We start from the raw sequence: 56,442 nt of genomic DNA, 5'->3' as shown, positions 1-56,442 counted from the left end.
CTGCCAACTACGAGTATCGAAAACAGGTTATAGGTATTGCACGTTCGCAGACATGCCGTTGTGACAGTGAGGACATATTATTCAGAAAATCGTGCATAAACACCAACTGATACCACAGTTACATCTAGACGGAACTCTTGCAGGTAGTAGCACCAGCAAAACTGTTAAGAATTACATTTGGCTTAACACAAACTGGGTACCTCACATTAACAACATAAAAACTAAATTTGATTTGGTTTGTTTTGAATTTCGCACAAAGCTACACGAGGGCTATTTGCGCTAGCTGTCCCTAATTTAGTAGTGTAACACTAGAGGGAAGGCAGCTAGACATCACCACCCACGGCTAACTTTTGGGCTACGTTTTTACCAACAGTGGGATTGGCTGTCACATTATAATGTTCCCACGGTTGAGGGGGTGAATATGTTTGGTGTGACGGGATTCGAACCCGCAACCCTCAGATTACGAGTCGAGTGCCTTAACCACCTGGCCATGCTGGATCTCAGAATTTTGAAAAGAGTGAGTTACCTTAGGAGCCTGACTGGTAACAAACAAAGGTCTTCACCATAAAACATATTAAAAATATACAGAACAAATATAGGATCAGTCGTAGAATATGTGTCTGTATGACATGAATCAGTGTATCAAAAACGCAAATCAAGACTTAATGAAAACGTAGATCAACAAATTCAGAATTTCTACAAAACTATTCAAACATTCCAAATCTATCAGATAGAACCCCTGGATAACCCTCTTCAATATTATAAAAAAAATATTAATAAAAATGAGCTGATGACCGAAATTGAGGTTTATATAATACACGAAGAACCAAGCCCTAAGCACTTATCCCCTCTAAACATCATGTGAGACTGGCGAATAAAGGTTAAGACTGATAGACGATGTATCCCCCCCCCCCGCTCTGTGGGTCCTACTTTCACAGTCACCTTCAAAACCTAGGGTGCATTTTAAAATCCCGCATAGTAGCTTGTAACCTGGGATCTTTTCAGTCGATGGAACGTGTTTTTGTTTGCAGCGTTAGGTTGTAATTCACGCCCTATTCAAACACACTTTTTAATGTCTGGAACTGAGCGCAAATACACACAATACATTCCCCTATCTGTGGAACTGAGCTCAAACTCTCTGTTTTGGCTATTAAAACATACAACACATTTCTCAATGTGTGAAACTAAGATCAAGCTGTCTGTTTTGCCTATTAAAAACATAGGCACACTTCTAAATATGTAGAACTGAGTTCAAATTGTTTATTGTGTTTGTTTAATTGTACTGGAAATGTTGAGGTACTGTAGAATGACTTGGATCAGTTGGAAGGTGAGAATGTTGTTCACAAACGAATTTTTATCACAATAAGTGCTTGGTTATTATAATTTGGATCATACGTTTTGTATGGATGTCACTAAAAAGGATATTGGCATGACGATAAATAAGTAAATAAAGCAAACTTGGACATATTTTGTTACTAGTAGTAATATAATTATAACTTTTGTAAATAGAATTATTGATTACAACTCAAAAGACATAATCGTTTCATTACACAAATCGAAAGTTAAGCCTTACTTGAAATATCGTATATTATTTTGCCAAACTGTAGTGTAGACAGTTTTATTTTTCTAAGAGGGTTTGTTTGTTTGTTTTGGAATTTCGCACAAAGCTACTCGAGGGCTATCTGTGCTAGCCGTCCCTAATTTAGCAGTGTAAGACTAGAGGGAAGGCAGCTAGTCATCACCACCCACCGCCAACTCTTGGGCTACTCTTTACCAACGAATAGTGGGATTGACCGTCACATTATAACGCCCCCACGGCTGGGAGGGCGAGCATGTTTGGCGCGATGCGGGCGCGAACCCGCGACCCTCGGATCACGAGTCGCACGCCTTACGCGCTAGGCCATGCCAGGCCTTCTAAGAGGGATGGTGGAATTAGTTTTCACAAATAATAGCGGAGATAATTTTTTTTACAGAAGTTTAAAAAAGCAAATTGTATTACCTTTTCTCTGTGGTGTGTGTAAGTAAGGGCAGTCTTAAATATTACCAGTAAATGACCTCTCGTTGTCCGTAATGTTATATTATCGTAGATCAAGAAATGTGAGGTATTTACAATTAGCTTAAACTTGTAAGTTTCAGGTAAAAAAAAACACGAAATAAGTTACTATTTATGACCTTTATTAATTCTAATTAATACTAATGATAACTGTATTTAAAAAATACAGTTTTGTTAAAATGCAGCTACCCAGTGAGCGGTATGTCTGAGAACCTGTGAGATTAAATATTGGGTTTTGACCCCAGCGGTAACTAGAACATAGATAGCAATTGTGTAGCTTCGTGCATAACAGCAAACAAACAAAAGCTAAAGTGCGTCCTTCGATAGAACAGTATTAAGTCTACGGACTTAAAAATGCTAAAATTCGAGGCTTATTCTTCCGCGATGGACACAACAGATAGCTCTATGTGGCTTTGTCCTAAAACGAGCAAATTAAAATGCCTTGACCTCACTTATTTTTTTCCTACTGTACCAAGGCTATAACTGATTAAATACCATGTGACACTTCAAGGAATGTAGTCGGGATCCAAGATAGTTGTGGACCATCATAACAACTCAAAGATACAACTATGGATCTAGGTTGAGTTCAAGGTCGAAGAATGCCACCTCGCCATCGACAAAACTGCCCCAAAGTACAAAGGTTAATGTTCTACAGGTCATTTTGGCAAACACGGAACCTAACCACCAGGTTCTTTGTATTTTCATACTTTGTATCTGGATGAAATTTTAGAACAGTGGGTTGCTGTAACTAACTTGTCTTGACCCATGCTTCTAACAATGTTTGTATGATCTGCTAGAGTCTTTTTTGACACAGGAACCATCTGACTATGTTGTTGTCATCTAGCCAGTTGTTAATCGTTATATTCGTAGTCCAACTTGGTCATTAAAACATTCCGTAAGTGAAAGGTGAAACTACAGTATCGACAAATCTAGGCTAGGACCACAAAGTGTCTGGGACTGACAACTACGTTACCATAGATGACGTCTTTGGTTTGAACTCTTACAGTCGATTAAATTATTACAAAATGGCCACTATGGAGTACCTTTTTTCCACCGAAGAAGTAAAAAGTAAGATAAGGTGTGATAGAATTTATTATTTAAGTGTTGCCAGACATAGAAGTGAGCACGATGAATGGTGCTGATATCATTTGTAAAGTGATACGTGCTTCAACTATTCCACAGTCTAGCTTACATTCATTTCCTGTAAGTTTGTAAGTAAGATATCAAACCGTAGAACTTGTTTTGTGTTCTAGATATAGTTCTAAGGTCGCTGTAAATGTTCAGTGCTTTACTGTTCTTTTATTAGTGCAAAATTATACAATGGACTATCCACACTCTTCCAAGGGTAACTGCTGACCTACCTTAGACTTCTTTATACAATGGACTATCCACACTCTTCCAAGGCTAACTGCTGACCTACCTTAGACTTCTTTATACAATGCACTATCCACACTCTTCCAAGGCTAACTGCTGACCTACCTTAGACTTCTTTATACAATGGACTATCCACACTCTTCCAAGGCTAACTGCTGACCTACCTTAGACTTCTTTATACAATGGACTATCCACACTCTTCCAAGGCTAACTGCTGACCTACCTTAGACTTCTTTGGTGTGTGTGTTTGTTGTGAATACAAGCAACGTTGAACAAATATGCATTTTGAATGATTTTTGCATTTACCTAGTTATCTCATTGTCTTGTGTGTAGCACGTGCATATATGTTCAGGTTAAGTTTGTTTGTTGGTAGATTGTACATACTTGGTTATTTTCAATGGTTGTTTTTACTCTGCTAATGTTAAAAGGGCCACTTTAAGTCTGGTTTGAATTTCACGTAAAGCTGCAGAAGAGCTAGCTGTGCTGGCCGTTCTTAATTTAGTGGTGAAACAGCAGAGGGAAGAAAGTTAATCATCACCACCTTGTGTCAACTCCTGAGCTACTCTGTTACCAACATATATTATAACATTATAAAGCTCTCACGGCTGAAAAAAGTGAGTATGTATGGTGGGACAAGGATTTTAACCGGAAACGCTCAGCATGCGAGTCGAGCGCCCCTTAACCATCTGAACAGGCAACTTTAAGATGTAGTTTTAAAGAGTTGAATTCACCTTGGTACGTTTAATTTAAAGGGCTTTTTTTGTCTGTAATCTTTCCATGTATGAAAACATTTGTTTGGCTTTCTGCGCTATTATATGGAGAATACTTTCATTTTCTGTATTTCTGTGAGGGTTTCTTTTGGTGTGGATATTTAAATCACGGTGAAAGAGTTCTTCTGCTGTATTTTAATCTTCTAAATGTATCACATTATTTTTATCTATTTTAAAGGCTATTTGTTTTCAACATACAGATCTTTCTGGTATGATATGTCATTTGTTTTTGATTTGTTCTTAGTTAATATTTCTTCGGGGCTTGGCCCGGCATGACTAGGGGGTTAAAGAACTCGACTCGTAATCGGAGGGTCTCGGGTTGGAATCTCCGTCGCACCAATCATGCTTCCTCTTTCAGCCGTGAGGGTGTTATAATGTGACGGTCAATCCCACTATTCGTTGGTAAAAGAGTAGCTCAAGAGTTGGCGGTGGGTGGTGATGACTAGCTTTCTTCCCTCTAGTCTTACACTGCTAAATTAGGGACGGCTAGCACAGATAGCCCTCGAGTAGCTTTGTGCGAAATTCCAAAAAACAACAAACAAACAAACTAATTCCAGGTATTTATTTCCACATTCCTCTTAATTTGTCTATTGTAATTCTGATTTCGAAATCCAATAAACAAATCTTGATGAAGGTAGTAAAAAAAAACAACATAATAATACTTTTTAAGAACTTGTCATTTCTTGTGAATGTACGACTTGAGACAAACAATATGCACTAAATAATGAAAAGTTAAATAGCGATTTAACTAGAAAGCATTAAAAACTAAGACAAGACGAGGATGATTTGTTAGAGTATACGGGGAACAGTTTTTGTGTGTGTGTGTGTTGAATGATTAGAAAGAAACTAAACTGAAAACATTGAACATAAAAAATCGTATGGAACTGACAAGATCTTAAACTGTGCTGTTACCGTTCATATTTTCTCATGTATCGCTTTTCCAAATTCACGAAAACTCCAGTTTTTATGACCTTTTGAATTCCGTTTGCTCAATTACCAAGATATTCCATAGAAATTCTTATATTTTCCAATGCTGGGAGACTGTTTATTCTGAAAGGGTATGCATGTGTATGTTTACTTACAGCAAAGCCACATGAGGCCATCTGTTGTGTCCACTGAGGAAAATCAAATTCCTGATTTTGGCGTTGTGAATCCGAAGACTTACCACTGTTCCAGCAGTGGACTATTCTGAAAGGCTATGGTAATTGTGAATAAAAACAAGAAGAAGTTCTCAATGCATGGAAAATCTATAAAGCATTTGGAGGCTGTAGAAAAAAAAATTATTCTTTCAAATATCTTCTGTAGAGTAATTAAACAAATGAACCTTTCAAGATAGAAGGAAAATCCAAAATGACTTTCAAAACTTTGTCTAATCTATAAGATTTTCGGCACAATGATAACTTTCACAGAAGAAATACCAAACTGTTACAAATTGTTGAAAGTTGGTGCATAAGGTGATTGCACCTTCCAGATGCATCAAGCATTTAAATTTATCCAAAAACGAAGTATTGGATATCCTTTCAAATTAAGTTCTAAGAACCATCTTTTTGATTTTGCTCCATAACTGTTGGTAGAACCACAGATATTATCAGTAATTGGATGACAGATTGTTGAAATCAGAAAAAAACCTCAAACTGATGCCGAATTAGTTATTCAGTCTGTCAAAGTTAAGAATCTAGCAAATCTTTGGGCAGAAAATGATTTTTAAAAGCTTTGTATTTGACTCTACGTTCTGAACAGTATTGAGAAATACCACTGAAGTCATGTTAAGAACATTATAGTTGCATTTACGGCCATTTGAAATGAAATATAAATAATGTTTTGCAAAATAATTTTGTTTTTTCTCTTTGAAGTAACAACTTCTAACGCTACATCTGAGCGAATTTTCTCAATGTCAATCCGACTCGAGACATGGATACGATCATCTAAATATCAATAATGTTTGAAATCCTGTGTACTAATAAATTTACAGCAGGAAGAAACAGATAAATTCAAGTTAAATGAAATTGTGAATTAATCTGTTGTTTTTAATATTCGATGAGTCTCCTCAGTTTTGGGTCATCCAACTACATTTTTAAACAAATTTTTAATTTTTCAAAATTATTAATTCGTATTACCGCGCCAATAAAGACGTACCTCTTAAAGTCTTTTTTTTTTTTTTTCGTTATCTATCTTTTTGTTCTTCCCGATTAACCGAAATAAAGCAGTGCTGATTCCAACATTTAGTGCAAATGCTTGATAACTTCTCCTATGATGCCGAGGGGAGCGGGAAAAGGGGATACTTGGATAACTTGGGTCTGTAACTACTATTGCTTTCCTAATTTAGACGAATATACTTGTCACGTATAGTAGCGCATTTGTTAGGTATATTTTAACTCAATACGAGCAGCATGAGCATTACAGAACTTAAAGTTGAATATTTTATCTATTTTTGTCTGTACGATCGCGCGCATCGTATCTGTTATATTTTCAGCTTCTCTGGAATGAAATCAGGACTTTTTAAATTAGATTATATGTGTGTATTGAGTTCCCTTATTCACGTGCTTTATATACCTACAGAATGAATTACTAAGTAATTAATTTTTAAACTTTTTTCTGGGGGTGGAGATCAGAAAAGGAGGGACTCTTCTGCGTCCGGTCTATGCGCGTCAATGGCTCTGCTGTTTTTCTGCCTCTAGTTTCACAAAGTCTTCAATAACTTACGTGATTTCATTTCCATAACTTAAAACATTTACTCTATTTTTCTTGAAGAAAACATGCAAACATGTTTAGGGCAATTTGTTTTTAATATATTTTGTCTGTTTGTTAATCAACACATAGTTACACAATGGGTTATCAATGCTATGCCTACCTCGGATATATTGAAACCCGAATTTTAGGGTTATAAGTTTTGACGTAAGGAATTGATTTGGCCCGGGAGGGCCAGGTGGGTTAAGGCGTTCGACTCGTAATCCGAGGGTAGCGGGTTCGAATCCCGGTTGCACTGAACATGCTCGTCCTTTCGGCCGTGGGGGCGATATAATGTTAAGGTCAATCCCACTATTCGTTGGTAAAAGAGTAGCCCAAAAGTTGACGGTGGGTGGTGATGACTAGCTGCATTCCATCTAGTTTTACACTGCTAAATTAGGGACGGCCAGCACAGACAGCCCTCGAGTAGCTTTGTGCAAAATTCAAAAACAAAAACAAACAGGAATTGATTTTAAACTGATTATATGAAACAGTATTTGACATTTAATAGCTATGATTTTTTTAAGTTTATTTATGGATATATTTTCCTCACAAAAACATTAATTTTAAGCGATTAGTAATGAGTAAAGGACTTTCGCATATATGTATATATTTGTTATTGCAGTTTTCACGGATAACTACGTTTTCCTCCTGTTTTAAAGTAAATATTAGTAAGATTCACGTGAAACTAATTCATGGAATAAAAAATGCATATGGTGTACGTACGATGGACTTTCCTGCCAGCGAGGTTAAATTTCTTTGACGTCAGTTGGTAGCCATATTGAAAGTTTAAGGCACACAGCGTAGACGTATTTGTTGTTGGGTGGTAAGAGTTAGAAGTTGTCACAGTTACTTAAATTAAATCTTCTGGAGGAGCCAGGATGTTTCCAGTCCAGCGTATGTAAACTAACCTGCCCGTAAAACTGAAAATGATTTTCAATGTTCTTAAATTTACACTGAAACTTCCTATTCCTAAAGTTTTTTGTTTTGTTTTTTAAATTAAGATTTCAGTTTTAATGTGCGCTATGTAATTTTCTCGATTCACTCACTTTTCATATTAAATAATAGTAAGACTATATATAACAAAAGTAAGAGCTTATAAAAATAAAACAGAGTGTTTTTAGAACTTGTAACTTAGATAAATGAATACGTAGAAATATACAGGGACTGATCTAATGTTAAAACGTTATCGGTATTAAACGAAAATGGTTAACATGTACTATATCTTATAGAACAGTCCACGCATATTTTTATATAATTTTCACTTATTAACTTGTAAGATGTGTAATCTTATATTTTATTGTTAATTTTGTGGTGATAACAATAGTGGGAATAAACTGATTTTCCGGAATTTTATATATTGTTTAGTTTGGAAAGATCTCAGTTTTGAGAACATGAAAAGTAACTTAATATTTGTAACTGTTTCATTAATGCTGTGGAAATTTTAAAAGGACTGTTTGGTGAAGAGATATGTAGTGATCATAAAGGATTTAAGTGTGGTTATTTATAGCTGCTTGAAAACCTTCAGTTGAATGTTTGGATGTTATGAAGGTATCCAATATTCTAGTGTCTATTTATAGAAAATTTTGTTTTTAACGGAAAGAAAGCATTGCAGTTTTGTATAAGATTTGATAGTAAGTCTTCATGTAATACATAAGGAGCTTTGATTTTCTTTTGTGCATAAGAAATAGATACTCTAGAAGGAAAGAAGAAAACAGAAAATAACTCTGTTTAAAAATATTAAGATAGGAAGAGAAGCTTTAAAAACTGGGATTTACTTTCAATGAACCTTCAAACTATCTAACTAGAGTGAAGGTGATATGCTTAGATTTATTACTTCTTTCATTTTAACAGATTATTTCTTTTAGGAACTATACATTTGTGGAGTATTTGTTCTGAAGATGTAGTTTGTGTTAGATTTATTCCAATTATGTTTAGATATATCAGTATAAAGCTAATAGTTTCAAAACTGGTCATAGCACAAGATTTATTAATAACTGTAAGCTATTGCTTAATTTTAAAACTTAAAAGAAATATTTAAAAAATAAGTGGCTTCAAAAATATTTAGTCAAAAGTATTTTACAAAAATGTCTGTGTTCAGATACATGAAGAAATACCCAGTTCTTATTGGTTTAAAAAATAATAAAAACTGTTTTTTACAGTTCAAAAGTAACTCAAAGTACTGGTATAATAATATAACCAGAGTAAACCACATCCTGGCTGCCAGATTTTTAGTATGTGAAAAAAACATTGCCAAGCATCTGAGAATGTTTTAGTAATTTTTCATTACATAATGTGCTTTATGATGTATTAAATAATATCTATAATGTAAGTAAACATTATAGAAAAAAAATTATTAAAGCATTAGAATTTTCAATAAATATATTAATACTGTAGAAGTGTAAGTTGACATTCTGCTAAGACATATTTATGATGTTAACTAATAGAAACTATAAATTGTCAAGTAGACCTTGGGTTTACGAGATGTCACTGATAAAAATTGAAATGCATGTATGTTTTGTTTGTCTTAAATTTGCAACTTACACAAAATTAAAATTCGAGTCACAGAATTTCTTTGAATAAGGTGTTAACCTTCTTGCCCCTTTCACAGTAGATCACAAGTCAAAGGCCATGTCATCAGATTTCCTGACTTGCTTTCAAAATTTTATTGAACTATTATTTTATGAATTTATGTCAATATGTTTGAAATGAAATTGTAGATTATAATTTGAACTTTCATATTATATGAGTTAATTTCATAATTTAAAAGTAAATATTAAAAGAACACCTGAATAGACGTTTATGATGTCAAAATACTAAGTCTAATTTTATACAAATTATGAACTCAAATTGCTAATATTAATAAGCTAGAATAGAAAATAAGAACCTCGTATATTTTTATTTTGCTGAGATATGGTTTATGTACTGAATCAGACATAGTGGTCTCTCTCTCCTTTTTCCAGTTTTGGAAATGGTCCCTTATATACACTTACTCAATATATGATGTGAGTAACCAGTCAACAGCTTAGAATGACCCCTAATGGTTTTATCAGCCATTTTATTCTGTGAAAAGGCTACCATGTTCTTTCAAATAAAGATTTCAAAAAGGTAGATTTTCTTTAGACTGCTCAAAGTTTCATATTTTTTAAAACCTAAATATATCTTAGTTACTAAGCTTGATGAATTATATTGAAATTCTGTGGTATCAGTATAGTTATTTATGTTTTCTTGGTTATTAAACTACATATGAAACGAGAATAAAGTGATATCATCCATGTGCAAAATTTTAAAAGGCTTAGTAACCTGTGTCCGGTAGCAACCAAGTTCAAAGGTCTTAGCTATAAGAGATAATTGTTTGCTTTAATTCTCTATTTATTGTTCTTTATTCAGAAAAAATAAATTTAATAATTTATTTCTAAATAGTAATAATTGAAATATGTCTGTATATTACAAAATACTAGTCCACTAAAACACAGCCAAGACAGGGAAGACTAAAAGTCAGTTTTATATTACTGTACACGTAACATGAGTGCTCCTGCACAAGATCAAAGTAAGATATGCCAGCGAGACATGACTGGAAAGTCAGTATAATATGTAATAAATATATAAAAATAAAGCATTAAGACTTGAACTACTCAAATATTTGTATTTTTATGTTATAATTTGTAGTCATTATTGCATGAAAAAAGCATAAGTTATATTTATTTCCTAATTTGTAGTACGAGGTTGGTCAAGTGACAGACCCCACATAATTTGGGTATAGAAATAAACCCTATAATCAATATAAAGGTTTACTGAAAATAAACATTTGAAATGTACTTAGGTTTCAGAGATTACACAAATATTTGAGATTTTTGAGACGAAGAATAGTTTTTTTTAATCGTAATTTGAAATCACCTTCCACTCAGACTAGTAACACAATAAACTTGGTATTTTCACAATCAAATCTATAGTAAAAATATTTCATTAAAAGACTTGTGTACCAAAATCTTGTAATCTTTACTAAATATCTATCAAACTTTGTGAAGATGGGTTTGTTTTGAATTTCACACAAAGCTACACGATGGCTATCTGTGCTAGGTGTCCCTAATTTAGCAGCATAAGACTAGAGGGAAGGCAGCTAGTCATTGCCACCCACCTCCAGCTCTTTTACCAACATATAGTGGGAATGACTGTCACATTATAATGTCCCCACAGCTGAAAGGGCTAGCATGTTTGGTATGACTGGAATTCAAACCCACGACCCTCAGATTATGAGTTGAGTGTCTTATCCACCTGGTCATGCTGGGCCTTTGTGACGATAACCATGTTGTATCAAAAGTTATGGTATAAATACTTAATGTACAAATGTGTACACAAACTCATGTATATGACACTGAGCCTGTTGTGAAAGGGTTAATCAACTATTGTGGCATGTAGAAATTATTGCTGATTTTAACCATAGACAAGGCTGTTCATACACATCCAATACTCATGAAAATAATTTTTCAATAATCCATATATTCTTTCCCCCTCATTTTAAACTCCTACAACATACTGACCTCCACTGCTTTCAGTGGCAGTTTATGTTTTAAGCTAATCATTTTATAGGAAACTACAAACATATAAATGTCCTAATTTAACTTAATCCTCGTCCTTTCAACTTTAGGATACGATGTAAATGGAAGTCATTACCCTCCATATCTTCAATATAAGAACCTATACTTGATGATTGGGTCTTTTTTATTTTATTTTATTTAAGGGAAAAGTTAAGAGGCCTTAAAACTGTGTCCTTAAGATAATATCTTCACATGTGGAATCAATATAGTAACATGAATATAGTAAACCCACATCCTTTCCAAAACTGAACACAATACTCCAAGTGTGTTGTTAATTATTGATTTTTGTTGAGATAATTTTTTCTTCTGATTTTGGTTCTCTACTTGAGTGATGTCTTCTGCATTGGGATCCTTTTCTTCAGTCGTGCTCTTACATGTGTACCCATATGTATGAAAGGTGTGATCTGAATCATAGTATCCAGAGTGCTTTAACTTTCACTTATTCTGACTTATTCTAGGTTATCAATATCATTAATGCAAGTCAGAAAAACCAACAAAGGCTAAAATTCTGGCCAATAAGAAACAACCAGTAATAGTTAAATCAGTTAATCTAACACCAGCTGTAACTAGACGATTAATAGAATTTGGTAATTGATTAATCATTGGTGTCATTAATCAGTTATATTTAATGATTTATGGAGTAACTGAAAACAGAAATAATTAGAAAATATTTCACTTAATTCATTAATTGTGTGACATTAATCAGTTTAACCACTTTTTTTGACACTGATTGATATTATTGTTGGCATTCCAACATAGTCGGAGTTTCTCTCAACAGAAATAGTTTGGCAATGCTTGGAAGACAGTCACGTTAAATGTCACTTACATGGAAAGTTTGGTCTTTTGATTTGCATAATAGCTGTTACTTAAAGGTTGTGTTAAACAACTAAACTGATATACAAAGCAACTTTGTTCTTGAGTAGATCATTATGGCATATGGCATAGTGAGGTGCATTTAGTAGCTGCATTTCTCCACTAAAATACACCAAGTACATATTACAAGACAAGTTTTATTGTAGAGTAATGTTGAAAAATCTTTACTGGTATAATTACACTTTGCCCTGTGTATGTTTCATTAATCAGAGATGTTAATATATATAAAAATACATTTTTTGTTATAGTTGAAGGTCCGTACTCATTTTCTTATCAAACTTTCAAGTGTTTCTTTGTTATGTTTTACTGTTTATTCGTTATTATATTTAATTAATCAACATTTTTGTACTAAAAAAAGAAACTTAACTAGAGTGGAATGGTAACTGGTAAATAAAATTAGTTTTCATTTAATTAGCTGGAGTTTAATTGAGGACAATTGGATGTTCTTGAAAAATGAGCTTCATATATATATTTATGAAGTTAATGTCCATTTGTCCTCAAAACTCCCCTCACAGATATAGGACCTTATTTTATAACTTCTTTTAATTTTCTGAATTGACAACTTGTTGGAAAAATGTTACTTCTTTTCTTTTTAGTAATGCACATTAATATAGTACTTTTATTATTATCAATAAAACTGTTTTTGTTTTTTAAATAAAACTTTAAAAATTGCAGTGAAATGGGTTTAATGCAGAATTTCAAAGTGAGTCTTTCTAGCAGAGAAATACTGTGATATCATAGAAGAAAATTGACTATTTCTGTTGGAAAATCCAAGTGTATACTATGAATTGCATTGTAGTGTGACTGAAAGAATACCAAGTCCTTTGTATGGAATTTGTTGCATCCAAATTAGCAGGAATTTTGTAGTAACTCCATTTTTATAGGTTAAACAAGTTTGTTTTTTTTACTTCAATATGGGTGTAAAGTGATCAGCAACATCAAATCACAACACCAAAATTGCTATGCTGAAAAGTGACTTATGACAGAGAAGGTGTAAAAGTTTAAGAAATAATAAAAAAAAAAAATCAAGATACAACTTACAGAGAAAAGGGAACAGGCTTGTGCACTATGTAAGCACATGAAATTGTTCACCAACATACAGTTAAAAGAAAGTCTGAGTAAATTTGTAACAGAGAAGCACACCATTCAGCTTGCCAAGATCCTGGCCAAACAGCTGTCTGTCATTTAACATTTCTGCTAGTTATATGAGTGTTGCAAGAGAAATCAGCTGCACACAAGAACAATATGGACATTTTTAGTGTAATGTGTTTGCTGTCCCATGTATACCATATTTTCTGAACTACTTGTGAAAGTTTTATTTCATTTACGTGTAGTGAGGTATCAAATTGTTTTTGGTATGGCTATATTTACTGTTCATTTATTATCTTCTACCATTTAGTTTAACTACAAATTTTAATTTGCATTTAAACACTAACTCGCATTTTAGCTGATCAAATTGATTTTAAGTTTGTATGACACTGACATCAGTTTCCACTAGTAGTGATGAACAGGTTTTATTAATGTTAAAAGTATGTGTATGTGTGTAAATTTAGTCACATAAAAACTTAGTAAACATTCACTAAGTTTATTCACAAAATATAACTGAAGAGTATTTTTTCTGATTAATACTTGATAGTTAATAACTTTGCAGTTGTGTGTATACAAATTTAGTTTTTTTTTTTAAGATTTTTCCTCCTGTTTCTTTATCTTACTTTCTTATGGTATTGGAATATAATCCTGGTATTTATGGTATATTTTTATTTGATGTTAGTAGTCAGTCCATGTTTAGGTACGTATATATTAACTATGCTTTAGGGAAAAGTAATTTTTGTCTTATAATTGCTTGAAAGTTTCATTTTACACTTCTGTGGGTATCAAAGTTTAACAAATTCATTTTGTGTTTCAGTCCTAGCTTTGGTGGCTATTTATTTGTGGCTTAGTCCATTACCTGTAAAATCTTTTCCAATCAAATACAGTATTACAGCATCAGAAAGTTGTGCAAATTAGTATTATGGAAAGTTCAGGGCTTCAATTTCTATTATATTCCTAACCTTTAAGTATGTGCATACATTGTGACAACTTTGTCAAAAAACCTTCTAGCAAGTACATCTTAACCTTTTTACAATGGGTCAGGGGAAAAATGCCATGTCATTATGTTTGTTGACTTGCATTCAAAATTTTATTGAACTACTATTTTATGAATTTATGTCAGTAAGTTTGGAATAAAATTATAGATTATAATTCACTTTTTTTATATAGTTCTCTTTTCTAAAAGCAACTATCAAAAGAACATGCCTAAATATAGATTTTAGTGAGTCATGGTATGTTGAATGTAGTACTGTCTAAAATTAAATGTTTGTGTTATCAAAATACCATGTGTTTAGTTTTGTACATATTAGAAACTCAAATTACCAATATTAACAAGCTAAAATATAAAATAAGAATCTTGTATCTTTTTATTATGCTGAGATATGGCTTATGTACTGGATCAAACACAGTAGCCACAATCATCTTTTTCAATTTTTGGAAACGGTCCTTTATATGCATTTCAGTATATGCCATGAATAAACAGTCAACAATTTAATGTCCCCCTAGTGGTTTTCTCAGCCATTTGAGTCTGTGAAAAGGCTACCACATTCTTTCAAACCAAGATTTCAAGAAGGTAGTTCTTGTATTTAGTCTGCATGAAGTTTCAATATTTTTAAAACCTAGATATATATTTCTTACAAAGCGTAATAAATTATAGAGGAATTCTATGGTATCAGTATAGTTATTTACAATATTTTGGTTATTCAACATTACATATATAAAACCTAAAAAAAAAGTTGTTTATCTTCCATTTGAGAAATTTTAAAAGGCTTAACAACTTATGTCCAGCAGCAACTGAGTTTAAAGGTCATAGCGAAAAGAGATAATTGTTTGCTTTACTTCTTGATTCTTCATTTTATGTTTATAAATAGTAATAATCTCAATACATAATATGTAATAATTGAAGTATAACTGTATGATATAAAACTCTAGTACACTGAAACACAACCAAAACAAGGCAGACTAAAGTTCAGTTTTATATTACTGGATATGTAACATGAATGAACATGCACAGCATTTGTGAAAGTTGTGTATGTTAGCAAGGCATGACTGAAAGGTCAATATAATAATAAAAAAATGAATATATAAATATATAGTGTTAATAGATTTAATGTACTTAGATAGAAAGTAACAAGCATAGTCTTATTGAAAACAAACATTTGAAATGTATTTAGGAGGTTTTGAGATTACACAAATATTTGAGAGATTTGGGATGAAGAATAATCTTTTAATTGTAACATGAAATTACTTTGTACTCATGAGTAACAAAATAGACATAATTTTCACAAGCAAATTTTTAATAAAAATATTTCATTAAAAATTATTTTTTATGTACAAAAACTTAGAACCTTTACTGAAAGTCGACCATAATTTGTGGAGATACACATACTGTATAAAAAGTTATAGTGCAAAAATTTAATGTATGTTATACTGACCCCATTACAAAAGGGTTAAGTCATCAAAATAACAAGTAGCATTTTTCTTTAAAAAAAAAACACATTTGGAGGACAAAATATCCTTGTAGTGAACCTATGTTGATTTTTTCATCATATATTTCACTTCATGATGTTGCAAAACTAGTTTATCATATGCACTAAAATTGCAGAAATAAGCCCAACTTGCCAATAATAATTTTGAAGGCAACTCATATCACCTACTTTAAAAATAGGAGTAACATTAAATAATTGTCCAGTCATCAAACACTTTCCCACTGTTGATATACCAAAAACTAGAGAGACGTGCATGTCAGGTCTTTAAATGGATTTGGCTGATTCACCTTGGGACTTTTGGCCACCTTTGAATTAGATTAGTTCTAAGTATGTGTTTCAAGCTTTTATTAGAAGCATAATAATAAAGTCACTCCACAGTATATATAATGTATTATACATTAAGTTTTTCTGACCACCAACCAATTAATATCTATGTGATTTTGATTGATCCCAGTATTTCTCGTAGAATGTTTAGGTTTGTGAGTATTAACATTATCCTCCATCTCATAATCTCCAACAAAATCCTTGCTGCTATCATCCTTTAATGGCCTAATCTTCACTTTAATATTTTGCTTACCTTTCACATGTTAAATAGTTACTAGTGTTAGTTTTGACATTATCAGCTACCTGTTGCTCACATGTCCCTTTATTTAGTAAACCTGCTTTTATGACCTGTAAATGTTATTAAATTCTGTTGTCAGTTGATATTTTATCATTTAATTTGGGAATTTTTTATTTATTACATTTAACTCATGAGCATTGAAGTTTTGTAACAGTTTTATCAGTAGATAATGAACTTTAGTCAAAGAAAAATCTGCAGATATGTTTAAAAACATGAACCAGTTTCTTTAGTTTGAACAAGATTATCTTGTGTATCATCCTGTTTTATCCGGTGTCTCAGTTTCTCCGCTTGCTTTTGCATAATCAATTCCAGATTACCATGGTTTTTGTTCTTGTATTAAAAATTAGGAAAAGTTGTGTGTCTTGTTTTTCTTCTCTTATTAAACAACTTTGTTAGAAAAAAAAAGGGGTAACTCTTAATTCTAAGTGGTGAATTAATTAGGTCTAGTTGTATGTAAATTTTATACAAATATTTACCCTGAATGACTGTGAAAAGAAGCACTTATTAAAAGTACTATAGCCTTTTCCAGACTTCTGTCATCTGCATTCTCTTTCAAAATAAATGTGGCATCTCACATGCACCTCTCCTTAGTTTCCTTGTGTTTTAAAAGATAGTAAAAGAGTGAGTTAGTTATGAGATGTAACAATGGATACACAGTAAAATGTTGTGTTGTAGCAATTTTGTATTCTCATTAATAAGAAAGAGTGTTTAATTTTGCACTGTTTACTTCACCCTAATTGTTTGTTGATGCCTCCTAAGTGCTCATTAGTGTTTCACATTTTGAGAAATACTAAAGTGTCATAAAGAAGTGTTTTTGTAATTGGATTTGAGTATTTTTTCACTTTGAACATTTATTCACCTAAATTATTGAAATTCCACAGTTTATTTACATTTATGACACTACTTTTTCTTAGTTTATATTTTATTTAGCTGACCACATGTGTGAAGGCAGTTGTGTAATTGAGTGTAGGAATGTAGAGAGTGTGCTTAGATGTTGGATATATTTATTAATATGTCCAACTCAAGCCCAAAATAAACCAACACAAAGGAACACCTTTATATCTATATTAATAAATATATCCAACATCTAAGCACACCCTCTACATTCCTACACTCAATTACACAACCACCTTCAAATATGTGGTCAGTAACCCCTTCTATATTTTCTTTAGCTCCTGGTCCTCCTGGAGCCCCACCCCCAAGAGGACCTCCTGGCCCTCCAGGAGCCATGGTGCCTCCTCCAGGCCCACCAGGACCTCCTGGTGCACCACCCACTCCTGGTCCGTCCATTGCTGTGGTTCCTCAAACACCCCCAGGCCAAGCACATGACCTCCCAACATTTATATGCCCTCGTCGCCCTAATGTTGGTACAGATGGAAGGCCCATTATGCTCCGAGCTAACCATTTTGAGATTTCAATGCCCAGAGGTTACCTTCATCATTATGATGTTACCATTACTCCTGATAAGTGTCCTCGTCGAGTCAACAGGCAAGTTTTATGGATTTTTTAGCTTATTAACTGTACAAGGAATATTAACATTGTAGAGATGTTTAAAGTGTTAATAAAACAAATTAATATATTGTAATTTAAGATGTCTTACTCATTTTGCATGTTTTGTATGAAGTTGATCAACCTAGGTTTAGTTTAATGTTTTGATATTTTTGACCTCTTTCAGCCTTTAACTATAATCAGTAGCATATGAAATTTTGCTGGAATGGAAATAAGCTCAGAATATTCAAGCCACATGTTGTCATATTTACAGTTATTCTTTTGTCTGTGAAAGTTGAAATTTTTTACTTGTGGCATTTGTATGTTTCCTAAAATAACTATAGCTTTCATTAAACATATTTACAAATTTTTGTTGGTATTTATTGAGGTCTAAGATTTTTGTTATAATGTAAACTTTTATGCTTATACATTGTTGAATAATAAATGATATAATGTGTGTTTTTGTGTAGAGAAATAGTTGAAACCATGGTTCAGGCATATTCAAAGATTTTTGGAAGTCAGAAACCTGTATTTGATGGAAGGAAAAACATGTACACAAGAGATGATCTTCCAATTGGAAAAGACAAGGTAAGATAACTTGACTGATTTTTGCTTGAGAATTTAAATTGGTATTTGCAAGTTAATGGTGTAAATTTAGGTATAGCAACTTTGCTTTCAAAAGCAAATTGAAATTGAAAAGTCACATATTCATAAAACATTGTAAGAAAAAAATGCAAGTCCAACTGAGCTTTTGGTAATTGATCACTTATAAGTTTTTCAAATCTTACATACACTTATGGAAAAGCTAGAGATGTTGAATACACAAGACCTGTTTATTGTAAGCTATTATTTAGTAATTTAGAATTTATAACTAGTGTTAAAAGTAATTATTTTAAAGGTGATAGTTATGACAGATTTTGTTACGTAACTCTGTAAGAGTTGTATGTTGTGTGTGTAGTTCAGTTGCTGTAATTTGTCATCACGCTACTCAAAACTTCTGTATTTTTCCTTGTTTTAAGTGAGTATTGTTATATCACAGTATCTTATAGTTTCTAGGCTTGAAATGGACAGTGTGTGTGAGTATTGGTGACCAAGTGAGTGCAAGTTGAGTCAGAAAACATTAGGTTAATGAAAGTGAGGTCAGAATGAATGCACTATTATTAGTTAACTATAATGGTCAATATAAGTTTCACAATTTAACAGAGATAAATAGAATAATTTGTCTTGTCAAGGGGTTTTCTAAAGTAATTGAATTTTCCTGTGTGGATTTTGATGAAAATAAGACGGTTATTTAAAGTTCTGGATACAATGGTGATAACCCATGGGGTAACATAAATATATTGCAGATTATGTGACAAACAGAGTAGAGAAAAATAATTTTTCTTCTCATTTGGCTTCTAATGTAACTGAATTAGTTCGTGTGGACTTTTGAAAAGAAAAAATAATTATTTAGAGTTTTAGGTACAACTGTGATGCAGTGTTAGTGTGTAAATAATTTCTGAACAAACATTTGAATTGTTTTAAATATATATTAAAACAAATGGATTATGTGCTGGCCATTTATTATTGGAATTTATCACTGACATATAACAGGCACCTACTGTAAAGAATCTGGCTCTTTATACAAAAAAATATTGTGAATGTCATTAATGGTTCTCCAGGATCTCATTATTGATTAAATTGACTGGTTTTTTGACCTGGATAAGATTTTCAATAAATCTTTTGTATGTATCTCAGATATTAAATCCAGTGTCTTTTTATCACAAAACATTAATTGCTTATTAAGAAATTAAAAAAAAAGTGTAATTTTTCTTTTGTTTATTTTTGAACCCTTTCATTGATGGGTAAAAAAATATACAGAAATTCACAGTAGTTCATGAGACCACTTTGCACACAAGTAACTTCTAAAGTTTCTTATAATATCCATTATACAAATAAACCTACAGCTCTAACATTTTATTTCAAAACTTCAAAACATTTTGTGTGTGTGTATATATGTATGTGTAGGTGGACTTGGAAGTTACTCTGCCTGGTGAAGGAAAAGACCGGGTTTTTAGGGTTTCTATAAAATGGATAGCTCAAGTTAGTCTCTATGCATTAGAGGAAGCACTGCAGGGCCGTTCCAGAACCATTCCTGTGGATGCCATACAAGCTCTTGATGTTGTCATGAGACATTTACCTAGCATGACGTAAGTTTTAAATTTTTCTTAGTTGCAGGATGCTTGCAAAACTGTAGGTATTAATAGTTATTGAAATTAACCATGAAGTGAAATGATGTGGGCTCATGTACCACTTTTTAATGTTTAATTGTTTTAAAATTGCAAACTCAGCCTTACTGTAAAAAAGGACAAACAAACAAGAATCCCACTAACAAAAATTCATGTTTTTAACACCCACCCATTAATGACAAGGTTGACATTTTGTTTTGTTTGGTACAATTGAAGAATATGTGGCACCATTTTTGTCAATTTTAAGAGAAGAAAATATTGGGGAATCAGTGCAAGCAGAGGGTGAGTTTATAAATGAAGAGAGTAGGATTTATATGGGCGTCAAAAGCTCGAACAGAGGTTATTACAAATTTTATGATTTTTTTTATGTTAATTATATCGACATTACCTTCATAGAGCACCAATGGTATATGTACCACAGTTTGAAAATCTGTGATCCACATTGTGATACGGAACTGTACGTGTACAAGCATTATCAATTCTGAAGTCATCACCCTGAAATTTGGTGTAGATATTTTGAACAGCTTAAATGCACATCTTTATTTGTTGAAAGTCAAAATTACGTGTATTATTTATGTTGTACTTTCTGGTCTTATGAATATTGCTGTAATCATTTGGCATTGTATAAACACTTTGACAGTTTAATTTAGTTAGGAACCATTTTGCTTTATATGTTTACAAAAAAATGTATGAACTGTTAGTTTTGTCTTTTGTGAAGAAATAAACTATTTGTTTCATAATTTATTTCCCTAATATTATAGGTTCTACTACATGAGGCAGCTGTATTCTATAATGTAATCTGTACATATAGAGATGAAATGTTTATTTGTTTACACCCTAACTCCTCCAAGCCTATTTGACCAATCTCAAACAATCATGATGCTTTAAACAGCATTAAGTATTCCAAAGGGATTCAAGGTCAAAGAAAGAAAGTTGTTGGATTGTTTCTTAAACAACCATGCTTTTCTCATGGTCAATGAGATTTAGTGTGTTCAAGGGTCGGATCACCTCAACATTTGTTTGTTGGTAGATGAAAAGCAGACTGCAAATATTGTTTATGAAGAAGCTTGTTGTAGTTTTAAATATTTGAGAAATGTTATGTTCAAGTTATTACTACATTAATCTTTACTTGTTTTAAATAAGTATAAACATTCCATATCAGTTGATGAGCATTTCAACTTTTTAGTCACATGGTTGGTTGACTGTTACATTGTTTGTTTGAGTTTGACTCATTTGAGTGCACATTCTCATGAATGTGCTTGTATGAATACCTGCTGCCCAGCACAGAACTGTGTACATCATTATTTTGTTTATGGTCCAGCAAGTTGAAATTAGCAAGTGTGGTAAATTTACCTCCATTTCATCACAGTTTCTCTTAACACTTGTTTAAATGTACTGCCTCCATAACGTCAAATGTAATAACACAATTTATCTGTTGTTATGTGACAACCTATTTATCTCAGGTGTCATCTTAGTAGCCATTATTTGAATCCTTTCCAGTTACTTCATGTCTTTCTTGGGTAAGAAACTTAAAACTAAATACAAAACTACAAATGAAGCCTAATGAGTGACCTATACAATAAAATTATAACATTTATAATTATTGTATTCAGTATTTCTGTAAATACAACCTACAGTCTTATTCACTGTACCACTAACAACAGGAAACTGCTTGGGATGGCTTTAGAAACGGATTGACTATTACACTAAGATCCCTTTTTTTCATAATACTGTTAAGGTTACTCTTGTCCAAATTATACTTATAATTCAAATTGTGATAGTCCATAAATATTGTCTTCCGTTTATTCACCCATCTCATGAAATGATCTAAATCCTTTTGTTAATCCACAGCATCTTCTCAGCTAGCAACACCCAAGACCCCAATGTTATCAACAAATTTAAGCAATGCATTTGGCAAACCTCTTATCTATATTGTTGATGTGAGAAAGAGCAAAGGTCCCAGCTGATCCTTAAGTGCACCATTTGTGATGTTAATCCATTTTCATTGAACTATTATCTGTTTCTGTCCCAGTTATTTATTTTTGAAGGATATAAATGAATGTTCTGTCAAAACGTGTAATATGTTCCTTCAACATTACACCTTTTCATTATACTTGCAAAAAGTCGTTGCAGTTTACTACTGCTAGCTAAGAGCTGAAAATCTGTCACTCAATGAAACATGCTCTGTAGACCTAGATTCATTATTCTCAAAATATTAGGATCATTACTCTTCATATTTCTAACATCACTTCTTTTTTACTGCAAATCTTTCAGTAGAAATCTTCAATTCTTTTGTAAGACCTATTATCATTTTCCACAATTTGCACTTCTCAATCTAAGTAGTTCTTAAGATTTTAATTTTCCCTCTAATCTGAAAATAAATTGTACATTCTCATTACTAGCCTCTGTAAAAGTCTGTGTTAATCCAGAAAACAAAATCCACACATTGAATACATCATACTCGAGTTGCATGCATGCCCTAACATTTACACTGTTTCTAACCATATTAGATTGAAAAAGTATTTAACTGATAGAGAAAGGTTAGAAGAAAAATGTAAGATATCACTGTTATAGTGGAAGCACAATTCTGGGGAAAATCTGAGGGTTGCTGGTTCAAATCCCCATCCCACCAATCATGCTCACCTTTTCAACTGTGGGGGCATTATAATGTGATGGTCAATCCTACTATTTGTTGGTAAAAGAGTAGCCTAAGAGTTGGCAGTGGGTGGTAATGACTAGCTGCCTTCCTTCTAGTCCTGCATTGCTAAATTCGGGATGGCTAGCGCAGATAGTCCTCGTATAGCTTTGTGTAAAATAAAAAAACAGACAAACAATAATTCTGTGGATTATGTAATTCAAGTATTAGATTTTGTCCTAGACATAAATGATATTATGTACAGATGTGGGTTTATTTCTGGTTGCTAAGGTCCAAATTTAGATATATGTACATCTAAGCTAGCCTACTTAGTTTTAAACTTCAGTCATATATTGGTACTTTTTCAATATGGAAATCCCTCAAACATGGAGATGATCATGATAATGTTGTATTTTCTGTGAATATTCATTAATTTGAGGGAGAAGAGAATTAGCAGTAAGTGGGTACTTAAAATTATTTAAGGCAAAGGTGTTTTTTTTTTGGTACTGTTTTTTCCTTTTTAACACCTGAAACATCTCTTCTAGCATCTAGTATTTATTTTATGACTGATATTTTGAAAAAGTAATTTTTGTGCTCTTATAAGTAGTATGTGGTGACAGTTTCTTTTAGCAAAACTGTATATTCCTCTAGTGTACTTTTTATTATGTATTTTAACTGGAGAAAAGGTAAATTGGTATTTATGTGTAAATGAAAGTATTGCTTTTAAAGTAATCTTGACTTGCTGTATTTCCTTGGCTAGCTAATTTTTAACCTAATACACTAACATATCAGTCTTCTGTACAAACAGTTTCTCACAAATTTAAGCTGCAGCTCTTAAAGCTTCCCATATATTGTATTCTAAAGATGACTGGTATGGATATTAAAAACTTTAATAGAAATAAAGATGTTTATTAATCTGAAGATGAACTAAGAAGGTCAAAACATTGTTCTGCACTTTATTTTAATTAAAGTTTTAATACCATGCCAGCTGTATTTCTAATACATATTTACTTTGAGTGAGTTTCTCGTCATTGTGGTTTCTTAAATATTGAAATAGCTTAGCTTTTGATTTATTTGGTTTTCTGTCAGCTGACTCTAATCATACAAAATGTATGTTTTTGTAAATTCAATGAACTTGAAAATGTATTAATGTGTTTATAAAACTTTCATTTTCTAAAAATAATGAATTTTTAAAGTCTGTGAACTTTTTCATAATATTAAGAATGTGTGCTTTCATACCATAGATACACCCCAGTTGGACGTTCATTTTTCTCCTCCCCTGATGGTTACTACCATCCTCTGGGTGGTGGACGAGAGGTGTGGTTTGGATTTCACCAAAGTGTACGTCCAAGTCAGTGGAAGATGATGCTAAACATTGATGGTAGGTTAGTGGGAATTCACCCACATCACAGTAAACAGAGCAGTGTTACTTAATTTTACAGAAACTTTCATGTAACTTTTTGGAATTCTTGCTTTTCTTACATAAATATTTTTCGTGACCACAAATGAAAGACTTTTAAAACGTGACCATGTTTTTTCTAGTTATGAAGGTAGAAAAACATTAATCATTCACGTTGTATTATGTTAGTCTATGTATTACAAAGTTTTCAGAAAGAAATTTTGTCAAATTAACTACATTTGTAAATGTTATACATGTTCAAACTGGAAAACTATTACTGGAGATTATTTTTCTTGCATGGCCTATCTACATTAAGTATAAAGGAAACATGACTACAACTGAGATACGTTTTAGCTATATGTGTGAAACTTTTAATGAACCAGCCTTGTAAGCATATGTAAAAACATGTTAATTGTGATAAACTAACTTTCTGGCTGAGCTAATGCTCTGGAACTTCTTTGTAAGTTTGCTTGAAGTATTTAGTGTGATATGTACAAAATCTTCTTAAAATATTCAAATAGATTTAGAATGCTTTTGTCACAGGTACTGGAAGAAATTGGTTCAAATTTGATCTTTCTCATAAAGAGATGTTGAATGAGCATTAATACAGCTTCTCTCTGGTCTTAGTTAGCATCTTGATGTCCATTATGAAAGTAGTGTGGATATTATCCTATGTAAAGTTCACATTTCGGTCAGTTAAAACTAATGTGTTAAAAGTCATGAAATTAAACTGTATGTGCATACTTTTAGTTATTTGACCAATCATAATAAATATCAGTTAACTACTTGTTAGGAGATGAAATCCACTATACACTTTAAATAAAAAGTCCAGTGGTATATCTTTTGAATGGATTGTTATTACTTTTTGTTTAATTTTGTTGCATTGTTTCAACAACAATGTGGTCATCATTAGATAATTATCTGTTTGTGAAATACTGTGAGAGCATTTTGTCTCAATTTAGAAATCAAATAAGTGTGACACATTTTGATTTAAATTAGGTTTTAGTTCATAAATAATTAATGAATTTTTTTTATATTTCTTGTATTAATGTTCTCATTGCACAATATTTTAAGGTTGATAACATTATTTTGATGTTGATTTGTTGTACTGTATTCATAAATGTGTAATGGAAATTCGATAGGTTTGCTAATCCTAATGTTGTGTCTCGTTTCACACTTTTCTAAATTGGAATGAAACACCCATACAGTATTTAGCACAGTGCAACAAAATGCTTGTAATTATAAAATTTAAATGTGTGTGTAACCTTTAATTCTACATTGAATAGTCTTAAACTGTCTTCTTTGTGATATGTGTAATTTCATGTCTTTACCTTTTCATTTAATATTTTATTTCCCTATTTTTTGCTGTTGATTATTTATGTCAACACATCAGTGGGTTACCTGCAAGCAATAGAATGGCAAAGATGTATTAGTCTTGAGCAAAATCTTTTTGTGTGTGCTTGGTAAAGAAACCTTACAGAACAAAGGGAAGCTTTGTGTATTTTATAAGTTATTAAATCTTTCAACTGTGAATTTTAAAGCAAATAATGTATAATTGACTGAAATGTAAAGGTACATCAAACTTTTAAAACTCAGTGCTAAACTATAAATGATGGGTGTTGCACTATGAGGGGTTGACAGAATGTATTAACTGTTTCCACTGCATTCAGCCAAGTACTTTTAGCCATGTGTCAAAAGAGGCTGGTAAGCTGCATTCTCATTTAATCTTGCACATACTTGACTATCACTATGCATTTCAAGCTATACTTCAAATTTCCACACTGTTTATAGATTGTGCATAATGTGACACAAATCTGCGAGATTTCATTATTTGTTTCAATATTTCTTTTGAAGTAGAGGAATAAAGTCTTAATATATAACTTTGAATTATAATTTATTTCTTAACAATTTCATTAAACTACTTTCATAGTAAAGTGGTTTAATAAGTTTGAATATAACTCAGTAACATATACAGAAGTCTAAAAATGGTTGTTGTTGTATGGTTAATTATCAATAGTGGAATTGCCATAAAAAAGACTTTACAAAGTTTAAAAATTAAAATTTCTTTTTAGAGTATGTTTTCTTTTATTAAAGATTAGTTATTTAATATAATTAACTTTGCCTTGTGGTAACCAGTTGAATGAACTTTTAAGAACAAAATTTCAGATGAAATATTCTCTCCTTTAACCCATGTATTTCAGTGTCAGCAACTGCTTTTTACAAAGCTCAACCAGTAATAGAATTCATGTGTGAGGTTTTAGACATTAGAGACATCAGTGAACAGAGGAAGCCATTAACTGACTCCCAGAGAGTAAAGTTTACCAAAGAAATAAAAGGTTTAAAAATTGAAATCACTCATTGTGGTACGATGAGACGAAAATACAGAGTATGTAATGTAACCAGACGCCCGGCACAATTGCAATCGTAAGTTCACTGTTTATAATATGGTCATTACAGTAAACACTATTATTGTATCTCATTATAAATATTTGAAAACAAATGTACTGAAGAAAACAATTGTTAGGTAATAGTCTTAATTGGTTTGTGTTTTGAGCAGTTTTAAAGTTTTGAAAATGTTTGTGCTACACTATGAAGGTGTGAAGTATGCAGAAAATTTAGATTTTTAGTAATTGGGTAATTTTGAAAAGAGCAGAAATATAATGAGTAGAAAAGTATTTTATGTTGATAAAAATGTTTCCAACTGTAAAAACTGTTCAAAATTGTTAATGGTGTTGATAAAAAATGTTTGCAACTGTGAAAACTGTTTAAAACTGTAAACAGTTTGTGCAAAATGCAAGTTTTATTTAATGTTAGGCTTTATCTTTTCTCACAGTGTCATGTACTTATGAAAATCTCTTTAAACCTGTCATGTTTGTGTATTTCCTTGTTTTCCACAGGTTCCCTCTGCAGCTAGAAAATGGGCAGACTGTAGAGTGTACTGTGGCAAAGTACTTTCTTGACAAGTACAAAATGAAGTTAAGGTCAGTTGAACACTTGATAAATTTGTTTTGCAAACACACATCAAAATAAAAGATTTCAATTATGTGGCAAGTGTTAAAGTCAAAATTTTCATTAAAAAATTATGCACAATATATTTTATGCTATGCTTACCAGATATTAACCAGCTATAAAATCAAACCTTTACACATAGGAATTTATTTTTTCTATGAAGTTCACAGCACAAACAATTATTTTTCCATTAAAAACTGAAAACCTGATGATGCTGTGTAATCATCAAAATGGACAAGTGTGTTTGCTAGTTTTAAGGTTGACCTGGCTGATATGACACTGTGGATCATGTGGGAAAATTTCATTACTGAGCATGCTTTCCCTTTCAGCCTTGGAGGTATTTTAATGTGGTCATGAATATCACTCTTTTGGTAAGGAGCAGCTCAAAATTTTGCAGCAGGTAGTGTCAACTAGCTGCCTTTTCACTTGTTTATCCCTTCTAAATTGAGGATGGTGGTATAGCTAGCCCTTGTGTAGCTTTACATGAAATTCAACAAATGGAGGTTCTTTTAAGTTCATGTTCTCCATTTTAAGAACCTTAAACATAATTCAATTAACTAATCTTCAAGCATGTCTTGTCAGACTTAGCAGGTAAATTTAGTTTTAGTGTATGGTAACCAGGACTGATAACTATCTATAGATCAGTTGTAGATGTTATTGCTGGGAAATCATTTTTGGTTAAGTAAAACTAGCTAAACGTTTTTTCTTTTGATTTTCTCTAATTATTATAAACCTGTATAGGTGAAAATGTTATTAAAGCAAATATAACATTTTTCTCTTTAAACATTTATTATTATATTAGAAGCGATGGACAATGAGGAACTGTGAGAGTATTAAATTATTTTTATTTTTCTCTAGGTATCCTCACTTGCCATGTTTGCAAGTTGGCCAAGAACATAAACATACATATCTACCTCTTGAGGTATGAATGATAGATTCATTTCACTGCCTATTCATTGTAGCAGACTTAGTCTCATTTATTATCTCTTTCTTTCTTATTTGTGTGTGTGATAACTTATCTTTGCAGTAACCATATTGTAATTATTTAACAGGTTTTGTTATCAGGAAGAAATTACTGTGGGTAAAAAAATAAAATCAAAACATTTTAAATAAAGAAATGACTAAAATACACCAGAGGATCATTTGTTTTAAGAGGTTTAATTGTTCTTGCTATGTAGTATTTTTTTTAATAACAATGTGTAATTACTTAATGAATCACTAAAATGTTTAATCTTTACAAGCCAAACATTCGACTCTTTAAGTACTAGGAAAAAATACGCATATTTTTTTTTTTAAAGTCGTCAACAAAAGTTTTCTGAAAAAGTAAACTAATTCATACTCGAGAGACTTTAGTTTTCCTATAAGTATTGAATAAAGACTTTTTTGACCAAAGCTAAAGCTATGTTAATAAGAATTAAAATATATTAAAACAAAAATTTGGAGCAATATCTATTTCAATATTTTTTTTGTATCTAAAGAGATATGAAGTATGTCAGAGCACCAGCCTAATGACTCAAGCATGAAGTTGTACTTGTGTCAGTTTTCATTCAAGAAAATTTACAAAAATAATATGCTGTTATTTGTCACTGTTCAGTTTCTGTTGATAACAATGGTGTATTTAATATACTGAAATATACTATTTGTCAGCTACTAGAGACCTTAAGTTGTTATTCATTTTGTAGGTGTGTAATATAGTTGCAGGACAACGCTGTATTAAGAAGTTGACTGATATGCAGACCTCCACCATGATCAAGGTAATAGTTTTTACTGATACACAAGTATTAAAACAACTAGAAAAGAAAAGTTGGTCATTAACTTCTTTCTGTCTGAGAGTTGTGTAAAATTACAAAATAAGAAACTAAGGGTTAAATACAAAATAGTACACACTATTTTTATTTTTTTGTAGCTGCCACTGCAGTAGTAATATTTGAGTGGATTTAACATAACCTAACATTTTGTAACAACATGGGACATGTTCCATCCTTTAAACTAAATTAAAATAATTAAAAAATCTTGAAGCCAGCCATTATCTATCATATTTTTACCTAGCTTGTTCTTAAACTCACTTAAATTTACTGTCTCTACAACATCCAAAAGTCAACCATTCTTCTTAGAAAAATGAATCTTAGATGGAGGTGACTCCTCCCCAGACAAAATTTACATTTGTTCCCTAATCCTACTATTCTCACTGTTGAATATGATAAAAGAGGGTGCATCATTACTGTCAGTTCCCTTTACAATCTTAAACACCTAAATCAGATCTCTCCTAACTCTTATTTTTTCAAGAGAAAATAATATGAGATATTTCAACCTGTTTTTGTATGGCAACCCAGGCAACATTTTAATAACTCTCCTCTAAACTCCTTCCAACAATTTAATGTCTTTCCTAAAGTAAGGAGCCCAAGACTGGGCACACTATTCCAAATGTGGTATAATTACTGGACCTGTACAATGAAATTACGACCTCTCTAGACTTTTATTCGATATTTATGTAGATATAACATAATCCTATTTTACCCTACCACTAGCAACAGCACACTACTTGAATGGCTAAAGAGACTGATCAACCACTACATCAAGATCCCTTTATGTCATGACACTATAAATGTTATTCATATCCAAATTAAACTTGCAATTTAATTGTGATTACCAGCATCTATTATCTTGCATTTGTTATAATCAAAACCCATCTACCCGGTATTTGTCCAACTTAATAAATAATCTAAATCCTTCTGTAGCCAACAGCATCCTCTTCACAGTTAACAACACCCAGGATGTTAATATCATCAGCAAATTTAAGTAATTTATTGATTATTCTTTCATCTGTGTTATTGATGTAAATCAAAATGAACAGTGGTCCCAAGACTGAAGGTATAAGCACTTGTCATATTAATCCAGTATGACTGAACTTCATTTATAACAGTTCTTTATTTAATCGAGCTACTCTTCTATCCAATTAATTAACTCCCCCACACTTATAAAAAATATGTTTCTATACATGACATTTATGACATTAGAATTTAGAAAAAATAAAGTAGAATTGTGTTCCCCAAAGCATTGTATGCACACCTCTGGTGGAACATGAGATGACTTTTGGTGTTATGCTGTTTACTTTTTTAATAGTTATATATTTATTTTAATACATATTAGAAAAAAAATTCTAAAAATAAATTTTAATGTCTTTATTACATTATTTTGTAACAAATAAACATATGATGCACCTTCCCTCTGAATAATAGCCAGTCTGCTCATTGGCTAATTTCTACTCATAGAGCATGCACAATGACAAACCAGGAACCAAATTCGTTAGTTAGTTTTAGACAAAGATTACGTTAAGTGATACTGGTTTTCCATTTATTCCAGTGTTATGAAATTTCATTTTAAAATAAATTTGAGTAAAAAAAACAGTTGGTTTAAAGAAAAATATTAATGAAAATATGAATAATGATACTGATATGACAGTTCATGAAGTTGGTACACAAATGACTGAAGTTTGGGAAGCAGTGAATTAGAAGAACCTTTTTGTATCCTTGAAAATAGAAAATGTTTATCATAACAAAAGCTACGTGAGCATAATTGTGAGTTTTTAAATTCCAGTGAGAGCTAATAGTGTCTGAATAGTGAAATTTAAGAATTTCAACCAGTGAACCTAAGTTTTGTTTATAATAATTTCATATTTTGATAATTTTATAGGCAACTGCAAGATCTGCTCCAGATCGAGAAAGAGAGATAAACAACTTGGTATGTAAAACATGTCATTCCATTTTATTTACTTGAGAGGTAAAACATTTGGATTTCAAACTAGCCTTCTCAAAAATCTGGCAAAAGAGACTACTCTTTCTGTTGATTATGGGTAATCCAATAACAAATACGATAAAGAAATATTGACATTTTTTGAAGGTTTGGAGACTAAATTTACTTTATGGCTTAACACTGTTACAGTGGGTCAAGTCAAAGGCCATGTCATCATGTTTATTAACTTGCATTTAGAATTTTATTGAACTACTATTTTATGAATTTATATCAATAAGTTTGGAATCAAATTGTAGATTACAATTCAAACTTACATAAGTTCATTTCTTAACTTAAAAGTAAATATTAAAAGAATACACTTAAATATAGATTTTGGTGAGTCACATGGTATGTTGAATGCAGAGCTGTTTAAAATTAGTGTTTGTGATATGAAAATGCTAAGTCTATAGTTTCTTACAAATTAGAAACTCAAATTACTAACATCAAGTTGGAATATAAAATAAGAACCATATTTTTATTTTACTGAGATGTGGTTTGTGTACTGAATCAAACACAGTGCCTCCATTCACCTCTTTCCATTTTTTGAAACGGTCTCTTATATAGACTTAGTTTTATATATATATCGTGAATAATCAATCAACAGCTTTGAGTATTTTCCCAGAGATTTTCTCGGCCATTTTAATCTGTTAGAAGGCTTTGTTTCTTCAAACTAGAATTTAAGAATGTAGGTTATATCTTTAGTTGCTTGACATTTCTTATTTTTTTAGATCTAAATTCAACTTGGTTATCAGGCTTGATAAATTAGTGGATTTCTATATTTAAAAGGTTTTAAAGATTACACAAATAATGTTTGATTCTTGTTTTTAATCATAACATGAATATCAATTTGCACTTGGACTAGTAATGAAACAGACTTGTATTCACAAATAAACCTTTAGTGAAAATACTTCATTAAAAAAAATTTTTTTTTTTACAAAGTATTTGTAATGTGTACTAAAAGTCTATCAAATTTTGTAAAGATACACCTGTTCTATAAAAAGTTATGGTATAAATAATTTACGTGCAAATTTTGTATACAAACTTGTATATGTTATAGCGAACATGTAGCAAAATGATTAACAGTGCCTATAGTATCAGGGTATAATTTTGTAATACTCGGAAGGTCATGACCCCAGTAACATAGCAGTATGTAGACTCATACTGTTAGAAAATGGGTTTCAGTACCCATGGTGAGCAGAGCACAGATAACTGATTGTGTATCTTTGTGCTAGACTCCCAAACAAACAAAAGGTTGTGTACGTTTATTGATAAACGTTAATAAAATGGGTGACTTAAACATTGAATTCAGCTGTGTAAAAGCAAAAGAAATAGGAAAAATTAACTGATTTGATATACATAGCTAAGCATTGTAATGTAATTAAATATTTTCATTCTTTTGAATGTTTCAGGTGTCAGCTAATACAACTCAAGTTCCTGAGCCTCCCATGCTGGTGAGATTGTTTTTTATGCAATGTATAACAATTTTTTAAAGTGTCTCAAAAATTTCTGCTCTCCAAGATGCAAAAACGAATTGTTTCTTGTGTAGCCTATTATTAAACTAAGAATATCTATATATCTTTTCTCCATTAAACACAGTTGTAGGATGGCAAGTATTCCTTATTTTTTTAAATTGTTATATAATTTAGTAATTTCTTATAGGTTTGTTATATTTTGTGTCCATTATCTTTGGTTATATTGTTTTGGGTATTTTTTACAAAAGTTTTTTTTTTTCTATATTGGAGTTTTAGGTTGCTGAGTGAATAATATTGTAAAGGATTTAATAAACTTTTAAAGCTTTGAATATGGTCTGAACAGTAAACTACATCATAAATTATGTGAAGTCAGACTTTAGTGTTTGACACTTACATTTCAAAAGCTGACAGTATTTGGAACTTTTAGGCATAATATTTGAAATGAGTTATGCCTCACTCTTGATGTATTTTGTCAAAAATTCTTATTGACAGGATATAGATTTGATATCAGAGAGATATAAAAGTAACATTTCACCTTCTGTCTGCTCAGTACCACAAAAGTTTGGTGTTCAAAGTGTTTTAAATACTAGAACTCATGGGTTGGTTCAACCTTAAACTATCTCAAAAGTTCACCAGAAAAACCATTTATATGCAGTGGAAAAAAAATGATATAATGGTAAATGCTAAAAGCTTGCCAAGCAATAAAGCCTCTAGGGTATATTTGTAAAACTTGTATTGGCAACATTTTTTTTTCCACACTTAACCATTTTAAACTCAATTTGGTGTTTTGCTAGAATTATTTTCACATTGTCATAGTAAATATTAATACCATACCTTATAAAATATATAATGATAACAGGGTTTGAATAAGTTTTTAACCCAAGAGACATAAATCTTATCAGATACTGTAAGTTTGAATATTTGACTGGATGCAGATTTAAAGATTGGCAAAGGTGACACTGTCCACCTTACAAATGTTTTAGGTTTTTAAAGGCCATTGGCTTTTTAACATTATTTAAGTTTTTAATTAATAAATTAGACTTTTTTACATTATTCCTTTTATGAAATAAAGTAAAATTAGTTTGATACAAAATTAGAAAACAGCTGTGACGTCAACTCAAACCAGAACTAGAAAGGTCAACTTCAGGTGACTGATGCTGATGTTTGACTTACCTGTTAATAAAATTTAAATTTAATTTAATACAGAATTTAATGTGAATCATTCTTGTATGGATTATGTTTGTAGGATTTATCTTAAGGAAATTGATCGTATAATTTCACATATTGATTATGGCTAGTGTTTTAAATTCTTTTCTTTTTGTTACTCGTATTAATTTGGCAGTGGTGCGAGTAGCCAATCTGCAACTCAATCAAGACATCCTACAAAGAAATATGGATATTATTTCCATAAATGAACCGTATTATTTTGAGCAAAATATAGCTCATTTCTCTGAAAGTATGAGAATTGTTTTTTGTTTTGATATCCTGAAGGCAGGGATTATTATTAACAATAAAAATATTAATTACTATGTTTTATTTTGTACAAACAATTTGGTTTGTATTATAATTACTTATGAAAATTTTATTATGATTGTGATTAGTATTTACTGCTCCCCATCAGGAGTTATTGATATGTTAATATGTTACAAAATTTTATTAGAAAGCATAATAATAAAATTATTTTAATTTGAGGTGATTTCAATGCTAAGTCAGAAGTTTGGGGCCAGAGGCCACTTGATGATAGGGGGTTTTCAGTTACTAACTTTATGGATTTAAATGAATTTGTACTACTTAATTCAGATTCTATATCAACTTCTCAATTAGAGGGGAAAGCTGGATTGATTTGGCCATGATAAAGTATAATAACGAATTTGATATTCATTTTGAAGTTACTGATTACATTACTAATAGTGATCATAATATGCTGGAATTGCAATTTTCAAACTTTGATATAAAAATGGATAATGAATTTATAAATATAAATAAACTTAATTGGTTGGATTTGAAAATAGAAATAAGAGAATATATAAATGAGATTAAAGATGAGGTAATCAATAAAGATAATATTGATAATTATTTATTAAAATTTACTCAAAAAGTTAGAGATTTATTTAAACAATTCAAGGAATAAGAATAACATAAAGGATACAAACAAGCTTACTGGTGGAATACCAAGCTAAAAATCTTCAGGAGTAAAGTGAGAGCTTTATGGAGAAGATTTCAAAAGACTAAAGACATTAACTTCAGACAATATTACAAATTGGAATGTAGGAAACAGCAAGCAAAATATAAAAGATTAATTATTTTCACTGAAAAAGAAGCTTTAATAAATTATATTACTGGTAATATCTTTGGTGTTCCATATAAAACTACCATGGATAGAAAGAAGAAATACTTACAGATTAATGAAATAAAGGATAAAGATGGGGATATTATAAAAAATAGAAATGAAGCTATAAATGAAATACTTATCACTTTCCATGGGTGAATTATGATCAGATGGTCTCTAGAATAGGTTTTTGCAATGGGATACAGGATAATAATGATATTGATTTGAATATAAATGGAGATAATATTACAGAGTATGAAATTAATAAAGTCATTGGAGAGATGGAGGATAATAAAGCTCCTGGATATGATAATTTAAAGTTGCCTGTAATCAAAGAAATATAATTTGCCAACAAAAATTGGTTTGTTAAAGTATTAAATTTTTGTTATAACAATTTAATTTTTCTGCTAGTTTGGAAAAAGGCTAAGGTGACTCTCATCTATAAAAAAGGTAAAGATATAATGCTTCCTAGTAGTTATAGACTAATATGCCTTTTTCCCATTTGGGGTAAAATATTTTCTATGATTTCGAAATATAGATTGACCTACTTTATTGAGAAATTTAAATTAATTGATATACAATATTGATTTATGAGAAGAGATCTACTCTTCATGCATTACAGAAACTTAAAAAATGTTTATGAAAGTATAAATAACAAGTGCATTACATTATTAATCTCTTTGGATTTTAAAAATGCTTTTAACTCAGTGGACATCATGATCTTAATAAAACATTTAAATAATCTAAAAATACCTTTGAAGTTGAAAAAGGTGATTATTGATTTTAAAGTTTTAATAGAAGGTATAAATAAGAAATATAATAAGGGGATTTCCCAAGGATCTAGTTTGGGTCCTATTCTGTGGAACCTTTACATTGATGGAATGTTAAAATTAAAGAGTATGAATAAGGCGTACATACAAGCATTTGCTGATGACACCATTATTTTAATGCAAGCAAAAGCTTCATATCTATTTGTCATTGTCTGAGGATATATTAAATAAGGTTAACAACTGGATTTTAGATAACTTAAAACTTAATATAGATAAATCAAATTTCATTATAATTTATGAAGGTGAGAATATTATGCATGTACCGACAATTACTATTAGTAATAAAATAATTAAATTCACAAAGAGCTGAAACACTTAGGTATTATAATTGATATGAAACTTAATTGGCTATTGCATCTTAATTTTGTTAAAAGTAAAAGTTAATATTATTCAAAAATTAAAGCAGATTTCAAGAGCCACTTGGGGCCTGAAACCATATTTTGAAAGATATTTATAAATTAAGTATGGAAAAAAATGATAACATATGGATATGAGATCTGGTTTGAATATACAGAAAGAATTAAAAACAAAATTTTGCAAATTCAAAGAATTGCAATATTACCCATCGCAAAGACCTATAAAAGTGTAGATAGTTTAACACTTAATACTTTAACAGGGATTCCCCCTTTAGATCTAAAACTAGAAATTGGTGTTAAGTTATATGAACTGTTTTATCTTAAACAAAATGTTAAAATAAAAGATGAAGTAATAGGACTAGAAAATATTGAAGTTCTAATGGAGCTAAATTTAGCTCCTTGGATTAATCAGTTTTAATTGGTATTATGATGATTTAAAACAGTTTAGTAATAAATTTTATACAGATGGTTCAAAAATTAATAAAGTTGGATGTGCTTTTATATATATTTATAATGATGAAATTAAAGATGAAAGTTTGTTTAGATTAAATGATAATACAACAGTATTTATGGCTGAACTGTTTGCAATTTTTAAGACTTGATTTCATGGTAAATATTTATGAAGCTACGATTTATTCTAATTCAAGGTCATCATTAATGGCACTTAAATCATGTAAAGATAATAATTATTTAGTTAATAGAATTAAAGAATATATCATCTACAATAAATTTAATATTACATTTGTTTGGGTTAAAGTCCACATTGGGATCATTTATAATGAAATAGTAGATCTTAAGGGTAAAGAAACCACAGATAGAATGGTAATCGATGATGAATTTGGATATAGTAAAAAAACAAATTAAAACAAAATTAAATAAAGAATTATTGAGTAATCGGCAACAAAGATGGGATGATACTTCTGTTGGTAGATTCAGTTATAAATATTTTAATAAAGTAAATGTTAATAGATGTAGAGGAGATTTTTATATGAATCAGATTTTAACAAATCATGGGGTTTTCCCAGATTATCAAGCAAGAATTTATAGAAAATCTAATTTGTCTCTGTGGAGAGATAGGAACACAAGATCACATAATTCTATATTGCAAAAATTATGATTGTATAAGAATGAAATATTTTCCTAAAAAGTATTTAAATTGGGAATTTAAAAATTTATTGTTAAATGTGGGAGCAGTAAATGGTATTAAATGTATTATTACTGATATATTGGAAAAGTTATGTTGAAATTTGTTTGGTTTTATTTGTTGTTGTTTGTTACCAAGTAGGTAACTGATTAAAAAAAAAATTATTATTCTTAGAATTATTGTAAAAAAAAAAAAAAAAAATGGATTTGGCAACAAATCTTTTAGGTAGAGGAAGTCTCATTTTTAGGAATGTTAGGTTTTATTAGTTTGATTTGCCCTACTGGCTGGGTTTGTGTATAATGATATTGGAGTGATTATTGAGCAGTATTGTTTTGCAGTGGCTTAATCATTGTTTGAATACCCCCTACGGGGTGGGACGATAGCATTTTTGGTTGGTTACCTGTTAGTCATCCTGACGAGTTATAATAAATAAAATTATGCTACAGAAAGTCCTTTACAACTTGTATTACTTTCTCTCTTTCTGCTGTAAACTAGATATAAAAATATTATTTAAATTAAAGTTTTTAATTCAAAAATTAAACTTTTGTTTTAACATGATTCATTTTTACAAATTTTAAAATTTTAATTTTTTTTACCAGTTTGGTGCAGATAGTCTAGTTGGTTTGCACCATAAAAGCCAAACAAACAACCAGTTTTAAAGAGTTAATTAGACCTAGTAAGTGAAACATTTCTGTTTTTATATTTTTTCTTCTACTACTATAAGCTACTGCCAAATCAGCAAGTACATCCCAGCTGACAAGTTCTAGTATTGAATGAAATATCTTCTAGACAGTGACTTATGGTAGATGGAAGATACTGCATACTGTTTTTACATGCCTCTGATTTGAAACCCATTACGGATGAATTAAAAGGATTATGGGGGCAAATTAATGCACTCGAACAAAATTGTTAACAAAAGTACAAAACTTTTGTTGTAAATATCAGTGTTTGTTAGAATTCCTAGATTTTTTTTCAAGTGTGTACTTTAGAGTTGCTTTAAAGAGCTTGATTTTCTTTCATTTTTTATATTCATAATGAAAGGTGACTCTGATAGAAACTATTGTAAACACACGTAAATGTTTAGAAGTGATTAACTGGTATATTCTCATTTTAGTAATTAAAGGCAGTGAAAAATACTTTATTAATAACGTACATGACACATGGTGCAGTAACAGTTCCATCAGTTCCCCACACAAATTTTTAATATGGCATGTCAAAGAAGTGTTACGTGATAGGTTAATGTTTTTTATAGTTAAATAATAAAATTCTTTGTATAGTAGTGCTGAAATACTTAAATAGGTTTTGTTGTTTTGTTTTACTTCTTGAATTTATGCCTACTTGATAAAGGAGAAAAACAATTCAATTTTAGGTACGAAAAGCAGACTTCAACAATGATCCATACGTGCGAGAATTTGGTTTGTCTATCAGCAGCACAATGATGGAGGTTCGGGGCCGTATTTTACCCCCACCAAAGCTTCAGTATGGAGGACGGGTTAGTACGTGTGTGTGTATTGATTTATTACTTAAGTAGAAAAAACAAACTAGAATTAAGTTAAATAATAAGGCTATATTTATTCGTTTTACTTTCTTGAAGAAAGTACTGAAAGTTTAAATTAATTTGATTAGAGGAAAATCGGTCACTACAGTAAATTAATTGAATTTAAACCTGACAACATCTAGGTACTGGAAAATCCTAGCCATATCTTATCTTACTCAGATTAACCTTTCAATGAAAAGTAAGTTCTAAATCTATTACTGTGTTAATTTGTGACATCTTCCTATGTTGGTTATTTGTAGACTCGGCAGCAAGCTATCCCTAACCAAGGTGTGTGGGACATGAGAGGAAAGCAGTTTCATACAGGTATAGAGATAAGAGTCTGGGCTATTGCTTGCTTTGCTCCTCAGCGAACGTGCAGAGAAGATGCATTAAGGTTAGCCACATTTTTTGTTAAAATGCTTGTATGGAGGATGGCCACAAACTTAGAAAAATTGAAGGATTTGTAAAAAATCCAGGAAGGTTATAAATTTCATCCTCCAACTCACTTAAAAATAAAATCTTAAAACCTGCATGTTTATAAAAATACAATTACCTGTGTCAATTGTTGACATTTTTAATATAACCTAATTAATTCCTCTTTTTTAAACTCTTCACATTTATTTCACCGTGTTTAATGTTAGGTTAGATCAAATATTAATTTCTATATAAAAGGTTTGTTTTATTGTTTGCCGTCAGGTTGCAATATTCATGTTGGATCTTTTTCTGTAATTTTTATTACGTTTTATAGCTAGGTTACAATACAAAGTGATGTAAACTATGTGGAATAGTTGGAATATAATTGTCTTTACAGACGGACAGAAACACATGAGCAAGTCTAAAGAACCTCAAACTTTACTTGGAAAGTTGAGGGAAAATTTTGGAAGGAATATGACAATTTTTATGTATCACTCCACTAATCTATATTTTGAGGAGTTGATGTTAGAATTTACTGTGTATTATAGTTGATTAATTCTATCAGAATTAGAAAACATTTTTGTCAAGTAATCATTCCAAGCATACTATTTATTACTGCCATTGGTGAAAATATTTTAACTCAGGATAAAGTTACTGACTATGGAAGATTTTCTATTTCACAGTGAGGCTTATGTCACTTATTGAAAACAAGTTTGTCTCATGGTCACCATAAAATTGTTACAGGAACTTCACGCAGCAGTTACAGAAAATCAGTAATGATGCAGGAATGCCAATCATTGGGCAGCCATGTTTCTGTAAGTATGCTACTGGACCTGACCAAGTGGAACCTATGTTTCGTTATCTGAAGTCCACATTCCAAGGTTTACAGCTGGTTGTAGTCGTACTACCAGGGAAGACTCCTGTTTATGGTGAGTTTGACAGCCTTGTTTTATTCATGTTTTATATATCTTGTTACAATGTGCTATGATTGTGAGTCTGCTGTTCCATGTACATTTTTAATACTTAGATTGGTGTCATATTTTAACATGATTTTGAGATATTGTTTTGAAGTTTTTAATTACTTCATATATTTTGTCTGTGTTATGGTTGTTGTTACTGAATTGCTGTTTTCTGTAAGTCTTAAATTCAGACATGAAAGATAATGTTCTAACCTCTGTAGAAATGTAATTTTTTTTCATGTAAATATTAACTTAGCTTAAATCTGTCATTTTGTGATGCATGTAAACAGTTTATCAGATGAACTGTGACAAAAATGTTTAGTTATTTCAGTTATAATAGATTCCTGGGGGATATCCATTTTGCCTTTTAGTATTTAATATCTATTAATAATATGAAGTACTCACACTTTTATATTTACAGTGGTTATTACTAAAATTTTTAGAAATAATTCTACTATTATTATTTTAGCGGAGGTTAAAAGGGTGGGAGACACTGTACTTGGTATGGCCACACAGTGTGTCCAGGCAAAAAATGTCAACAAAACTTCCCCTCAGACTCTGTCTAATCTTTGTCTGAAGATAAATGTTAAACTTGGGGGCATAAATAGCATCTTGGTGCCAAGTATTCGGTAAGTGTTTGTAGCATTTCCACTTGGTGTCATTTTAGTGTATATGTATGTGGAAACCATTCATAGCTGAGTTTTTTAAATTATTTTTGTATATTTTTGATAAATATTTCTTGTTATTTGTGCATAACTATTGATATTGTATTTTATTTAAAGAAAACTATGTATTTTATAATATTTTGAGTTAGTGAATTGTATGGTGTGTTACCTCCAACCTGAGACTTGAGAATAAACTGTTAGATAAAGTGATTTAGTTTATTATTTCAAATGCATACAAAAGTTGGATTGTCTATATTGAAATTAACTTTTTTTTGTTATAACAATATATTCTGGACAACTATTAACACTTGTGACAGACTTGGTATACATATTTGCACACTTTTGATGCAGTATGTGTGTCTTCACATAATTTGGTAAGCTTTTAGAAGAGACTGCAAATTTTTAACACAAAAATCAGAATTTTTCAATGATTTTTTTTTCACTGGAGATTAATTTGTGAAAATATTGAGGCTGTTTTTTTATTAATCTGAGTGCAAAGTTAATTTCATGTTATAGTTAAAAAAACTATTCTTTGTCCCAAAGATTTCACCTGTTACCTGTGTAATCTCTAAAACGTCCTAAATATATTTGTCATTTTTTTCAGTAAGACTTTACATTTTGTCTGTTATTTTCTCTACTTTAACTAAGTGGGGTATGTCAGTTTGACCGACCTTCTAACCACCATAGAAAAACTATGAAATAAATTATGCTTTTCTCATTATAGAATTAATACGAATGGCTACTCAAGAGCACATGTTTAGACTGAATAGTTTAAATGTCATAACATTATCCATTTAGTATATATCTACTGTTTTTGTTATGACCTTCCAGTTGTGCAGGGCTAACATTAAATAACATGCATTAAGGTGCACGTGTACTTGTTACTGTATCTAATAATATAAAATTGGGCTTTAACCTTTACAGTGACCCCGTCTTGGCTGTGTTTCAGTGGACTAGTAATATTTTATTATATACAATCACATTTCAGTTATATATGTATATAGGGTTATTACTATTTAGAAAAAGTTATTAAATTGTTTTTCTTAAAATATACAACAGCAACTAAAGAAGTGAAGCAAACAGTTGTCTCTACTAACCTTTGAACTTGATTGCAACTTGATGTAGGTTGCTAAGTCTTTTAAAATTTTGCATATGGAAAACATGAAATTTTGTTTTATATATACACGCACATGCACGCGCGTACGCGCCACACACGCACACACACACACACACACACACACACACACACACACACACATCGATACTATATCGATATCAGCAAAATGGAAAGATAAGTTTCTTATTTAATGTTATATATTGTAAATTTGAGTCCTTAATTCATATGAAACAAAATACTTGGTATTGTGATATCACAGACATCTAATTTGAATCAGTGCTGCATTCAACATACAACATGATACACAAAAAAATCAATATTCGGGTGTTTGCTCATTTATTTTTTAAGTTAAAAAATTAACTAATGTATAATGCTAAAACTTGAATTATAATCTACAATTTGATACTAAACTTATTGACCTAAATTCATACAGTAATAGTTCAATAGAATTTTGAATTCAAGTCAACAGATGTGATAACATGGTCTTTGACTCATAATTTGTTGTGATAGGGTTAATGTTGTTGTATAACATCCTACCTTGGCCTTAAATGTTAGTCTACATTCTGTCATTAGGCCTAAAGTGTTCAATGAACCTGTGATATTTCTGGGAGCTGATGTAACCCATCCCCCTGCTGGTGATAACAAGAAACCTTCAATAGCTGCTGTAAGTGTCCTTTACCATAGTGTAGTGAGTATAACATTATCATAAACCTTAATCATGTAAAATAATTAGAAAAATCAGTATTTAAATATTCTGAATACATGAAATCATTCTATGTCATAATTTACAATACTATTGAAATAGTTTTCTGAATGGAATTAATCAGACTACATAATATAGATGAAAATTTCATACTGTGCTCACTAGGTGGTGGGGAGCATGGATGCTCATCCAAGTCGTTATGCTGCAACTGTTCGTGTTCAGCAGCACAGGCAAGAACATATTCAGGATCTATCAACGATGGTGAAAGAACTACTAATTCAGTTTTATAAATCTACTCGATTTAAACCAAACCGTATCATCATGTACAGGGATGGTGTCTCAGAGGGTCAGTTTAGTCAAGTAGGTGAAAATTGGAAAACATTTTCAGATGTAAGCTCTCTTAAACATTAATGTGCTGTTTTTGTTGTAGCCTAGGCCCTGTTTCACCTTAATTTTTGGAGTCTGATTGTGGTGAATTTTACCAAAAATGTCTTAAAATCCAGAAACTTTTTTAAGCACTTTTAATGATATTGCAGGTCCTGGCACATGAGCTTTTAGCTATGAGAGAATCTTGCATGAAACTGGAACCAGATTACAAACCTGGTATTACATTCATTGTTGTCCAGAAGCGTCACCACACCAGGTTATTCTGTAGTGACAAGAAAGAACAGATTGGAAAGAGTGGGAATATTCCTGCTGGAACAACGGTTGATGTTGGAATCACACATCCAACAGAGTTTGACTTTTATCTTTGTAGCCATGCAGGAATTCAGGTAATTAATGTTTCTACTTTCCAAGGTAGTTGAACAGTTTCAAAACGGACATTCTCTGTATTCTCATTTTTCTGCTTTAGATGTTGTGCAATGGAATGTTTCATGTAGTTAAATATCTGTTAAAAAGTAGGATATTAGAAAATGAGTAACACTTTTCCAGTTGAGACAGTATTAAAGAAAAGATTTTAACCCTATCCACTTGGGTATATTTAACTGCGCATGAAATAAAGTTTCATTGCATTGCATTCAACCTTTTACAAAACTTTTTCCTTTCATCCATATTTTAATAATATGCAAGTTTTAAGTTCTTAAATCTACAAGGCAATATTTTAAAAAGATTATTCATCATTTTAAATGTGTCCACTCTGTTATTCCTTTGTAATAATCCTGATTGAACCTCCTGTTATTAAGATCATCTACCTTGACATACTGATTAAGTTGTTAGAACTAACATAAAAGCAGATTAAATTGTTTGTAATTATGTGTAGCGTATGATTATAATTTGTTAAAAAATATTCTAAAGTGGAGAGTTTGTAGCTGAGATATTTTTAGATTTATTTATTTTTGAAAGTAAGGTATTAAATGTTATGACTATATAAAAACAATTTGATTTATAAACTACATTTTCATGCCAAGTTTATTGACATACATTAATTATCTTGGATTAAATTTTGAATGTAACACTGTACAAACTTATGTATACACTTTCTTGCAGAAGGAGTTAACACTGGGATTAAAGTGTCTAAGTGAAACAACCCTTGTTTACTTATAAAACTGAGGAAGTTGTTCGAGATATTTCTTTGAGTTTGATGCATGTAATTTATAAAGTATTGCACTGCTCTAACTAAATGGGGAACAAGCAACCTTATTGACAATTATGTGAACTAGCTAAATTTAATTTTTTCAGGGCACCAGTCGACCGTCTCACTACCATGTTTTGTGGGACGACAACCAGTTTTCTGCTGATGAGCTCCAGTGTTTAACTTACCAGCTGTGTCACACGTACGTTAGGTGTACTCGTTCTGTCTCAATTCCTGCACCAGCCTACTATGCTCACTTGGTGGCCTTTCGTGCTCGATACCATTTAGTAGAGAAAGAACACGATAGGTAAGGCGTCATGAAATACTGTTCACAATCGTAACTTTACACAGTGATGCAAACAGTTTCATGTTATTAAATTAATCCTCCTCCTCATTGGAAAATGTGATGGTGTGGAAATGTTGCCTCATAAGTGTGAGATTGGTAAAATACTTGTTTCTCTTTGAAATGGGTTAAAGTAGTTGAATTGAAATTTATTTTCACTTAAGTATATGGAAAGTATGTATAATCACTGAGCTATACTTGGTTTCATTTTCCTTTTTTGATCTTATAAAAACAAAAGTATGAAAGTGTCAGGACAAATTATTTTCATGAGATACATCTGTTATTGAAGGCTTAATTTTGTTCTCTTCTTACATTCTGTGTTGGTAAAACTTGTTTGATTTTCCCTCAAAAGGTTAAAATGAAAATAAATCATGACATTTTAAAATGGGTCCAGAGGCTAAAATAAAAGTTGTTTAAGACCAAATGAAAATTCTGTAAGTTGTAATACTGTTGATTATCTTGTCTGACAAAATAATTCCGTGACAATCAATATGGGAGTTTTGGTCAAAAATAGAAAATCCTTTGGTTTTCTGTTTAAGACAAGAGCAAACAACCCATACTACATATCTCATTCCAAAACACAGTCTAGTATTATTTATCTTACCTTCTAATTTTAATTTTTGAAAATTCTAAATAAATTTATTTTTAAAACCATCATATTGAGGCTGTTCTTGGAAGTGATGGTTCAAAAGTGTTTTTTTACAAAAAAACTAAGTGTAATTGAAACATTGCATGAGGCAAGAGTGCTGCCATATAAGTGTGGTGTATTAAAATATTTTCTTTTAATTTAAAAGACATTTTAATAATCTTTAAACTTTGGGTTTTAATATCAGAATTTTTTGTGAATGAACTTCTGTTTTTCTGTGTATCACTGATTCATATTTTCTGGTGAAGTGTAATTAATACTAATATGTGAAAGGTGGTGAACTACAATAAAGCAAGTTTTCTATCATACAGTGGTGATGGCAGCTACCAGTCTGCAAATGGAGAAGATCGAACTCCGACGGCAATGGCTCGTGCAGTAACAGTTCATACAGACATCAACAAAGTGATGTACTTTGCCTGACAAGGGTAAAATATAGGGCTTGATTTAAGACTATAGTTTTTGGTGACTTGACATCTTTTTCAACTCCCGTACCTGATCAACTTTCAACTCTTGGCAGGTAACCTCTAACAAAGGGCCATGTGTTCCCAGTTTTTACCGAGAAATGTTCAGTGTTATGTGTGATGTCTAGTATTGGTAGCTTTGCACAAGAAAATGATCAATTGAATCACTGATACAATTAGGACCTGTTTCCCTTTTTTTTTTTTTTTTGTTATCATTATTATTTTTTAACCTGTTATTTATCTGTCAAGAATGGAAAACACCAAATAGACTTTGTTTTAAAAGCAAGCTGTGTTTCTAGAGCTGCTTAGTGAGTTGTAAAAGTAGTTAGTATTTACTGTGTTTGTGTTAACCGGTGGTCTCTTTATAAGTTATTGCTAATTTCACATCATTTTAATCAAAGTGGTCATTTCTTCTCTTTGTAAGGCTTGTAGAAGGCAGGCAGAGCAGAGAGAAATTCATCACATATTCTGGTTTTATTTGCCTACCTTACATAGCCACGTGTATTTAATTTTTAAACTAATTACAGTCTTAGTCCTTTTGTTCTAGTGATTTATTTATGGACTCGTCCAGGGTGTCTATATCCTTGTCAGCTGACGGTAGACAAAAATCCAGTACTTCACAGATGAGCTTTGTAAGTCGTGGAATAATTGGGAATTTATGAAGAATGATAACCATATTTAATGATTTCTTATGTTTTATGGTGTATTGGTTTTAAATTTTTTTATAACCTGTATTTTAAGAAAAGCAAAGAATGTACTTGTGATATGAAATGTAAATCAAGAGCCACCTCGAACTTCTTCCTAATGCTTGTGTTGATGTTTTTAGATGAATATCAGACATTCATTCAGAAGCCATCATTCGAGTTTGCTAATATTCATCTAAATTAGCAGCTTCAAGAACCATGCTTTGTTTGTATCAAAAAATGAACTAAATTTGTACATAATAATCCTGTACATAATATTTCTTATTATGGGCTGTTTTTATCCTTTTAATTGTTAGTACAAAGTGGTTGCATAATAATTCCTAATTAGGCCTTTGCTCTATTTTTTTGCTTTGAATGAATATTCAACATTTTTGTGGTGTGTTATAACATTAAACAATCTGCTGTGGGAAGAAATTGTTTGAGCTACAAATGAAAGTTTTCAGAAACAAATTGCAAAAAATGTCCATTAGGTTATCGAAATTATCACAAATATGCTTAAAGAAATACAATATCCTCCTGAGCTTGAGTTCCAGGTTTTTTATATTTTGAAAAGCAACAAAAATATATTCAACACTTAAAGCAAGAAATAAATTCAACTATTCATTAATTTTTTTTTATTATTGTTTGTAAAGGGAACTTTGAACGTAAAAGTTCCACCATGGGAATGTGTGTATTTATAATACACGTATTCAGTGGCTCAACACACAATGAGATTTTTTATGCTGTTTTTTCCTTCAGCTTTCCTATAAGGCAGGTAATTTTAATCGTCTCATTCTGAATTGTCTTAGTTTTATAAATGAGGTGATTTGAAATTATTGTTCATCTCACCATTGTGTTGCAAGTTTTCATATCTTTTTTATATATATATCTGTTCTTAATTGTACTGACAAAACATTTATCTGTGTTTATCACTTTGTCATCAATTTTGAAATGAAAAAAACAAACTACTTTACACTTAAGTATAAAAAAAAAGGTTTTAACAAAAGTAATTAAACTACTGGGTGTAACAGTTTTTGTCGAATTTTTCTTTCTAACCAGAGATTAAATCTTCAGAATATATCGATTATTTAAAGCTGTATTATTTGTAAAATCTAACGTATTTGGGACTCCTATCAGTGTGGGTGTAATGTGACATTGTAAAGTGTACATTGATGGTTATACTAAAGTTAAATATATTTTGAAATGTTTTTTCCTTAATTTTATGTATAGTTTCAAATCGTTTCATGACCTCTTAAGTTCATTTATGAAAAATTAATTGAACCTGGTAATATTTTAACCACCAAATAAGATTAATATTTATTTTTATAAATATTTTAGTTATTCAGTCTATTAGAAGTAAATTAATAGTTTTATTATGTTTTATAGACACAGAAGATTCACAAGGCATTGAATAATCTAAATTTTTTTTTTGTTGGTTTGAAGATTTGAATTAAAACTGTATCAGAGTTAATAAAATAATCTGTTAACCCAGTAACAAAGTACAGAAAGTAAATATGGCATAAGAAACAAATTGTAACTCATGCTTCATCTTTCACCTAAGTCGGACATTTATCTAGATTTTAGTTTATTGTGCTTATTTGGGTAACAGAATTGTTTAGATTGGAAAGGACTGGAACACTATTTTAATCCGATTAGATCTTATAAACTTCCTGTGAGTAAGATTAGGATATTGTAATTTGTGAGGAGAAATATTTTTAGGCCCATCAGCTTAGTTGGTTATTTGTTTTATTTTATTTTTAAGATTTGTTCTTTCGAAAATATTAATTACAGTTGCATAAAATCTACGTTTAAATAATTTGCATGTTGAGAAAGCAATTTTTTCAACTTAAGTAAATTATATGATTTAAACAAATTATTATATTGTAGTAGCTTAACGTTTTTCAACTTAAACTATTTGTATTTCATTTTTTATTTATATTCAAGGGAAATACTTTATACTGTTAAACATAAAACAAAACAAATTAATCTTTTTAAATTGTGAACCATTTTATTATTAATTGGCACATAGGTGCAGATGTGAAATTTGTTTTAATTTGTGTGTAGACTGCTAATTTGATATTTGTGATTGTTTTTTGTCATTGAGCTAGTTCATAAGTCAGACAGGTCAGTGGTGTATTTAGGTAGGGGCTAGAGAGGGCTCATCCCCAGGGCTCATGACCTTAATGAGGGTTCATTGATAGTTTTAATCTACGTAAAATTACCTGGGATATAGGGCCTGCAAAAAACACAAGCCCCTGGGCCCAAACAATCATAAATCTGCTGCTAAGACAGGTAAGTGAACTATTCTCATGTGAGCATTTTTATTATTATTAATTATGAGAATGTAAATTTTAAGTTTTATTTGTATTAGAAAATGGTTAATTTGCTGTGAGTATGTGAAGTTATGTAAGTGTGATTGGAAAGGAGTCGAGTTTAAAAAAGAAAGGTCACCTGCCCACATTTTAAGATAAAGTTGCAATTATCTGGTCAGGTAGAATTTCACCTCATGCACATAAAGTGCATTAGTGTAAAACAGTCTGAAACTATATTTACATGGTACATATTTATTTTATTACTGACATGGTTATTTACGTAATACTACAATTTCCCATTTTGGGATTTTCTAAAATTAAAGTTTACACTGTACCTCATCTGAAACTGTGTTTGGATTTGGATTTCATTTTCATGGAAATGTATGTACATTACATGTAAAGAGATCTAACCCCTGACCATGATAAACTATTTATTCTGTATTACTACTAAGTGGTAACACGTTGGTTGCCGGCACTGACATTCCTTTCCTATGAATACACTCCAGCAAATTTTGAATTTGTTTCCATTCATTTTTGCTATATTTTTGCAAACTGCATTGCTCTTGACTTTGTTTTTATACCTTTAACAATTTGTCATGTCATTCAGTCAGTTAATCATTTGTCATTTCAACTATTTTGGTGTGTGTGTGTCTAAGGTTTTTCCATCTTTGGAATTTTCATTTTAAATGTCTCTTATATTGTCTTGATACTGTGTTTTCTGTTGATTTAAGAAAGATTTTAAGTAATAGTTAGTTGAGGAAATAAATTAACCAGAAAAAAAACCTCTAGTATAGTAGCGAATATCAAGTTTGATTAATTTCCTTAAAATGGTTTTATTTAAAAACTTAAAATAACCCATTGTTTAGTTTAGTTGAGAACAGGTTTACTAGTTGAACTTACATAATTAAATTCCATGAAAATTTATTTTGAGAGGAAAAAAATGTTAATGTAATTTTAGAGGTATGTTTAGTATCTCAAAGTAGTTTTACTAAAGGAATAGTTTAAATATCTCATTAAATATTACTCGGTATGATGGTAAAGCTTTCTTAATTTGCATTACTCATTCTTTCTTGAAATAAAAAAGATATTAAAAGGCTTTGCATAACACATCTGAAAACTATTTGTCTCAGAATAATTTTAGAAAATTTACTTGTAGAGCTTGTACCTGAAGATTGTGAACACTTTAAAAAAGTGATTGAAGTATAAATGTTTGTGTATATAAACCATGCTGGTAATATTACAAAATATGTCTACACATACCCTTAACAGAAAATGAATTTATGTACTGTTTGTTACAAATTTTACTTTGTGAACTGTAGATGCACATATGTGAGAAACGAAATGTTTGGAAGTGTTTGTTTAACTAAGTTGCTTAGACCTGATTTGAATTGCATGTGTTAAAAATCTGTGGTCATTTTGTACACTAGTGGAATGTTATTTCCTAGCTGTGGGTAAGAAAATGAGTGTTTCAGTGTATGTGTGAATGAATGAACTTGCATTGTTAAAAAGAGCTCTAACAGAGTTAGCAAAGTGGCTTTCAGTTTAAAATCATATTCACAGTGAACTTAACAGTACTATGAATTGAGTAATCCCAATATATATTGGTAAGCCTGGCAAATGTATAGGTAGTGACTGAATGAAATAAAGTTTATAAGAAACTTGTGTTCATTTGAAACCAAAACCAAATACGTAATTTTCTGACATTTTTACGCCATAAATTTTTATAAAATGTGGTGACAAAAGGTATTCGCTGCTCTTTTATTAATTATTGCTGCAAATGCCATGTGGTGAAATGTCTCTTATATGATAGAGAACCTTTGTGCCCATTTTCAAACTGTTTCTGCATCATTTAATGTCAACAACAAATAAACTAAACAAGCCTGTATGTTCAACATGTACATTATTAGAATTCATTAGTTCTGTAGAAGGTTTAAATTGATTTTGTGTTGACATGGCTTGGTATGCTGTGGAACCTTGGAAAGGTACCTGTATTAGGACAGCATGAAATGACAGATTCTGCAATATACATAAGTGTAATCTTAACGAACAGTTCAACAAGTTACATTTGTTCATTTTAGTCTCTGAAGTCACGTTTACCATAATTAGTAACCCTCAAAGCATGCAAAAACACTGACCAGATCTCAAGTTGAAAGATCTTTGTTGTGCAAAAAATACTAGGTCATTGGGGAAACATGAACTTAATGTTGCCACCATTTCCTACTTGATGGTATATTTGAGGAAGTAGTTACAGTTTTATCTTGTTTTTTTTATATCAGCAGATTTTATAAGAATTTATTTGATCACTCGTGCTAGTTTCAGCTTATGGTTGCACATGTGTTCATAAAATGTAAACAGAGGAAACTATAATTTAGTGAACCTGAATTTAAAACTGTATTGTCCCTGGGTAACTTTCCTTCAATGTTGCTGCCTGTAAAAATGATCCAGAAAACTTGTTTTATTATTCATGTTTTTGAAAAATGTATTCATTTCCAACAGTTTAAAGAATTATTTTGAACCTAAATTGGACGTTGTGTAGAGAACTTTGAATAATAGATTTTACTTAGATTTTGTCGTACGGTTTGTTTAAAAATATTTTAACAGAAACCATTTTTAATTTGATGGATAGTTAATGATTACTTGCTAATATGCATATTTATCTTACATTTATGTTTTTATTTTACGTCATTCAAATCCAATACAAATGAGGAATTCTTGATACTTTAGTGTGAAAGTTATTTTTGATGTGTGATTGTATCATTTGTTTAAATTTTCTTTCTGCTATATTTCTAAACTTGTTTCCAAATAAAAAATTAAAAAACAAAACCTTTGGACTTTCAGGGATGTCATAAGCTGTTGGTATAATAGGTATAATTTTTTGTGTGTGAGGAAGAGAGAGTTAGTATTAGCTTACACTACTTGGTTTATATTGTTAGCAAGGGCATGGAAATTACAAGTGTTGTTAGATATATTCATTGATATTTCATGTTAAACAGTAATGTTACTGAATACTGCTTTCAGTTGATGTCTTTATTTACATAATAGAATGTTTACAGTAATGAGATGTGGAAGAATATAAACATTTACAGGCTTTTTTTTACTAAGTTCAACTTCGTTTAGTGAGCTAATTAAAAATATTTGTTTATAGTTTCAGCACGCCATGTTCTATCTTGTATGTCAGTAATGTAATAGAAATCAGTCATCTTATTCTTTGCTGTATTGACTTTTGATCTCTATATTTATCTAGACTGGTGTTCTTTAATACTCTAAAACACTTGCTCACTTTCTCTGTTTTTAGGGCAGGAAAAGTAGTATGTATGAGATCAAAACAAATCAAAAATGGTTACGGGAAATGGTGCGTAGCTATTTGACAGTTAAAAGTATGAATCGCACTGAAATCAGCTGAAATACGTTTGGTAGCAAAAGGTTTTATTCATAGTGTGACATCTTTTTCATAGCTTACTTTGGTTTTGTGTAAATTGTTAACATTAATATTTGATAAGAAATGAAAATTACTGTTATGGTAACAAGAAATAAAAACAATATATATTCCTTAACCACTTTATCATCACAGAAATGTTTGTTACTGTGTCAGTATAAATTTATGTTTATCAGAGTACTCTTCAGTTTAACCATGGTTAAAAAAAAACTGAAGTACCTCAGATTTCGAGATTAACAAGGTAATAATTCTTAAGTTTCTAGAAATTAAAATGAAAGCAAGGCCTAGACATTATCCAGTATGTGTTTATTGTGTAACATATCAAAAAAGTATGTTTTCTCTTTTATATTATTGAATGAAATTAGTGTGTCTTAATAAAATTATGGTTTACACACACAAATGCATCTGCTAGTAATATTTTTAACTTTGTAGATGATAGTGCGTCAGTAATTGATGGTGTTAACTCTCCTCTCTTGGTGAGGATTTTCATTCCAAAACTATTTTGATGGTATTGCAAGTACACGTTCTCTATGGTTTACTTAGGACGATAAGAATGGTTATTATGTGACGTGACTTGTGGCTGTTGCTGAACTGAAGTAAATGCCAAAATTGAAGCTGTATTTGTTGTTTAGTAAAGATGTCCTAGTTAGTCTTACTGTAGTTAGTACAGGTTTAATCTATTCTTTAGCTGTTGTTGTTGGGTCTTTTTTTGGCATATGTGGAAACCATTGGTGGTGAAATGATGAAGAAATCTATTATTAAATCATTAGAGCTATTCACTATAAACTGTAGTTAGTGGGCTAAGCCATCTTTGTTAATTATCTCTTTTTGGTAGTTTACTCTTTAAGTGTTGTAAGTTGCTTCAGATGATTTTGTGTTAGGTGTGTATACATTTAGGTAGTTGCCATGGTATATTCATTAAGCCTCTTGTGAGACGACAAGAAATGTTGACTTGCGATAGTGAATTAACAAGTCTTCATTGTGCATTACTGCAATCTAAAAGAGCAGTTCTTAAATAGTGACTTTATTATGAGATAAATCATTGGGAATTGCTCTGTTGTTTTGAGGGTTAATAATGTGAACTTTTGTTTTAACCTTCCATTGAATTTCTTAGATTGAATGAATGGAATCTGGATAATCTATTCTAGTTTTGTGCATGTTGAGAGCATCGTAATGTTGATTCAGTCAAGAAGTCAATTTCTGGACATGCTATGAACTATTTGTACAACAAACAAACATGCCAGGTTTGAGAGTACTGAACTGATCTCATGTGTGCCCATACACACTAAACTGATAAGATGACTTGAGGGTTGAACTGTCCTTGACTTGCAACACGTTGAAAAATATGCCTGAGTTGTTCTATTTGTTATTATGCACTAAAAAGGGATAGCAGGTTTGAAGGTATTCAACCATGTCTGTGTGTTGTGCATTAAAAAGAAATAATGAATTGGAGGGTATAGAACTGTTCCCTGCACGTTGTTGCATATTAAAAAGGGATAATGAGTTTGAAGATACTGAATTGTTTTATGTGCATTGCACACTAAATAGAGATAATAGGTTTAAGAATATTGATCTGTTATCTGTGTGTTCTTGCACACTGACTGATATTCTGGTCTGGAAAGTATTTGGAACTGTTATTAGTGTACTGTTGCATGCTAGAACAGGTTTTTATGTAGTGTAATGTTGATATAAGCAGATGCATTGATGCAGAGTGTTAAATTAGTTTCATTGGATTGTTATGTACAACATACCTCGATTAGAGAGTAATAGAATATTGCTTTTACTCTTCCTAAAAATTTACATCCAATTTGTTTTGAATGTAGAGCTCTCATAAAGTTAGAACAATATCAGGATTCAAATTCAACTAATGATTGCATGGACAGGTTTCCAAATTTTTAGTAAGTTAGCCAGTTGCTTCTAAAAGCTTGTTTGAAAAGGAATATTGGGTGCCTAACATTTCTCGTTTGTCTTCCAAAAAATATTCTGTCTAGTCTGACTGAGATGTGCATTCTGGTAGTTTGCACACCAAATTTCGAGACACTGGAACCCGTTCATTTTGTATCATGATTTTATGTGCCCTCATTATTTAATAAATACATTAAATTGGTTTAATATTTGTATGTTGACCAGGTTATCTTTTATTCGGCATCAGTTTATTACAAATTAATGCAAATATCCCAAGTCATTTACACAGTTAAATGTTGAGTTGTTATAAGTGTTCCATACTTTTAAATAGAGTGATAATTATTCTTTGTTATCTGATACAAACCTAGTGGAAAACAGTTACCTCATTTCTGACTCAGTATACAATATTAAAGTTGTTTTATAACTTTCATTCAAATTGTTTTGTGATCGTGAGTCCATGGAAAGTGTCTACTGCAAAATTGACTTAAGTAACTTAAGCACACAAACTAAAAAAATAGTTTTGACAGCTCATCATAATTAGCAGTGTTCTGTTACACAACTTATAATAGCTAGGTCACAAGAAAGATCTTGTCATTACTCTAGCTGATGAGGAGAGCTGACAAGTTCTTGTAATAGTGGACCCTAGTATCTGTTCTCCATAAACTGTGTTTCATCCCAACTACTGAATTTTAATTGTTGGTGAAACAGCTAATGTGAAGGTGGTGGTTTATTTTTTTATTTCTGGATGTGTAAGACTAATTTGTGAATAGGACCCATTCCAGGTATTTGGAAGTTGGATTAAAATGCAGAACATTGAATGAAATACACATGGAAGAAGTGAAACAAGTTTAGTTGTAAGTCATTGGTGTAAGTTTAATATTATGTGCCTTATTTTATTGGGTTTTTTAAGTCAGTAAATTTTATTGTTTAATAAGGGTCAGATGAAAATGTGTAGTTAAAATCTCACTTCACTGGCACAGTGTAATCTTTACTGAGACTTGTAAAGTTAACAGTTGAAAGTTTTAATAGCCATAAAAACTTGGAGCATAGCACGAGTGTTAACAGTTGTTTGGTTGTAGAGAAGTTAATTTTTTTTAAAGTTGTTTCCAGTTGCATTATATTGTGATTAATTTTTTTTTTATTAAAGGGAGATTATGTTAAAGATTTCATAGTTAAATAAAAGTGGAAACACAAGTAATGGCCAGCATAGTTTGTGCTTTGAAGTTTGAAACTGTCCTTGCTTGCATACTTGATGTGCCACTTCATGTGCAAGAACTTTTTAATAACCAACACAAATTTATTAAATACAATCAAAACTCATTAGTATCTTAAAATATCAACAAATGGTTTTAAAGACAGGAACTGTGCCAGATAATGATACGAAACTTAAACCCCAAAAGTAATATTACTTCTGGTTTCTATAATATGTAATTTTCTTATCACAACATGTGAATCAATCATTATGAATTATTTTTTTTGGAATAGAACCAAAGATTATTTGTGACAAAAAGCACAAATAATTAATAGCTACAGAAAAATGAAGTGTCACATTGATATAACTTGTATTACAGTTGTTTTTAACAAAGGAAGTTTTTTTTTTTATAATGAAATAGTTTTGACATTTGGGATTATATTACTTTTGTTTATTCGAAAACCTCTTACTTTCCTATAGAAACTGAATTTTTTTTTCCTACTTATAATGAACTTAAAAATCATTAATTACTAATTACTCACTGTACCAGAATTGAATGAAAGGAATTGTAAGGTTTCTATGCTTTCTCAGGTTTATCATAAAGTTAAAGAATAATTAATTTAATAGGTAAGAAAATATATACAGTTACTAAACAGTTCATACAACCGGAATATGTTATGATACAAGTATGAAGTAATAACGATTGCTACTTTTGTTTTTAGACTGTTTCATGTTAGTGAAAACGGAACATATAGGTTTAATTCACTCTTAAAAATTGTATATTTGTGTGCTTGTACATTCAGTTCTGAAATTTGTGTAATATTTTGTAAGGTTTTATCAGGCTTCAAAGTTATCTTCCTTTTCACTGTTTAAATATGGTCAATAGTATTGTAAAAGTGTAGAGAACATTAAGTCAATTATGCCAACTTGGAAACTTGCAAAACATGGAGGTTGTTTTTTAATGACTGTGTTTGCTATTTCTGGAGTACTTTTAAAAAATGTTAGAAAGTTTCCTTTTTGTTGTTATAATAAAGCTAGCTTATAGTGCCATTTTAATAGTTAATGTTTGTTTGTCAAAAATGTAATTGTGTTACTACATTTTTAGTAATAGAACTATTCAGTCTCTATGTATTGATACATATGTATAATGTTAATTAGGTTTCAGGTATTCGTGGATATCGTGTTATTGCTCCAGTATGTCTTTGTTTGGAATTATTTT

At 30.9% G+C, this 56,442-nt stretch overlaps 1 protein-coding gene across 2 annotated transcripts; it reads left to right on the top strand.

Moving 5' to 3' along the window:
* The first annotated feature begins 7,685 nt into the window (after positions 1 to 7,685).
* On the top strand, positions 7,686 to 50,373 carry LOC143240063 (protein argonaute-2-like). 2 transcript variants are annotated; one of them, XM_076481907.1, is made up of 20 exons: positions 7,686 to 7,821; positions 17,768 to 18,083; positions 18,554 to 18,671; positions 20,091 to 20,272; positions 24,191 to 24,327; positions 26,547 to 26,769; positions 27,243 to 27,326; positions 28,213 to 28,276; positions 29,037 to 29,108; positions 31,048 to 31,095; positions 32,556 to 32,597; positions 38,647 to 38,769; positions 39,075 to 39,208; positions 39,973 to 40,157; positions 40,657 to 40,816; positions 42,543 to 42,633; positions 42,838 to 43,032; positions 43,209 to 43,445; positions 44,353 to 44,552; positions 45,546 to 50,373. In XM_076481907.1, the coding sequence occupies exons 1-20, from the start codon at positions 7,806 to 7,808 to the stop codon at positions 45,652 to 45,654; spliced, it is 2,736 nt and encodes a 911-aa protein (XP_076338022.1). In that variant the 5' UTR covers positions 7,686 to 7,805; the 3' UTR covers positions 45,655 to 50,373. The 2 variants fall into 2 exon arrangements, with proteins under 2 accessions (XP_076338022.1, XP_076338021.1); XM_076481906.1 differs by having other exon boundaries at positions 38,647 to 38,781.
* The last annotated feature ends 6,069 nt before the right edge of the window (positions 50,374 to 56,442 follow it).

This window comes from Tachypleus tridentatus, chromosome 13 (assembly GCF_004210375.1).
Source record: "Tachypleus tridentatus isolate NWPU-2018 chromosome 13, ASM421037v1, whole genome shotgun sequence".
Lineage (NCBI taxonomy): Eukaryota > Metazoa > Arthropoda > Merostomata > Xiphosura > Limulidae > Tachypleus > Tachypleus tridentatus.
Note: the sequence above shows the minus strand (reverse complement) of the source record. Positions and strands in the feature narration are given on the sequence as shown.

What these genes read in the sequence shown, in the direction of transcription:
- LOC143240063 (XM_076481906.1), top strand. An exon ending in GATGATGCTAAACATTGATG is followed by an intron (nt 24,328 to 26,546) that starts GTAGGTTAGTGG and finishes CATGTATTTCAG; the next exon opens with TGTCAGCAACTGCTTTTTAC. An exon ending in CGCCCGGCACAATTGCAATC is followed by an intron (nt 26,770 to 27,242) that starts GTAAGTTCACTG and finishes TGTTTTCCACAG; the next exon opens with GTTCCCTCTGCAGCTAGAAA.